Genomic DNA, 72089 nt, shown 5'->3' on the forward strand with positions numbered 1-72089 from the left:
GTCTTTGTGCCACTGTCGACACATCTCACAGGGATTGGGTTCCACAGCTCGCTCACTCCTCTAAATGATCTGTTTGTTTGTCAGAGAGCCTCGCTACAGCAGGGAATTCACACATTGTTGATGGAGGACAGACACAAGCTCACCTGGACTCCCACAAAGTCTGACTTCATCAGCTGTTGCACCTCAAGTCCTCACTGAATCATCTTTTTGGAGAAAAACAAATGCGAGAATTACGTTATAATCTTGTTGAATTGTTTCCTCACATAACTTATCATTCAGCCAATTGGCCCTTGCTCTTTACGAGCTGGCTATGTGGTTCCATCTAAGCATCGAGCATTTCATACACGTACAAACGTTTTCATTTCCAGTGCCAGCCAAGGGGAAAGTGCTTCCCATCGAGCTTGCACCGACCTTGAGGGACAGATCTGCTTTCAAACTCACTAACACCTTTTGACACAGTTCACTCGCCTGCATGCTGTTACAGAAATGTCTTTTGAGGTAGGGGAGAGGGGGCCCGAAGCTAAATACACTGGAGCAAACACCAGGGGAGGAGAGGTAACTATACTCCATGTGTAGATTTATCTCTGGGTGAAACTGTATCAGATGAATCTCTGTTTGAGTCTGTGTGCTCCACGGGACAACTCTCATCCCCTTCTTTCACAACACTACGGAGGTGAGATAGAGAGAATCGTCACGTTAGCTGGGATTTAAACCCAAACCAGCTGGGTTACGAGAGGCCCCGGTGAGTGAGGAGACAGAGGGCCGGCTTTGTCGGAAAGAAAACTAAGGAGCGCACTCAACATCAGGATTTACTCAAGTTGAATCATCAACCAGTCGTGGCTCTTACCTGACGATGGCTCAACTGTTCTTTGCACTTGAAGGCTTTCAAGACGCCGACCATTAGTTCTCTCAATAAAACGTGTTGTCTATCAAACAATCTTGTTTTATATTTATTTGAGAAACAGCAGCTGATTTTCGTAGTTAAAGTTGTATGAGGGGAACCTTTTTTCTTTTGATGTATGTATGTTTTTGACATATCACAAACACTTTTCAAGTCAAAGTTTAGATGAGGGTGTAGTTGATGGCATTAACAAACATGGGAACACTGGTATTCTTGTCTGTGTGAGGCAACAAAGTTAACACTGACTTATTTTAACTTGCATATAAGTAACACCATTTAAATAGAAAATATATTTGACTAATCGTACCCAATTCGTTTTGTTGCTGTTTGTTTTGTTTTAATTTACAATCTTAACCACATGTTTAAAACTGTGACTGCCATCTGGGAGAAAACACGTTTCCCTCGAACTGTTATTGGGAATGCAGTTTAATTGTACAACAATGTCATTTTAGATGAGAGAGTTGGGAAAGGTAACTGATTGTGGTTTCTACACAGGAAAATCTAATAAAATAACAATTCATTGTTTCATCCAACTAAGCAATTAACCATTACAAGGACTATACTAATGAATTAAAGTTCTCGGATTAACCACTGGCGCAGATCAATCCATCATCTCATTTAGCCTCTATAATCGTATATTTGATAGTGTTGATGAGAGTGGAGCTCTCGTGAGGTCTCATGTTGGGACTGATGATGTCCAGGAGGCCGCAGTGTGCTGCTGACACATTTAATGTGATATCAGCTTGAACCTTTGTTGAAAGGGGATTAATAGATGATGGACATCACAAAGTACACGGAGCTTTATGTCCCAAGTTGCAAAACAAGGATCATATTGAGGAGACATAATCATTATGGCACAAGAAAGAACTAACAAGAAAACTAAATACATCCACTTTACGATACCTTACAAGCTGACTTTAGTCCATTTGAATCTGAATTGATCCCCCTATCAAATTGAATCCATCCATCTGAACATTTTATAGCTCCACATTAACTAACTATAGCAGTGTAAATACTGGAAATATGTCAATAAGTTGTATTCGTCACATTAATTAATTCAAGGTACAACTCCTTGTTCATGCAATTTTCAATAATTGTATGGGACTATTCAGCAAAATGACTTTTGTTTCTTTATATATTTTAAGTTCATTTTGCTGATTAACTTATACTTTCAAGTGAATTTTTGAATGACTTATATACTTACGTATTTGTACCTAAACGTGAGCAAAAGAAAATGAGTACTGACATAACTGACTTATTATCACCAGTACTTATCAGGAAAGTGACCTGTAGTTACTCAAGCAGATATTATCCTGCAAATACTTTTTGCTGAGCACAACAATGGCAAATTAAATAGTTTTCTTAACAATTCACTCGGTTAAATATCTTTCAAGACAGTAGGCCTACAAAATGTATTTGTAACCTGTTCTGAAGTCCAAGGAGGTGAAGTGAGATGATTTTGCATCACTGCTGTGAACATTTCGCTAAACTTGTCAAACTGAATTAAATCCCACCTTCGACAGTTTCGGACTAGACGTGAAACAGTTAACTGTCAGCGCCTGCTTCCTCCCAGCAGCTCCATGCAGTGGACTATGAAATATTTGGAGGACAATTGGTTAAGTGGAGTTAACCGTTGCCTTTTCTCCCCGAGGTATCTTCCTTTTTGATCCTGCCGAGCCTGGCGCCTTGCAAAACACAACTTGTCTGGCTTATTAAATAGTATGACCTGCAGAAAGAAAACGCCTGTTGCTTCTCAACTGAGGCCATTGTGCAGCGAGAAGAGCTCATGACAGGCCTTAAATTGCTGTAATGCTGTGTGACCAACAGTCACCTAATCAATTTCGATCGTGGGTTTGCACCTTTTCTTTCTTGATTTGATTATCTGATAAATTGTTTACTCGTTTTTTTTTCCAGTCTTTTTAATGTTTTACGTAGGCTAGCTTGTTTGAATAGTAATGTTGTGTGATTTTATTTTATCTCTTAATGTTTTTATTTGTTCCTTCTCCTTTGATACAACTATCACTTTGATATTGACATGTGACTCTTTGGTTCCTGCTCAGCTTTACAGTATTGGAATAATTCAAAGAATAGCAGCGATGGTGTGCGGGGCTAATGGATGTAAATGGTCAAGAGAGTCCTCCCCACTGGTTAATTGCGCTAAAATTGGTCTAAGCTACTTTGTGAGGGCCATCAATAGCCGCGCGCCGCATGGGGTCTGTATGATTAACTTCTCCTTCCTTTCAAAGGCCTCTTGATGTTCCCTTGGAAGGCAGCTAGCCAATCAAAGCCGCACTCCAATACGTCACAAGGCCAAATGGACTAGCTGATTGGTGCGAGTGGAAAGGGGGACAGCCCCTGTCGTTTTATAGACGACTCCGTACAGCGCGTAAAAGCTACTGGGCACCGCTGTCAGCGCGGAGACGCATATTGGACACTGTACACTCGTCGACTCAATTTCTCTGAACGGGCCACACGGAGGTGCATGGCCCCATCCCCTTCTGTCACGATGAATCCTGTGCAGGGGTCGCTGTCCCAGGACGCCAAACAGCTTCATCAGAAAGAGGAGACGGATACGGAGGGCGAGGACAACCAGCCTAAAGACATGACCACTGAGAAAGGATACAAACCTCAGCGGACCAGCCTCCCGTTTAGCGTAGAGTCGCTGATTTCCAAGAAGACCACCTGTCGCACTTCTTATCCTCCCTCAGACTTAGCTCAGGCCCTGCCGAAGCCCTTGGTTGGCCAAGGCGTGCAGTTCTCTCCAAGGACTCTCTACGCGGAAAGCAAGGTTTCCGCGAAGGGCTCACCGGGTGTTTCCAGCAATTCCAGTGAGGACAGCCCGCAGTTTTGTGAGAAAGAGCAGAGCACTTGGTACCAGACGTCCTCCTTTTCTACTCCGCCTCGTAAGTCCGTCCCTCTGCTGCTTTGAGAAATGCAAGGATACTTTTCCTACAAACATCCATGTTATACAGTCGATAATAAAGGCTGCCAAGAAAAGGCTTTATTAGACAACAGATACACAAAATGATTTGTTGCACCAGTCCTATTAGCTTTGCCCCATAGCTCTAAAGACCCTGCGTATATGTCTTTGTTCTTTCTTGCATTATGTGTTTTACAAAATGCAGATACATTATGGTAGTGTTGCCACTGAGCATGTGAAGCAATTTGGTTTGTTGGGTTATTTTTGCAAGCATCTTTATATGTGATATATACCCACACATGCAGGTGGTATATGCACATAATAATAACTTCAAGATGCTTCAGCTTTATAAAGAATGCCAGCATAACTGAACATCATCAACAATATATTTAATAGTAGCCTACTTATGGAAGTTTGTGTATTGTATCGTGTGTTTGCATTTGATATTGATTATTTGCCTGTTCACTTGCTGTCTTTATCAACATACGCTTCAATGTAATCTCACCGCAGCGATTTCTTTGTCATTTTCCAACAGGGAGCACAAGTCCACCTCAGTGTCCTTTAAGGAAACACAAAAACAACAGGAAACCTCGCACTCCCTTCACTACCTCCCAGCTGCTGGCGCTGGAGCGCAAGTTTCGCCAGAAGCAGTACCTCTCCATCGCCGAGAGAGCCGAGTTCTCCAACTCTCTCAACCTGACGGAGACTCAGGTCAAAATTTGGTTTCAGAACAGGAGGGCCAAAGCCAAGAGACTGCAGGAGGCCGAGCTGGAAAAGTATAAACTGGCCTCCAAGCCCATGCTGCCCGCCTTCGCGCTGCCTCTCCCCCTCGGAGCGCACATGGGCTCTCCAACGTGGTGTCCGTCAAACGCCTTCGCGAGGCCCAGCATGCCGATCCCAGGACTGTTCGGCGGACCCGTCACTTATGGGATGTACTATTTATCTTAGTAGTAGGCTACTGTCTGTTTATGTTTTAAAAAGTGAAAGTTTCTTCTTTCAATACACTTATGAACAAGGATGATTCGTTTTCTACACCTCGGACTATTTTTATAGGGGTTCAGAGAAATGTTCTAACCTCCAGAATTTTTAAAATATGATTTGGGTCACATTTAGCTATTTAATTGTGTGCGTAATTGGACTGAGTAAGTTTAGTTGTGCGCATTTTAAGGCCAGTTCTGTGGATTGTGGAGGCCTACATTACTGAGGCAGGACTCCAAAAGTAAATGTCAGGTTTTTAAACGACATGCCTTAAATATATCTTTCCAGTCCACAGTAGTTTGTAAAAGTGTGTCCAGAAGCAAGTCTGCTGAGGCGGAGGTTTAAAAGCAAAAGAAAAGTACTTAAACAGAGTCAGTGCCTTAAGTGTATCACTTGAAGTATTACTTATCAATCAGGATTGACATTTCTGGTACAACTGCAGGTTCCCATAGTTGCTGTTTGAATGTTTGTATATCCTTACAGCAGTCACCATTTCTACGTCTTTTTCAAAACATGGAGCAAAATTATATTTTAGGAAAACAATGTGTATTAGATATTTTTTTATTATCACAACGTGGCCTTTATGGGAGTGATGATAGATTTTCTTCGAGGTGTTTTGCTGTAAATGTAAATACAATGTGTAGAGTTCATAAAGCCTTGCTGCCTCGCTTGAAGAGCAGCAGGAAATGTGGTATTTATTGATAATCTTTGTATCTGTACTGTGTACATACATCCTTCTATCTAAGTGTTCAGTAACTTGTAAAGGCTGATTTTTAGTAAATAAACATTATACAAGATCTGAAATGCTGACTCATTTAAAAAAAGAAAAAACCGCGTTCGCTATTTTGTTGAATTAGTGGAGCAGGAGTTGCGCTTATTCAACACATTTCAACAGACTTCATTAATATAATGTTTATTTATGTATTTCTAGTGAAAGCACTGCCAAACCGCAATAAATGAAGCATTGCCTGCCCACTTGCCTAATTCTTTTATAATGGAACCTTAAAATGGCCCAATAATTACAACTGTGATTTTTCCAATATCGTGCCATTTACCTTACACAACTTTATACGTCAAACGAGCGAAGACACTATTCATAAAACACTTTGCAAACACTTTGGTGGATATGCTAACATCAGCCTTTATTTGAGTAAAACCTTTTTTAACACAACTCTGTCTTCTTTTCCACTTTTTATCAACACATTTGTAATGGCAAATACTTTTTAATTTAACATAGGGCCTATATTGTCAATTATTGTGATTTCCAAAAAAAGGGAGTTGGAAGGCTGTTCACACAAACCAATAAAACCCAATAAAACAACGTGGAGTTGGTAAAATGTGGTGGGACTTGTGCGGTTGCTGCGCACCTAAAGAGACCGATATTCACCTGCAAATAATGCTTCCAGCTAAAATAAATCCAGAAATATGGCCAAATGAGCACAAATTATCAGTTTGATGACATTTGGACAAAATATAGGCCTATCGTATATTTGTAAACGTGGTGCGATAATTTATTTCATTGTGCCCGTTGTTTTGATCCCTGCAACACACAGAGGTAATCATTTATATTTTTAATCTGTAGCCTACCCTGTTAATTAGTACTTATACCTTTAATTAAGAAGAAAAACGACTTCCCTTATTCTTAGTTTTATGTTAGGTTCTAGTCGCCCTACACAAAATGATCGTAGGTCTGGTTTATGGCTCAACAGTAACAAGAGTAATACAACTTGCAGTTTAATATAGGTATATTTATTTTCACTCCAAAGCACCATAGTTGTAAATATACAGCTTATCCTTAATGTCAGGGATGTAAAGTCACTGAGTACGCAGGTACTCTAAGTAGAATTTGTTCAGGTAATTGAACTCGAGTAGCCTATTTCACTTTTTTGTACAACACATTTCAGAAGTAAATATGATATTTTCCCTCCACTACATTTATTCAAAAATGTTGTTACTTTGCAGATTTGGATAAATGATGTGAAATAGAATCAACACTTGGCCTAAATCAGACGTTAGTTACATCTGGAGTAAATTCACAATTTACACTGCAATTAATATACAAAGTCATTCAAACTAGCTGCACCTTTACCAGCTTCATAGCATAGTTTTTGTTTTTATCAAAACATATTATGTATTATTGTGAAATGGGCCATTCTGCAAAACGAGTAGATTTACTTTGGTAGCCTACTTTAATATATTCAGATGCTATACTTTTCTACTTTGCCTTGAGTAACATTTTGATTGCAGGACTTTAACTTGTAACATAGTATTTTTACAATGTGTTACTTGTACTTTTATTTAAGTACAATATGTTAGTATATTTTCCACCTTTGCCAAATGTACTGTATATGAGCTTTTCCGACGGACAAATTAAGGCAGTGTAACTCTCGGTAGCTGCCCTGCCCGTCCAGCAGAGGGCGGTGGCGGCCATGTTGCTGACCCTCCACTCATAAATAAAACCACTTCCGCTGCTCCACTACGTCACTACTCTTTCAGCAGCGAGGTGAGTACATCCGAGCAGCGATCTCCTAAATGAAATCTCAAGAAAGTCTGTTTAAATAGTTGTTTGTGCAACTTATACACGTGTCTTTGTGCATGATTTTCAACAGTACACGTATATTTTCCTGGGTGTTTTGTGAAAAACCCTGTGTAATAGAGAGACTTGACTGACCTTCACTAGCAAGCTAACAGAGCTAGCAGGAGTCTTAAATATAATGTCAAGGGCCTGGTGTCATTGAATGCCTATGGTCAAACATGTGTTTTCACCATGTCAACTTCTCCATTAGTTATTAAAAAACATTCCTTACAATGTAGCATAGTCTTTTTTCGAAACGTCACTTTCGAAAATGCATTTATACCTGACGCTAACGCTACTTGTCTTTAACACAAACTGCTATGTGTTTATAACATCACAATGCGCCTTAAATTGCAAATACAGGTATGTTTCTCTGTCCAGGCTGCAACAATAATGCACTCATTAATTAATTATTTTCATCTATATATAGGCTACATATAACCTTTGTGTCAGCAGCAGGTAAATGTCTTCCCATGTATGTCAACCGTAGTATAGCTAACATAGACGATCATTACATAGTGGAAATTCAGAAGCACTCTGTCATTATTAAACCTGCTACACATTCATTACACACAGCCCTGCAATACATCCCACTGTCATTAAGGGTAACATGTTCAGAAACCACTTGAAATCCATATTTCGTTTTTTACCCTCACTGATATAAACGGGGTAAAATATTCGCCAGCGATTACAATTTGCAAAATGATCATACACTTTATCAACACCTACCTAAAACACAAGTATTACGTTTTACTTCTGACCTTGTTAGCAGACAAAAGTTCATTCAAAACTAAGTAAGGGACCTTGAGTTAAGTTTTTTTTCTCCTGTCAAACTCCCAAATAGCTTCAAGACACATTGAATATCAACATGTATGCAGCTGGGATTTATTGCAGAACTGTACTATAGTATTAGTATTAGCTAGATGTACTTCATTAACTGGCAACTCAGTGTGTGTATATAACCAGAAAATAGTTGTTTCCGTTGTAGCCTGGTTTATTTTCATGTTTTTGATGGGTTTGATTTGACGAACAAGATTTCCTTCTTCCTTTCAGACATACATAATGGCAGGCCGCCGTGTAGCCGTGAAGGCCATTGACTGGTTGGCGTTTGCAGAGAGGGTCCCACCCAACCAGAAGAGCATGTTCAATGCTCTGAAGACTCGCAGTGATGCCATCGCTGCCAAGTTAGTTTAACACAAACAACAGGCTTAGAATGCTATGCCAAGTCAGCTTGAATCAATTTAGGTCTTATAGTGTTGAACTGTAGAGAAGTAAACTGTGAAAAATGTGGTTTGACGGAGCATGGACAAAATAAATTAAATTGTGCGCTTGGGAAACAAGAAAGTTACCTGTGTGAACAGGTGGAGGTGGCGCTTCCTGAGACCACCAATGCTTTGCAAACTATTATGTTTACTTGTGGAAATTAAGTGAGTTATAATTCAAAATCTGACTTGTTTTTACGGACATTTTGGCCAGGAGTGTAGTGCTATTTGTTTAAGCACCGGAGCGCAAGTAGGACATGAGCGTGTGTACATCAATCAATCAATGAATGAATCAATCAATCATATTGTATTAATAAAGCCCAATGACACTTGTCTAAGGGGGCTTTACAGTGTGTACAAGGAATAGACTCTCCAGCTGAACTCGGCAACGCAGGAGACTATTTAAACCAGTTCATTCATCTATACATTCTCACTGCATCAGCTGCCCACAGTGTTACTTGGAAAACCTCCTTTACTTCATGAAATGGCTGCAGCATCAGCAGGCAGCGGGATAATAAGTTAAACAAATAGCACTACACCCCTGGCCAAAATGTCCTTAAAATTAAGTCCGCTTGAATAAGACTCCATTAATTGATGTACTGTCATTTCCTCACATAAACATAACAGTCTGCAATGAACTGCTGGTGTAATATTTCTTATTTTACTGTAATATATCCCAAGAGGAGCTCCGCAGGTTTACAATTTGGTGATATTTGAGGAAATGTGTATTGAGTTACAATTCTGTTATCAGGCAGGCCTTTACCCATTATGAGATAACGTTTTTTTTGGGGGCGGGATCCAAGATGCGGACAAAAACAGTTTATTATGTGTATTTGTCATTTTATTATTTTGCTTCTTATATGCGTTTTATTGGGTTTCTTATTAGCAATTGATGCAATGGGTTATTAAGTTGTCTCTGCACAGTTATTGTCTTACTCACCTTTTTGAACAACTAGGGAAGACATTTGCTTATTCTTAACTGTTAAAAACTCATTTGGATCTTTGATGTCCTCTTGAGTTTGCCTACTGTACCTATATTGTCTGTTAAACTCCCATTGTCTCTTTGAACCAGACTGAGCTCCCTGCCAGAGACTGCTGCAGCCATTGACTGGAGTTTCTACCGGACCACGGTGGCCAAAGCTGGGATGGTTGATGATTTTGAGAAAAAGGTGGGCTTTACTTGACTGCAGTATTTAACTGATCATGAGCATAATGCAGTCGTTCAATGAAATGTGGGTGTAAGTAAAATCCCACATCTGACACTGGTAGTTGGCTTTACTGAGACCTTTCCACATAATGTAAAACACAATACAGGACCCAAATAAATGGTGAATTCAAAGGATTCTCTAAAGGCAGTAGAATCTGACAAATCTTGGTTTGTCACTGAAGCTTTGTCTTAAAATAACTTATTTTTCCCCTGCAGATTTAATAACTTGCAGTGCTATTTGAATAATTGCAGTTTTATGCGTTACAGTGCTAAATGCAAAATGCTCTTTTTACACACAGTTCCAAGCCCTGCAGATTCCTCAGCCTGTGGACACACAGACCTCCGTCATCAACGCACAGGAGACTGCAACTGTAAGTGATTACACCTACAACAACGGTATAAAGTTGTATAATTGGTTGACTTTTTATAAAAAGAAAGATCGTTAAACCAAAATTGGTAACTGTCATTTTTTTTATACAAGCACTTAAATTATGTTATTACATGGCTTAGTTGAATACTCGATTCTGATTGGTCAATTCAGAACACGTGACACGTTGTTAATCCAGAACAGACAGACCGCTGTCAAGCACTTATTGACCGTTGTTAAGGACGCTCACATCTGCACAAACAAGTCCGTTCGATTTAACTGTATACAGTTTGGCCGAAAAGCAAACTGCATGCAGTTTGCTTTTCTAACTGACAAGACAAGAGCGACAAGACAAGAGCGACAAGACAAGAGCGACAAGACAAGAGCGACAAGACAAGAGCGACAAGACAACAGCGACAAGAAAACAGCAGAAACCCTCCTTTTTACGCAGCGGTCCAGACATAGACATCAGACAGCGACACATATTCAGTGTGCAGTTACTTTGGCATTAGGGCAGGGATATCTAGATACTTTCCAAGGTTTGACATAATGAATTGTGCTACTTTTAAAGCAAGCAACGATGTTTTCAAATCTGTAATCAAAAAGCTCCTCAAAAACGCTATCGAAGCAGTTCCTGCCGTTGCTACGTTAGTTCAAACAGTAACAACGGACTATTTCTCTTAGCGGATGCTTGTCAATTTAAATAAATACATACAACTATTTTTTAAATCAATAAAATCATTTTCTAAATCCATAAAAGCATTTCAATTAATATTGGGAGTCATGACGTTACTTTGTTGAGAATGTGGCCATGTAATAAGCGGGATGATGTGCAGTGACTTGGTCATACTTAATATACACAATAGTTAACACTAACAAAATCCATCTGACACTGAAAACAAATGAGTTAATTAAAGCAAGGAAAGACAGAAACCAGAACTGGTATTCATTGAAATTTATTATTTGATAGTACCAGCATTATCTGTAGAAGTGTAAGGTCTAATTATTTCATATTTCTCCTACAGGATAAAGATGCTCTAGCCTACATTGAAGCTTCTAAGGCCCGCGTTGCTGAATATGAGAAAGAGGTGAGACATTTGTTGCTAAAACCACTCTTGCACTTCATCAGTAAACCTGCATTTATAACCTTACCGTTTGTTTTCTGCTTCTCTTTTTCTATTCTTCCGTGTTTGGTCTCAGCTGGGTAAATTTAAGGACATGATTCCAGTCGATCAGATGACCATCGAGGACCTCAACAATTACTTCCCCGAGACCAAATTGGACAAGGAAAAATATCCCTACTGGCCCCACCAGCCCATTGCGAGCCTGTAATCATATTTCTGGCCACTCGCCCATCAATAAAGTTTATGTATTTGGAAGAGAACCATTTGTTTATTTCATTATTTGATGCACATGTTATTTTCAGTTTCTTGGCTGTTATTTTGACATTAAGACCAGTAACAGCAACCTGTGATACTATAGTTTGAGCCCACAGGGGGAGCGATATAAAGGCTTCTTGCTAACATGTTGACTTGCAGAATAATGCTATCCTCTTGGGTTTATATCTGTAGCCAGTACCACTGTACGATAATATATGTATCCAAGGCTTGAGCTATTGAGCTTATCTAGTAATAAATAAATAAATACATTACATAAGAGTTGTTGTCTAATTTAATAAGTAGACGTGTTGATGAAGATCTGAGTACAGAGGTTGGGTATATAAAGTAATTTACATTTATTATCTGTGATCAGTAATATAAAGCTTCAATTAAATTCACATACAGTGTTTTGTATGTTCAAACTTGCCAGTGTGTCTCATGTCGAAGTCCGAATAAAACGCTCAAAAGTTTACCTTCCGTTATAAACAAATGCAATATGTCCTGATGTTACCCAATCTGGGATGTACTGGCTGTCGTCCTCAAAAATGATTGGAAACTCACTATGTATTCCCCAAAAATAGGCGTTTTGATTGGCCCATCTTTACAGCTTCTCAGTTGATGATTGGCTACAATTCTGGTGGAAGGAAAACGGGAGGGGCTTCATCAGTGATTTCCCTTGTATGTTATTTGAGTCAGTGCCGATTGACGGGAGTCTATCAGATCAGGTAAATGCATTCTTGAAACGGCTATGTATTATTTGATGACATATTGTTAGTGTGACAAATGTAAGCTCACGGTCGTGTCATTTATTGACCGGTTTATTTTCGCGTTTGTGTTTACCGCGCAGTGAAAACGGGCCACCCCTTCAAGTGTGTGTTAATAACGGTATGATTGTTGCTGCGGAGGTCAAAAAGACAACCCAAATGTTATTCAACATAAATTATGGCTTTGAGGTACTTTACTTCCACATCCGCGATGATGACCACATGAAACAGACATCAGTAGCATCGAAAGCTAGCTAACGTTACGGTTACCCAGTGACAGCGCTAGCCGCAGGGATTACGATATGGATGGGACATTCAGGCAGGTGCCCTCTGCCCTGGACGCTGGAGAGATATTGTGATTGCTATTTTCAACCCACGAATCTTACGAAATACTAACAATACTACCACATTTGCTTAACTTTTCCCAAGGCTGAAATCACACATTTAACACTTGTCCGAATATAAACAATAAGGCCTAACTATATCTATGTATCCACAATCCCTTGTGTGCTTCCTTTGCCTGTTAGCTAGTTTAGCTAACTGTACACCACTGCGTCAAACACTCAACATCAATACACCCATGCGAGTAGCCTATACGAACTACTGCTGCGAATTAGAAATATTACGTATTTCGTGTCGTAGCTTGAGGTTTATTGGTTATTTATTTTTTTAGTTTTCTGTTAAGTGGTTCCCCGCGTTTCATATGTGTTTACAACTGAACAACCCTGCCATGGGATTTACGAGACCTCTGTGAGGTGTACAACTATTTGGGCAGGGGGAATTATGAGATCATGTCAACCTCTGAGTTGACCTTGGTCAGAAGTTTGCTGATGCCTGTATGTTGTTGTGTTATGTTGTCTTTTCTTATAGTTTTATTAAAATCTGTCTCCATAAAGTGTGAAGTGTACAGTTGGCTAAGCCTTCAGGGTCAAAGGTGATAGTCCAGCACAGTGTTAAAAAAGTAGCACATTCAACCAAATAAATGTTAGTCTGTGGTTGTCTTCTTGCACTGGCACTGCAAAATCCTTCAAATGTGAATATAGTGCAGAGTCACAGTAATGGCTTTACCTTGTGGCAGACATTTTCCAGCCATACATATTCCTAAAAGGGGGTTTAAAATGCATCATCATACAGGCACTTTTTTGTGAATATCATGGCCTGGAGGGTGTATTGTGTTAGGTGAAAACAGACATGGCTGTGTTACTAGTTGGCCCAGGTCTGCCCCTGGACTGAAGAGTCAACACTAGCTTCATTGTACATAGAGGACAATGAGAATAGGCCTGCATGGAGAGAGGCACTGCTAGGAGGCTAATGCGTTGCTTATAGTCTAATTTCCGGGGATAACAGGCCTGTGCTTTTCTTACAGTTGTATCACCGCACTTGATGCTATATACAGAGAAAAGAGAGACAATCTGAGGCAAAGTGTAATGTGAAGCAACATGTTTTGAGTAATAGCAAGTACGTTTTGTTACATCGCTTGCTGTGATAGCCGACTCTGCTACAAGAGGCAGAGTAAGACATGTTTTACAAGAGCACTACATATAACAGTTATATCCCAAAATCTACAAGCTTGTTTTTGGAAAGGCAATTTTAAAAATAGTAAAAGATTTGATAAATATGACTGACTGCCTGCCCACTGCTGACATTTGGCTGGTGTTGATTTTGCACTCAAAGATTGAAAGCATGGTGACAGCTTTCAGTGTCAAACACACTTTACTTTACTTTGTTTATTAATTTGCACTCAGCATTAAAAGACCACAAGTCTTGTATACGAGAATGTCATTAACAATTTCTGAAAAAGAATGAAGACCATATTATAACCTTTTTATGATTATCAATATTGGAAGATTAAGTCACATGTTGTAATTTTCAAATGCACTTTAATATAATATATTTTGGTTATAAATAAGTGTGCTTGAAGCGGTGATTCCCTCGCAGCAGCCTCCTCTTCTGTTTGTGTGTGACTCACAGGGGTACTTCATGTAACATGGCACTGCATCACACATGCAAGCTGAACGCAGGTGGCGAAAAACAAATCTCCAGGTTCACTTTGACATTTATAAAGAGAGACTTGGCCTTTATAATTTGGAATTGAAAAACGCACGACAATCGTTCTTCTCTGACATCATTACCAAAAACAAAAACAACGCACGTGCCTTGTTTGCTACCGTCGACAGACTAACTAACCCCCCAGTGTTAGTAGCCTCTGAATTTGCAATCATTGCATCAGTGCAATGATTTTGCCTCCTTCTTCACTGACAAAATTCATAAAATCAGACAAGCAGTCAGTGCCTCTGCATCAGGTACAGCAAATGTGTTGTCTCTGTGTCCACTTAACATCAATTCAAACATCATGACACAATTCCATCAGATTAATGATAAAAACTTAGAGGACATTATTCAACTTCTGAAATCCTCCTCTTGCTGCCTTGATATTATTCCAACAGGATTTTTCAAAGATGTTTTGCCTTGCATGGCCTCAGATCTACTTCATATAGTAAACAAATCTCTTCACTCAGGTATTTTTCCACAGGCCCTGAAAACTGCAGTCATTAAACCGCTCTTAAAAAAGAATAATCTAGATGCTTCAGTGATGAACAATTACAGGCCCATATCAAACCTCCCATTTCTAGGTAAAATCATTGAAAAAGTTGTTTTTCAACAGTTGAGTAATTTCTTGCATTTAAATAACTGTTTCGATGTGTTCCAGTCAGGCTTTCGTCCAAACCACAGCATTGAGACTGCTCTTGTAAAGGTCTTTAATGACATCCACTTAAACACAGACAGTGGCAGAACTTCAGTGTTAGTATTATTAGATCTCAGTGCTGCGTTTGACACTGTTGACCACAGCATATTACTAGACCGACTGGAAAACTGGGTGGGACTTTCGGAAACAGTTCTAAATTGGTTTGAATCCTACTTAAAGGACAGAAACAACTTTGTTTCTATAGGTAAATACACATCTGAGTTGACAAATATGACATGTGGGGTTCCTCAAGGCTCCATCTTGGGGCCTCTTCTCTTTAACATCTACATGCTACCACTGGCTCAGATAATGAAAAACAACAAAATAAGTTACCATAGCTATGCAGATGACACACAAATTTACGTAACAATTTCACCAGGAGACTATGCTCCAATTCAAACACTGAGTAATGCATTGAACAAATCAATGACTGGATGTGTCAGAACTTTCTCCAATTAAACAAAGATAAAACTGAGGTAATGGTTTTTGGAGCCAAGGCAGAACGTATAAAAGTTAGCGCTGAGCTTCAGTGTGCAATGTTCAAAACAACAGATAAAGACAGAAATCTAGGTGTAGTCATGGACTCTGACCTGAGTTTTAACAGTCACATTAAAACAGTTACTAAATCAGCCTACTATCACCTAAAGAATATATCTAGGATTAAAAGACTAATGTCACAGCAGGATTTGGAAAAACTTGTCCATGCTTTTATCTTCAGTAGACTCGACTACTGCAATGGTGTCTTCACAGGTCTCACTAAAAAATCTATTAGGAAGCTGCAGCTAATTCAGAACGCCGCTGCTCGAGTCCTCACTAACACTAAGAAAGTGGATCACATCACTCCTGTTCTGAAGTCTTTACACTGGCTTCCTGTGTGTCAAAGAATATATTTCAAAATACTGCTGCTGGTTTATAAAGCACTGAATGGTTTAGGCCCAAAATACATTACTGACCTCCTGCTAAATTATGAACCATCCAGATCTCTCAGGTCTTCAGGGACTGGTCAGCTTTCTGTCCCCAGAGTCAGAACTAAACATGGAAAAGCAGCGTTTAGTTACTATGCTCCAAATATCTGGAACAAACTCCCAGAAACCTGCAGGTCCGCTGCAACTCTTACTACTTTTAAATCCAGGCTGAAGACTTTTCTTTTTGTCGCTGCTTTTAATTGAACTATTCATATCTTAAACTGCACTGTAACTTTTATCCATGTATTTTTTCTTTTAATGTTTCTTTTATTAGCTTTTCTTTTTAATGACTGATTTTAAATGCCCTTTTCTTAATGTCTTTTATTTTTTGTAAAGCACTTTGAATTGCCTTGTGTTGAAAAGTGCTATATAAATAAACTTGCCTTGCCTTGCATCCTCACCCTTTCACTGATTTAGTTTCATCCATGCAGCAGTTCAGCCACCCTCTCTCAGCCACAGATGTTATAGATTTCAGCAGTAAATACATCAGACAAGGGATGCAGCCAGTCTGTGTTGTTACCTCATATTCAGTCTGGACAATGTTGGGACATTGCTGGTATTATTGGCAAATATGTTCTTTAATAAACCTTTTAACAGTCAATATGAGCACAAAACATCATTATTTTACATTGAATGTCAGATAAGAGCTGAAGCCTTCAATAAATTGATGGCTTTTAATTGTAAAAACTGAAGTGACGGTAATTGGAAATTCAGTCAGTTTTAGGCACACATACTAAAAGAAAAACATTGAACCGTCTTCCTAAATGAAATGATAAGCATCTTTTCTTTGTTTCATTTCATTGTGAAGTGACATTTATGAAGCTGATGGACATTTGTTTTACTATTCCTAATTACTTTTTTTGAAGGATTTATTTAATTACCAGTTAAATTGATGTTTATCAAAGGGCTGTAGATAATCATTCTTGATCATTTTGCCGTAAAATTACTGGAAAAAGACATTGATTGTCAAAAATAATAATCAAATAAACAACTTAACATTAGTTGCAGCAGGCCAACTGTTAGTTCTGAAGTTAGTCATTTTATTAGCAGTATACACCAAGAGCAACTGAAGTACAGTGTTTATAAGTCAAGCATTATAATGTAATGCCAGAGGAGATGCAATCGCTATACAATATCCTTATTTACCAATATGCACATGCACTAAAACATCTTTAAATACTTAAGACACAGAACAAGAGGCTTGTTGTAACTTCTACGGCTATAGTAATGTCTTTTCTCTAATGGTCTTGAAGTGTTGGCTATTAGCCGTGAGACGCTTTCTTGTTTAGAGGCTTCTTCGCTCTGCTGCTGTATCCTACTTTGTATGCCCTCAGCACACATGGAGTGTCTTGTTAGCCCAATAGTTTACCCTCCAGCCTCACTTCTGCTGGTGTAGGAGTGGGAAATCGGTGGACCTCAACGAGCTAAGCTAGCATAGCTGTTTATTTGTTCATAGACAGTGAATGAAGCTTGTGTCCCAGCTCCAGCACATAAGCCTGTGTCAGCTGAATCCATCTGTAGATGTGGGCAGAGAGGTGGTATGTAGCCATCCTCGATGAACTTTGGGAATTATTGCCTCAGCACAATGTCACAGTTATCAGAGGCAGAGACATCAAGCTGCCGGCTATAGGGAAACCTCTCCATTAACTGCAATTTCTTACACTTCTTACATATATTAATATACATTGTATTGCACTCTTGGTGGAGCCTGTGACCTAAGATTTTCATCGTCATAACTACACTGTAGCTATGTACGTATGACTAATAAAAGCCTTGAACCTTGAACATGCTCACAGCAGGTTTAAAAAAGAGAAATTGTACAGAAAAACTATGCCTACAAACACTTTTTTATTATGCTGCCCTATATTATGCTTTCTCTGAATCCCCAATAGAAGCGCCACAGATGAATTGGGACAGTAAGGAGATCATTCTGGGATAAAAAGAGGGGAAAGGGTTACCATCTGGAACGTTTTTCTATCTGTTATCTCGATAGCTTGCTGTGTGTGAGACAGAGACTTAGCCTTGGCCAGTGTCCTCCCTCGTGTGCTGCTGTAGGATGCAATCATTTGATCCCTCTCTGATTCTAATACTCGGTTAAAGGGATTTTAAGTAGAGATTAAGTCTGTTTCAACCAGACAATTGAGAATATAAACAGTTGTTTTTTAATCCCCTGCTTCATATTCTCTTTCTGGTTAAACACGTGTTTTTCTTTACAGCAGCTTAAAGCAATTACGTGTTTGTTTGTGTGCATGTAGGTCCCTTGTTACAATGTTACATTTTCCTAATAGGAGTACAAACTGTGCTGAGGTAATTGTGTAGTTCACAATGAGAAAGCTCTAAATAGCCAGTGACTGGATGTTTGTTAATGTTAAGTACTACTACTACTGTGACATGCCAAAAGGTCAGTTTTGTAATCATGTTTGTCTTTGTTTCCAGTGGCCGTTGATGGACCATCCCTATGAAGAAACAGGGTGACAATGGGACAGAGTACCTCAGAACAAGAGGTCCAAGGAGACACGCAAGAGGTTGGTTTTTCACTAGATGTATATGCATATTTATTTAATAATAAAACAAAACAAAGTGAGCAATCAAGTTTAGCTACAAAAAAGTAAATATACCATGTGCCAATAGAAGTCAGTAAGTGGGCTAACATAAATTGTATAGCTGTCATCCTTTGTAAGGGTGAAGTGAAATGCCTGTTTCAGACACACAGACGATCAGTCACAAGTTGTACATATACAACGTGAATAGACACAAATCTTACACAAAAGTCCACAAGCACAAAAGACTGCACAGGCATCCTATATATTAGTTAATGAAAACGTGCATTGAGGTTACATGTTATGACCCAATCACAGCACAGCACACAATAGCAGCTTATAACAGCAAACTGCTGTACCGGCAAACTCAACATTGACCTGATGAATTTGGCTGCTAAACTCAAATTCAAACCCCAGATCATAATATTCCCATAAGGAAGAAGCCCTCCTTTTATTTCTAGTTTATTTTCATAAATCAAGTTTTAGCATACATTTGATTTATGGCTGACTGTTAGCTTCAAATCAAATCAAGTTTTATTTATATAGCACATTTTTAAAAACGATTTTTGGTCGATAATAAAAATACTTTGCAATGAGGACACTTTACAGCAAATTCAACAGCACAGTTTGTGCAGAATATCAGTATGAGAAAACGACTCCCTCTGTCCTTAGACCCTCAAATCGTACAAGGAAAGACTTCCAGAGAAAACCCACAGTTTAAAGGGGAACATGGGAGAAACCTCAGGGAGAGCAACAGAGCTTGCAAGTCTAATACATTGCAAATGCTCCTGCTTTGAAAATAACTTTCCCAGACATTAGCCCTACATGATAAAGCGTCTCTAAATCGACCCAAAACTAAGAAGAATGGCCAGATCTGTAAGGCTCGGTCTGAACTTAACATGACAAATATTTTCTCTTAATGAGAATTCTAAGCAAACATTATGAAAATAAATATAATAACCTAAAGCTAGAAATCGATCCTATTAAATTTGTTCTGATAATCAACCCATCACTTTCTGTTATGTGACGTATTGTGATGTCTTCACACGCATAGCTCTTCATGTTAAGATTTCCACTAGTGTTTTAGTAACAGACTTTCAATTGATAGGAGACACCACCTTTAAACTGTGAATTGCCCACGTGAACACTTTCCACACTTACACTTTGATTCACAAACTACATTGCATTTCTGTGTGCACATCCTGCATGTGCACTCATTGAATATTCCCCAGTGCCTTTTACTGCCTTAGCCCCTCACACTAATCAATATCCACTGATAACAGACATGTTGTTTCTTTGGCTGTCAGCCAGAACACTAAAAACATATTACTCTTGCACACTCATACTGGAGTGAAACAAACAAGCTTATCTTGGCTACAGGATCTCCACTCCCTGAACTGACAGTCTTGTTTAGAGAATTACTTAGTTCAATGTTTGCTGAACTTTACTGATAAAAAGTCATTCATCAAGCTAAAAGGAAAATCTACTCAGCTTTTCAAGAGTATTCTTCCTCTGTGTAGTTGCTGGGAGGCAATGCACATGAATAGGAACAAACCATTTTGATCCTTTTCTTTCTTTCATGCTTTGTTGCGTTCTGTCTCTCCCTGCCTCGCATAAATCCAGCTCCATCAGTTTTCATTATGTCTTGTCGTCATCTCATGGGGCCTTGTTTGTAGGTAGTGAGGCTACACCCTCTATAGCAGCACAAGACCATATTACCCCCTACATTCACATGTGACTGAATAAAACAAATCCATCAGCTATTTCAAGGTCAAACTACATTAAAAAGAAAAAGTGTATTCAAAGCAACACTGGATTGACCCACATTAGGGGGGCCGTGGGTCATGTGCAAACGTTATCTTGTAGAGTGATCAGCAGACTGACCTTTCTGTAGGAATTCAGACGAGTCAGACGTTGATGTGATTTTTATTATCAGGTCCAGTCCGTCCCCACTGACATAGACAATGGACCAAGCGAAGCTGATACAACACCTGCTTTATTTGAGGAAGCAAACGTGAGTTTTTAAACCTCTATTTTTTGAAAATACAGGTTTTTTTTCGAGCATTAATGTTGTTCTGGATCAAAAATAGTTTAATCTGGGTGTTTCATATGTAGTAGGACCTCGCCCCTAGGGCCGGGCAATATAAGTTATGATACATTAATGTTGTGATGGGAGACTAGAAATAGATATCTGGATATTGCAAACGTTTATTTTCAACCCTGAATTACAATAAATGGATGTACTTTAACTTTGTATTTTGTACTGAATGTACTGGACTGTTCGAACTGTTCTATTATTTGACTTATATCAACATAACTGATATTTATTAATTATTACATCGTCTTAATATTTTCTTAAAGCAGTTGTCAACCATTACAATATTGTTGCAGCTGTAGCCATTGGGTATGCTATTAAAGCGGCTGCTTGTAATCCTCTGTGTTTTTCTGTTACACTAGGATGGGTTTAATAACATCAAGACATTTGTTGAGGAGGAACTACAGTCGAGCATGGTAAGTGCAGCACATTTTATTAATGCCATACATGTTTTACCATAGATAGCCAGAAAAAATAATGTAGCTCTCTAGTATTTAGAAAGCACAAAGATATAGATGATTTAATAAAGTCATTCTTCGACCTTAAAAACATCAAAGTAAATATAATATAAGTGAATCAGTCATTAGATTTTGTCAGCTTTTGACCTTGTAAACACATCCACTCTCCTCTTCTCTTCTTCTTTTCTGTGCAGATGGTGGGGATGGTGATTGGTGCGGGCATCGCCATAGTGCTCATCGCCATCCTCATCTTCTTCATCTTGCGAAGGATCCAGCTTCGAAGTCAGTATCTGCTAAGAATCCAATCTCACCATGCATTCAGAACATGTAAAAATAGTCAGGAAAAATAAGTATGTATTTTGAAGGTTTTATGTTATTTCTTATTTTTCAGACATAGAAGCTCAGCAGGCGCCCAAATACCGCTTTCGCAAGAGGGACAAAGTAATGTTCTACGGCCGAAAGATCATGCGTAAAGTGAGTGTTTGGATGGCAGAAAATGATAATACTCTAAGCAAGCCTGCAAGTCTGTGTTGTAGTTATCACAGGCTGCTTTTGGCAATATATAAGGGCTATTTTTATAACCAACATGTCTCTCAACAGGTCTCACAGTCTACCTCTTCCCTGGTGGGTACATCCTCTTCCTCTCGGCCACGCCTAAAGAAGAAGCAGAAGATGCTCAACATTGCCAAAAAGTAAATAAGAAAGCTTTCTCTTAACAACAGAAACACTTCTACTGAAAGTTCACTGTCAGAAGTTCACACACTTTCCCATCCCCTCCTCATATCACACTCCTTCTGCTGTGCAGGATCCTGCGCTTCAAGAAGGAGGTGCCAATCCTGCAGGCCAAGGAGCCCCCTCCCTCAGTGCTGGAGGCGGACCTCACTGAGTTTGATGTGGCCAACTCACACCTCCCCTCCGAGGTGCTGTACATGCTCAAAAATGTCCGGTAGGTTTATCTCCTTTTTTCATGTCTATGATTGTTTTATTTTTAGGGGAGTTCATCTTCAACTTATTTTTTATACTTAAAAAAGTGATATTATATGATTCACATGCCAAATGATCACATTTATTCATTCAAAACAAAAACACATTTGTTTATGATAGTATCGTTCGTTCCGGTGCACTCCGGCAGGACTATAGCACATCGAGATTAAGATTAAACACATTTCTTTCACTTGGGAATACACTTAACTATGGGGAACCAGATTTGTTTAAAGTACTGTTCGTGGTAATTTGAAAACAAATGCCGGTGGTGTCGGACACACGAACACGCACACAGAGCGGAGCTGAGCACACACACACACATCATGCGCCCCGGTGACAGGACATCTCCTTCATAAAGCGAGGGGGAATACTCTGGTAGTTCGATGTGTGTATAGGTGTGTGTGGTTAAACGTAGCAGCCTCGATCTCTATTCAGCAGTTCTAATGAAGGGAAACGCAGTGAAGTAAACAGTAAAAGGCACAGCTCTTTGCAGCTGGTGCTGCTCTTCTCAGATTCTGCTGAGTTACACGTTACTGCCTCCAGTGCCCTGTACGACGAAGCCAGTTCAACAGACCCTGGACCTGGACATGTTCGATTTACCCGGCTTAACTAACCCTAACAAACGCGATGTCGATAAGCGGTCCTACGAAGCTAGTTATCAACTCAGTAAATCAACCAGGGTTTCTCTGTCCGGCTGAGAGCGCGTTCACGTGAAAGGGACGGGGTTAGCAACATTTGACCAATCACAAACATGGAGACGCGTGCTGACAGCGCAGCGTCATACTTCATGAATGAATAGTGTAAATAGCCAATCCTGCTTCGTAGTACAGGCCACTGGTGCCGCAGAGATTTCATAAAGTGAAGGAGGTTTTCCTTCTATAAAACAGCTGTGGGCAGATACTGTGAGTCACGGACAGGAATCCCTCAATTTAAATAAAACGAGGCCACGCTTTATTAACTCGTGCGCACGCTTTAGTAACTCGTGCGAACGAGAAAGTAAAACGTGGCCACGTTTTATTTATTTTTCTCTCAATGAACCCTCCAGGGCTCCGTACATAATGAAGAAAAATCATTTGAAACATACAATCATTACTGATTAGTTCACACATGACCTCCCTGTCTTCATTGCAGTGTGCTGGGTCACTTTGAGAAGCCCCTCTTCCTGGAGCTGTGTAAACACATGGTGTTTGTGCAGTACCAACAAGGGGAGTACGCCTTCAGGCCGGGACAGCCTGACAGCAGCATCTACGTGGTTCAGGATGGAAAACTAGAATTGTGCCTTACTGGAGCGGTATGCCTTGCTGATTGTTATTGACTCAGTCCGAGCTTTTATGTCTATATCTGTTTAACTGTCTGTACCTCCTCGATTTGTTAGAAAAGCTTATGAACACAAGTTGCTTGTTTTTTGTCCTTTTAGGATGGCAAAGAAAGTGTGGTGAAGGAGGTCTATCCGGGAGACAGTGTCCACAGCCTCCTTAGCATCCTGGATGTCATCACAGTATGTCACACCGAGTTGCTACACACTCAAATGACACATACATGTGGCTTTTATTGTTGGACCCCACGCACCAACTTCCTTCTCATTGAGTCACAATCACCTGCTGACTCACTCATGTCCTTCACTAACATACACCTGGCTTGTACATTTATCACATACATTGTAGTTGTTATATAGTGTACATTTAAAATGAAATAGTTATCTTTAATCTCTAGGATTATCATTAAAATGTTTGAAATAGATTGTTTTTGATGTGTTTGTATACTGACGTGTGATATTTTATGATTGATATCTTAATAAAACATTGTCACAAAGGAACAACGACATTATTACTTCAAGAATGGTCTAGAATAAGCAATCTCTCACGTAAGAACTTATTAAAATATGAAAATGTTCTGAAGTACTATGTGGGATCTTTGTGTCCAGGGCCACCAGAAGCCTTACAGAACTGTTTCAGCACGGGCTGCAGAGGTTTCCACTGTTCTCCGTTTACCCGTAGAGGCCTTCCTTGCTATATTCGAGAAGTACCCTGAGAGCCTGGTGCGGGTAGTACAGGTGGGTTGTTGTGTGTTTAATTCTGTTGGTTCCTCTTTCTCCCTCTATCTTTCTCGCTCTAGTGTTCCTGTATCGTTCAGTAGAAATGTACGCAGTCATAAAACTGAAGTGGTTTTATAATGTTGTGTCAGTTCGCATTAATGTGAAAAAACGACTCACTTCCTGTTTTATTTGTTTAGATTATCATGGTTCGTCTCCAAAGAGTAACAGTCCTAGCCCTGCACAACTATCTGGGGCTCACCAATGAGCTCTTCAGCCATGTGAGTTCACACACACACACACACACACACACACACACACACACACACACACACACACACACACACACACACACACACACACACACACACACACACACACACACACACACACACACACACACACACACACACACACACACACACACACACACACACACACACACACACACAATACATTCCCATTGAAACATCTGCTGGTGATGTGGTTTGGCATTTTTCAGGAATTCAGCGCTATAAACTCAGCACACATGCTGTTTTTATTACAAATTGAGTTGCAATAAGCTAATGCTTTGTCTCTGTTTCACCTCTCCCCCATCTCACATCATACACATATCATTTGCAATGGTCCTGTAGGAAATGCAGCCCTCACGTCTTCCACCTCCATCTCCCCATCCAACTCGCACCAGTCCCATCCGGCATGGTAAGCGCTTCGGCAGCCTGACTGTGACAGAGGAGCATCGAGAAGCTGCCGTTAAGGGTGAAGCTACAGGTAGGGAGAAAAAGACAGAGAGGAAATGATTATCTGTGTGAAATAAAAATCTTAACTCTCTATTTCTGCCACCGTTTTGGGTTTAGTTTATCTTTAAATTCCTTACCAGTGATTTTCTATATGTACCTACAGGAGGGGAACAAGGGAAGGACGGAGCAACAGTGCCAACTCTCAGCAGGACCATCTCCATGCCTGTGGACATTGCCGGTGAGGGACTTCTGCCCCTGTTCACAGAGAGATCATTTTTTCTTAATGTTCTTCAGTTTCAGCTGTACGATGTGCTATTTTGAGAAGGCACTTGCGTAGAAACATTGCTGAGATGCCTGAGGGGAAGGGATCAGAGTGGAAAGAAGATTTGTTGACAACGGCAACACAAAAGGGTCAGCTCCCGTGTCTAATACCAACCCCTCAGCTCTTCTCATGTCATACCAATCTACAATAAACAACACGTACAATACTTAGTTTCTGGGCATGTTCACGCCTGTCATATTGAAATCATTTTTAGTCAAGCTTTTACCCCCATTTAGTTTGCTTGTTTTTTTATCCCGCTTTTTCAAATGAAGCACAGTGCAATAAGAAGGACTTATCTTTACCCTCTGCAGGTAACGGCATGTTAACTCAGAGAAATGTATGGCATGACAACACAGATGTTGAAACATGAGAACCAGCAGTGAAGTGAAACTGAGGGCAAATCTCACAGTCTCGCCTTTTTTCACAAATGTGTTCACTCATTGATGAAGACAAAGGCAGACAGGTCCATTATCAAATAAAAACAATTTATAAAAATTAGATTTAAAAAATGCAAAAGAAAGAAAAAAAGTGTTTATGAGTCTTCTTACTTTACATACTGTTGGTGCCTGCATGAGTAATGAACTTGAAGTTTTAACAAACAATTCTCAGCCATTGTGCTTTAGCAAAACAAATTTGAAATAATCTGAATACGATCTTCAGAAAATTGCTCCATAATTTGATCTGTTTAAACCATAGGGTTTAAACATTATAACCTGCCGAAGTGAAGTAGTATTTTTCCCCCTAACAACAAAAGCTGATTGTTGAATTAATACTGAATATCTCAATGTCTTTGTCTGTGCAGTTCTACAGACAGGCCTGAGATCGGACTTTGACATGGCGTACGAAAGGGGACGGATCTCTGTCTCTGCAGAGGATGGCAACACTCCTCCTACGTTTACTCGGGTCAGTACACTGCAGACTCTTGAGAAACAAAGAAGATAAGGTTAATTTATCTTGTGACATAACATTTGGTAACTACAGCTAGGGTTGCAAAATTCCGGGAATTTTCAAAGATGGAAACTTTCCATGGGAATTAACTGGGAATTTTATAAATTGAAGGTTGGCTCTTCATAGGGAACTTAAACATAGTTGGGGAAAGTATATTTTTGTATTATCTTGACTAAAACAAACAGATGCCATTCAAGTACACTTGAATATCCATGCCATAGCACACTGCTTACTGCATGGCTATTGAGACCACACAAAGGTTCACAACAGGCTCACAAATGTGAGAGTGGAAGAACTGGTTGGCATTCGGGCAAACCTAAGGCTCTTTGAGCCTGACACAGAGCCATCCTCAACAAGGCTGGACAGTGACGCTGAAGAGGAAGACTCAGAGTTGGATGTTGATGAGGCCCAGGAAGAGCCCGTTGACTGAAAGGCTTTAGCAAAAATGCAGAGGATTGCTTGAAGGAAGATGTTCATGTTTAAAGGAATGGTATGCTCATGACACTCATTTTTAAATAATTATCATCCGATAAAACAGACCAGTCTCTGCCAGTCTTTTTTTTTTTTTTTTTTAATCCGATGACATTATCAGTGATTTTAAACTGATTAATTACCGAAATAACATCAACACTGTGGGCGGCGCCATTTTACCGGACGTGACGTAAACCATGCGTTTGGTTTCGAGGACACGTTGATGTTCATGTTATTTACTGTAGTTACTCTCTTCAAATATGCCTCATTGTATCGCGAAACATTGACACAATTCTGATAGGAACAATCCACGGAATGCTCGGTTCCATCTGTTGCCAAAAGGTAAGCGTAGGAAGTACGTTCGGAGGCAGTGGCTAGCGAAATGTGGCCGGCCCGAACCGAAAGATCCACAGGCGCATGTATGCAGCGAACATTTCAAGTTTCCGGACGACTACTCTGAGAGTATGATAAAACATAACATGGGATTTATTGAACAACCATTACTTAATGGAGATGCAGTACCATCGGTCTTTCTGGTGTCATCACCGACCAGGACACCAGTTCGGCCAGTTGAGAAATCGCCCTCTGCAAGTGTGAAGCGACGGAGGACCAGAAGTAGTGCTCGGAGTAAGAATAAGGTATGTTATGGCGCATTTCCATTGCAGCGGGTAGCCCCGTTTAAACGTCCTTTATCGTCCAGGCCAGGCCAGTTTTTGGTGGCCTTTCCATATAGCGTAGTACCGGCTAGTGGGTATTTTCCCCCAGTTTTTCCGGCCCCATCAAATCGTGGTTCTAGGGCCAGGGACAACGAGACTGAGTATGCTAAACTAGAGAGGGAATCACAGCTTTTTCTAAAGGCCCTGACACACCAAGCCGATATCGGCTGTTCTCGTAAGTCGGGAGACGAAGCGTGTCCTGTCGCCCAAACTCAATTTGGTGTGTCCCGAACCGTCGACCGTGACACGCCTTATTTGGACTGCCTGACCCGATCCATGGCCGATTGAATCGGCCATGGATCGGGTCTGGCAGTCGGACCAAACAATCACTCTGATTGGCTGTTCAGCTAGCGAATCAGTGCATGAGAAGCGATACGGAAGTGAGAGACGTAAACAAACGATTTAAGAAGAAGGCACACACAGACTGCTATTCATATTTAAATATAGCAACATCTTTAGCTTGCATACCTGTTGCCAAAAATCGCAGCGTAACCATCAGACGTGTCCCCACGGAGATGCAATCCGGGTAGTTGGTGTTTTCCCTCTGGGTGATTGGAGTGATGAGTTCCTCCAACGTGTGGAACTGCACAGGAAAAAGCAGAGCGACATTTCTGAAATCTGGCACTTCATTGAATTCCAGCTCTCGACACAGGTTCGGGAAAGCACCGTGAGCTTCTCGCTGTAGTATCCATGACTTCACCCAATTAGTGCGGTTTCTCCTAATTCTTCGCTTCCGCTTCTTGAGAGACTGTTGCTTGAGAATGTCTTCCACAAGTAACACTGCAATGGCTGATAGCTCCAGTGCCGCACGAAACATGTTTTAGATGGACGAGAGGGAAAATGGAACACACAAGCTATTTGTTGTTGTTTATATCACGGTCTGTTCTTCTTCTCTGTCTTCCGGTTGTTGCCTCTTTTGAATGACGAATACACACTACCGCCGCCTGCTGGTAAGGTGAGTTATTGCCACTCACGCACTGAAGTCTTTGCGGTGTGTTCCCGTGCGACACATGGCCAAGACGCAAGAGAACACGGCCAGGCAACAGCCGACGTCAGCGTCGGCGAGTCCTCTGGTGACTGCTTGGTGTGTCAGGGCCTTAACACCACAGTGTCGAATTCCCCGTGTAAACATATGCAATCCAAGTCGTCTGTGAACAGTTTATTTTCAAGCTCTTCAAGCTCATGACAACATATGTTCATAAGAGGATTGTCCATGGCTACACACCGATCGCAAGTACACCATTCATGTACAGGTCTTCCTACTCGCCTCCCGAAATCAATTGCACGAGTAAAAGGATCGTCTCCAGCAAGATCACCGTGCTGTTCATCCTCATCGTCACTGTCCCTGGATTCCTGACAGTTCTGACTACTTGGCTCGAACCTGTATGGCTGAATTCCCCCATCCAATCTCTTCATATTGCTCAAAACTTCTTCCTCGGCTGACGAGTCCGAACCATAGACTGTATATATAAAGGTCCGAACTCAAATACTCCGCCATGTTTTCGTGTGTTTACAAAGTGAACGCATGGATGACGTCACGACCATCACGTGACTACTCAAAATGGCAGCGGCCTGACGGAATATACAGGTTTTGATAAAAAAGAGCTATAAAATCATTATTTACCGGGGAATATCGCTGATTTCTTCAGGGTATGGTTTAAACATAATGTTTCACTAAATACTGAAGTTTTGATTAATTATCTAATGAGTGGAGCATTCCTTTAATGGGACTTTTTGGAGGGAGAAGGGCTCTTTTCATTTAACATTTTGAATGGGACTTTGTGGGGATCTTTGGATGGGGGGTGCATTTTTGTTCATTTTTTAATGAGTGGGGTTGGGGGGGATGAGTAATATTTAACTCAACATTCCTGTTTTCGTTCTTCAATGAAACAAATAATTGTTCAATAAAATAATTAAAACATGTTCTGTTCTACTTAATAAAAAAAAAAAATGTAACAAAAAAGATCTGTTGAAATGTCATGTTTTTTGTTTAATTTGGCATCGAATATTTCCAAAATTCCCCAGCTTAACTTCCCATGGAAACTTTCCGGAAACTTCCCGGAAATGTTTCGCCCCTTTGCAACCCTAACTACAGCAGAAGCTACAGTGGTGTTGCAGAACAAAGACTTCCGCAGGGCATGAATAACAACAATCTTATCCAGTTTATTTAAATATTAACAAGTTTTTACTAGAAACGTTCTCATAGTGCAATCATACCTTTTTTGTATTGTTCAAAACATACAAGTTTTAAAAATATAAACGTGGATTAAACATTAAAGTATGTTAAAAACACAGCGACATAGTATGTGATATTATCCAACACTTAATACGTTGTAATTCTTAGTTAATCATCTCATCATTATTACTCATAGATAATTCATACTTTTTTGCAGGGGAAGCTCTCCCAATCTAAAAAGAAGTCATAGTTTATATTGAAAAATGTTCATGTTTGTGAACCATTGCAGTCTATATCCCAGGACCAGCGGGAGAGGAAGGTGACCGTAGACGAGGTTCCCTCAGGGATCTATCTGTATCCAGAGGAAGAGTCGGGAGTGGACAATATTTTTACACCTGTATCCAGTCGATCCAATGCTGCTTTGTTTGAGGATGCTCAGAAAGAGATCCTCAAACTCATGAACATTGAGGTTTGTTTTATTATTTTGCTTATTTATATAGTGTCTTTATTATATATTGGTATTAAATGGCACTTAAATAAAATGCCAAATCCACTACAGAAAATGTAAAAACAGTAAGGCAACATTTGTTGTCAAATGCCAGTTTTAAGCTTTTTTAAACAACTTGTATATATACATTTATTTCATCATATACAGTATACTGTAGGACCCACTTTCCTGGATTAAGAAATAACAGTAGGCTGATTACATTGTTATTTTTTGCATGAATGAACACATTGTCACTAATCACTCAGCACCATCTGCGGAAAAGTGGTCAGACAGTAGGCCCACTATACAGGAGCTAGGCCTGGAGTATAGATGGGTGGGGGGGAAGGCTGCAGTGTCATGCCACAGAGACATGTGTTTGGTAATATATGTAAGGGGAAAAAATGAGGTAACAAACTATGCATGCTAAATTAGCTTCTTAAAACTTAAAATCCAGCAGGGTTTAGATGGTGTCTGGTAGGAAGTTGTTATTACACATTTAATGAAATAAGCGGTAAACCCTCTCTGTGTGCCTCTTGGCGGTTATTTCTACACCTAATATTTCAAAACATTAGTGTATGTGTAATGAGACCAAAGCATGATGCCTTAAAGGTAGGGTTTGTAAGTTTGAGAAACCAGCTCGAGTGCGCTAGAATTTGAAAATACACGACCGGAGAAAATCTGCCACTTCCTTACAGAGCCCCTCCTCCAACACACACGAACGCACACATGACCAATGAGGGCACGAGATAAGTTTGTGCCCAGATGGAAGGCTGACAGGCAGGTAGGCCATCCAGTTATTTTAGCCGGGCCGGCTCAAATGATTGGTCGTGCTTTTTACAGTACTACAGCTTCCACAGATGACATTTTTTATGGATTTCTTTTCAAAGTACTTAAGATATTCATTGCTATCGGGATGTTAAGAGCATTCCATGGAATATAACAAAAAGTGTATCTCGAGCCGGTTTCTCAAACTTACATACCCTACCTTTAAGTACATGTTGCAGATTTGTCTGCAGCTTAAGCTCCATGCAAGTAGAATGAAGACATGTAATCAAAAATGCTGCTTGATTGACTGTTGTTTTTTCTTTCTTCTAAAATCTAGGACCCATCTTTGTTAAATGGGAAAGTGACTCTGCACCAAGCAAAAGCTGGAGCCGTCTTGGCCAGACAGGGAGACCAGGTAGCCTACTTAACACAAGAATTACTGGACTCTTTTTGTAGACTCATAATAAACTTCAACTACAGAAGCAATGACATAAAGGAATACAAGGGGTCTTAAGTTAGGCAGCTTTGGAAACTGTAAAAAAAATGTTAAGCTGATTATTTAACCCCTAAAAATCCTTGTCATAGAACCTGCATAATTTTTTCATTTTTCTTTGTCTATATTTAACTAGTTTAAGAAGTTACACTTTATTTAAAAATGTTTAACTTACATGTAATAGGCTATACAAATTAAATGTATTACTCTTTTTGCTACCTGTGTGTCTATATTTTATTTATTTTTTCTATATTACTAACATCAGATTCTGGATTTAATATGTATTTGCTGCACTTTGCCTTGTAAAGTATAGTAGAAGTGGAAATAAACGCTAATCAAATACAATTTCAGATGTATGTAGTCAAGGCAAATCATTTTCCTCCCTTTTTTCTTTTTTCTTCTTCTCTCTTTTAGGATGCAAGTCTCCACTTTGTCCTGTCAGGTTGTCTGCATGTCTACCAGCGAATGATTGACAAGAAGGAGGCCGTCTGCCTGTTTGTGACCCACCCGGGGGAGATGGTGGGCCAGCTCGCTGTGCTCACTGGAGAGCCCCTCATCTTCACCATCAAAGCCATCAGAGAGTGTACTTATGTCAAGATCTCAAAGTCAGATTTCTACGAGTGAGTCAATCTCTTTCAAAATTCACGAACAAGGAAAAAACCCTCAATTTTTAATTGAAGCTTTCTGTACAAAATGTTTTTGGGAATCCAATATCTGGATTGCGTCCTGGGACATATTATGTTTCATGTAAATACAACAACATAACAACAAACTCACCAACAAAAAATTATACTGACCATCATTACTAAAATTGTATGCAGGGCAAACAATGTAATTGCTCCCTTTTACAGTCTGTGACCCAGGTACATTGAGGTCTACTTAGAAACCTTCAGTAGTTTAATTTAATTTCCTTCATAATTAATTGAAACCATTATAATTTGAACTATAAATCATCTGCTTCCAATCAGTATTGATACTGTACAGCCAGTATGGCTCATGTCTGTGCCTGTGTGCTGCCCCCTGCAGGATCATGAGGGAGCAGCCCAGTGTGGTGCTGAGTGCCGCTCACACCATGGCTATCCGCATGTCCCCGTTCGTCAGGCAGATGGACTTTGCTATTGACTGGATGGCTGTGGAGGCTGGCAGAGCTCTCTACAGGTTTAGCAAATATTGACCTTTCCTGTGCAAATTGATCTCGGTCAGTGTATTCATTTCCATGTATTGTCTTCTGTAATATCTGTGTTTCTTCTCTTCACATATACAGACAGGATGACCAGTCAGACTGCACCTACATTGTTCTGAATGGTCGTCTGCGTTCAGTTATCCGCAAGTCCAACGGCAAGAAGGAACTTGTTGGGGAATACGGCAGAGGAGACCTCATCGGAGTGGTGAGTCTTTCTCTCCTCAGTCAGAGAATTCTGCCTGCATGTCAAATAAATCTCAGCAAAATCAAATATTGAGCTAAAAGCAGATTGAAAAGGTAAAAATAGCTATCCGTTTAATGTGTTGATAAGCTGATATTGGGTATTTTTGTTTCATGTTGATTGCTATGTTGTCTGATTAGATGTAACCACATCCGGACAGTTTAAATACAAATAATTTCTTTACTAGATTGGTAGTTAAAACAGATACTGTATATTTCATATTTTGAAATATATTTATATAAAAATATAACAATTCCAATCATTGATGTAGGTTGATTGGTTATTTGTCTTTATATTCAACTTCTTACTACTGGGTTCCCACGGACCATTACACATTTTTAAAGGGCTTTCAATTAAGCAATCTGAAAATATGGCCTTAATAGGTATTCAACTGTCATATCTTAAAAAGATAAGCAGTTTGAAGTAGGATTTTCGTCCCCAGTGGCATTAAAAAGACAAAACATTCTTAAATCCAACTAGCCTTAAGCTCAAAGACCTCTGTAGTATAATTCTGTTTTATTGGTTCTGAAACATCTCACGTGTAATGCTTTAGGTGGAGGCCTTGACCAGACAGCCGAGAGCGACCACCGTCCACGCTGTGAGAGACACAGAGCTGGTCAAACTTCCAGAGGGAACGCTCAACAACATCAAAAGACGATATCCACAGGTCAGTGACTTCTCCTAGATCTGGTTGTGGTTGTGTGTGCGGCTGAACTGGTTCTGATGCTTGTCGTGTGTTTAGGTGGTCACGAGGCTGATCCACTTGTTAGGACAGAAGATTCTGGGGAACCTGCAGCATGGTCGCGGGCCATTCTCAGGTGAGATGATGACTAGTAGCATTTTATGTGCACACAAACAGACGTTCTTTAGCATACATTATACCCCATTAACATACTTTCTGTCTTTCTTTCTTCCAGGCTCAGCCCTGAGTCTGCCCACCATGACAGCCAGTGCTGATGTCACCAACCCTGCAAGCAACCTCTCCACGGTGGCTGTCCTGCCTGTGTGTGATGATGTGCCCATTAATGCATTCAACCTGGAGCTCAGCCATGCCCTCAGTGCCATCGGTAGGCCCACACAGTTTTCATTTGTCCACTACACCCTTTTTATCTTGAGTCTGGTATTGTTTGGTTATAACAAAAGTATTCATCATTTACTAATATTAGTTTTATGTTCTTCACTGTTTCTCTAGTAATATATTTTTGCACCACCTCTGTTGTTTGTCTCTCTCACTTTGACACTTGCAGGCCCAACTCTTCTATTAACCAGCGAAATTATAAGAGAGCGACTGGGTGCCTCTGCTTTGGACAGGTCAGTCTAACTATTATAAAAGCCTCTCAGTTCTAAGGGATAAATCGCATGGCAGCGATTAATTATAAAACCCTGCCAGCAGAGACACTTTTCCATCACTTTATTCCTGCTTTTCTCCTTTATCCGTCAGTGTCCATGAGTACCGTCTCTCCGGCTGGCTGGCCCAGCAGGAGGACATCAATCGGATTGTCCTGTACCAGACCGACAGCAGCATGACTCCATGGACTCAGCGCTGCATCCGCCAGGCTGACTGCATCCTCATCGTCGGCCTGGGGGACCAGGAACCTGCTCTGGGACAGGTATGCTTGGTCCTAGGAAATAAGAAAGAGAAAGGGGGGGACATTATATTAACCAATAAGACTTACAAATACAAATAATAATACATGTACTCTCTTTGTCTATTTTCATATGTTGTCTCCGTCCTCTTGTCTCCCCCCTCCAGTTGGAGCAGATGCTGGAGAACACAGCGGTTCGTGCTCTGAAGCAGCTGGTCCTTCTGCACAGAGAGGACGGGCCAGGCCCCTCCAGGACGGTTGAGTGGCTCAACATGCGCAGCTGGTGCTCTGGACATCTGCACCTCAAGTGTCCCCGCAGGGTCTTCTCCAGACGCAGCCCCAGCAAAATAGTACGCAGAAAAGTTAACTCTCTTTCCTAGCTTTAAAAAAAAAAAGTTATTCTTTAATTTGCCACGTACATATATTGTATAATTGTACGCTTTCAGAATCAGGTCCTTTCAAAATTGTAGAGTGCATTTATAAAAAATATCTGGTAAATCTATTGAGCTTCAACCTGAGAAATGGGCAAGAACATTATTTTCTTAACATTTTAGTTTAGAGTTACAGCTTTGATGTGATTTTCATGTGTATATTCTATGTTTGTGCAGAGGGATGTATATGAAAAGGTGTTTGAGAAAACGGCAGACAGGCACAGTGATTTCTCTAGGCTGGCCCGAGTTCTGACCGGAAACAGCATCGCCTTGGTGCTGGGAGGAGGTGGAGCCCGGTGAGTCACGTCTACAGACTTTAAAAAGCCTTTGTGTTTTGTGATATGAAAAATGTAGGTTAATGCAGATAAGGATTTTGTAATGTAAAAATGTTATACTATACTTTTTTATATCAAGGGAACATCTCATGTCATTTTACCAACTAACAACATAAACAGTTATCTAGTGTACCTGACAGTTTGTGTTTACTCATGCAGAGGCTGCTCTCATGTGGGTGTGATCAAAGCTATGGAGGAAGCAGGGATTCCTATTGACATAGTGGGTGGCACCTCAATCGGCTCATTCATTGGTGCACTGTACGCTGAGGAGAGGAGTGCCGTCAGAACCAAGCAGAGAGCCAGAGAGTGGTCCAAGGTACAGCTGGAATTTATATAAATGTTTCAATCATTTCTGTCTTAGACTAGGACATTTTACTTGTAAATGAAAAAGGTTAGTTAATGAGCAGCCTTTAATTCGGTGGATTACAAAATATTGAAAGGGAAATGCTTAAAACAGTGTTGTAGTCAAGTCACCAATTCACCAGTCCAAGTCACTCTCGAGTCCCCACTTTTCGAGTCCAAGTCCGAGTCACCTAGGGAGAGTCGGAGTCGAGTCCAAGTCACCCAAGGAGTGTCCAAGTCAAGTCCGAGTCACCTAGGGAGAGTCGGAGTCAAGTCCGAGTCCGAGTCCTAGTCCGAGTCCAAGTCTGAGTCACCCAAGGAGTGCCCAAGTCAAGTCCGAGTCACAAGTCTTCATGTATTAATCTTAGTGGATACAGTATATGTGTTGAAATGTAGCTGCTCCTCTACATTCCTTTTAGAGTCTATCTCATTCTCCTCCTTTGAACTGAGCCTGTTTGAGCTGGGACGGATTAATCCTGTACTGTGTGCGGTGGTCTACCGACCGCCCAAGTACAACAAATACTTTATAAAGGAGTTCTCTGAACTATTGGCCGGTATCGTGACAAACTATGACAGCGTTTTTAATTGTCGGGGATTTTAATGTGCATGTCTGTTGTATCTCTAAACCACTAGCTAAAGACTTTCTTGATGTTCTAGATGCTTTTAACTTCATACAACATGTCTCTGGCCCTACGCAAGAGCATGGGCACACATTAGACCTAGTCTTATCCCATGGTCTGCTCATTTCAAATGTCAATTTGTGTGAGGCAGCTTTATCGGATCACCTGCCTGTGCTATTTGATTTTATTCTGCCCTGTCATAGTCTTACATCATGCGCTCCTGTCCGTCACGGTCGTATGATGAAACTCTCCACTGCTGCTAGTTTCTCCCCTGCATTTGTAAACTTAGCCCAGTCTGATACAATGTCCTCTGACTCCATGGACACTGAGCAATTAACCTCAGCCTTTCTCTCTTCCTGCACTGGAGCTCTTGACATTGTTGCTCCCCTGAAACTCATGCACCCCAGAGCTAAATCTGAACCCTGGCTCAATGACGTCACTCGTGCTGCCAGGCGTGAGTGCCGGCAGGCTGAGCGCAGGTGGAAGAAGGACAAGCTTCATGTAACTCATGACATTTTAAAAGAGAGTTGGAGAAAGTATCAGAGCATTGTAAAAGCTGAAAAGACGAGTTACTTTTCAGATATTATTTCTAGTCATTTATACAAACCTTGTGTTCTTTTTAAAACCATTGATGCTATGTTAAACTCTCCTTTATCCACTTGTATTGAAGCTTCAACTGAGGTGTGTGAAAAATTCCTCTGCTATTTTATAGACAAGATCTCCACTATTAGAGCCAGTATCTCACCACCCTCTTTTGACCCCTCCATTGACATCACATGCACTGCTGTCTTCCAGCAGTTTGGATCTGTGTCGTTGTCATCTCTTAGTGACATTGTTGCTAAATTAAAACCCTCATCTTGTCCCACAGACCCAGTCCCTCCTCGACTTTTTAAAGAGATATGGGACACTATTAGATCTTATGTCCATACAATTATAAATAGCAGCCTAGAGTCCGGTTCTGTGCCAGTTTATTTCAAACAAGCGGTTGTGGCACCCCTGTTAAAAAAAAATTAAAATATGGACACTTCTCAAATTACAGACCCATCTCGAAGCTTCCTTTTATTTCAAAAATATTGGAGAAAACCGTACTCTTACAGCTGCAGTCTTTTATACATGCATACAATATTTTTGATATTTTTCAATCCGGTTTTAAAGCACTTCACACTACTGAGTCTGCCCTTCGAGTGTTCAATGACCTCCTGGTCACTACAGACTCTGGTGACTCCTTATGTTCTTAGACCTCACAGTTGCATTTGATACGATTGACCACTCCATCCTTATCTCTCATCTAGAGCACTGTGTGGGTATCAGGGGTACTGCCTTAGAGTGGTTCAGGTCCTATCTGTCCCAGAGATCTTTCTCTGTTAGACTTGATGAATTTGCATCGTCTTCTGCCCCCCTATCCTGTGGAGTTCCCCAAGGTTCTATTTTGGGGCCCATTTTATTTTCCTTATACCTTCTCCCCCTTGGACTAATTTTTACAAAACATGGTGTTTCCTAACACCTTTTATGCGGACGGCTCCCAAATATACCTTCCCCTAAAAAAGCAAAACACCAGCTCTCTGATGCCCCTGGTTGACTGTCTTAATGACATAAAGGCCTGGATGGCGCTTAACTTTTTAAATAGAAATGGCAGCAAAACGGAGGTCATTGTATTTGGACCAAATGGTGATGGTGATTCCATTGACCTGGGTTCCCTGCAACCATATGCAAAACCCATGGTCACAAATCTGGGCGTTAAAATTGACAGTGCTTTTAAATTGGATAAACAAATCAACTCAGTGGTTAAGTCCAGTTTTTATCACTTGAGGCTCCTGTCCAAAATTAAACCAGTTTTATCCTTTTTAGACTTTGAGCGTGTAATTCATGCTTTTGTTTCTACGCGTCTAGATTACTGTAATGCACTTTATGCCGGCCTAAACAAGACCTCGCTGGCACGCCTGCAGCTGTTACAAAACGCTGCGGCTCGGCTGCTTACAGGAACACGCAAGCATAAACACATCACACCAATTCTGGCTTCCCTCCACTGGCTTCCTGTCCATTTTAGAGTACATTTTAAGATTTTATTATTTGTTTTTAAATCGCTTAATGGGCTGACCCCAGAGTACATCTCAGACCTTCTACAGGTGTACACCCCCTCAAGGGCTTTGAGGTCGGCTGATCAGCTGCTGCTGGTAGTCCCAAAAACTAGGAAAAAGACCAGGGGAGACCGAGCCTTCTCAGCGGTAGCCCCCAGGCTCTGGAACGACCTGCCCCCCCATGTCAAATTGTCGCCCACCCTTCAAATGTTTAAGTCCCGCCTGAAGACCCACCTCTTTTCCCTCGCTTTCGAGTCAGTTTAAGCTATGTTTTATCGATTGTTATGCCTTTTATCTTTTCTTATGTATGCCTTTTTATCTATTCTTATGTGCCTTTTATCTATTATTGTAATATTATATTTTATTATAATGTTATGTCTGCTGTGAAGCACTTCGGTGAAACCCTCTGTTTTTAATATGTGCTATATAAATAAAGTGGATTGGATTGGATTAGAAGTGATTATATTTGTATGGTCAATTTTTCGTTTTGCATTTTTGTTTTGTTTTTGATAGTAATAAGATCGTAACTTTTATTTTGAAGGAACTTTAACCGGAAGTTAATGAACAACGGAGCAGTGTAAACACCAGTCTATGGTAAACACATGTATAATGACGGATAGATGACGAATAAATTAACATATAGTTACATTGGGTTTTTAGCACCTGGCTGATAAGGGCACAAACTCTTACGTTGGTAATGATTGTATACAAGCAAGGGTGTGCAATAAACAGACCATCATTCAGCCGGGGACGCTACAATTATTATAGTGAATGTTTAAATTATATCAATAAAGATTAAGCCCCAGAAAGCACATGGCTACTTAGCATGCAACATGACACATTCTGCATATTATGTAGCCATGTGTTTTCGTGTTATCGGCTGAACCTTTATTTATTGATTAGATGACATTACTCTGATGCTAGTGTTCAAGACAGCCTATATGTCAGAACTCGATCCTTAGAGTAATGTGTTACGGAGCCTTCTTTTCAATCATTTTCCATTTAACGAGCATTTTGCGCTGCTCTTTCCCAATGTCGTATCAAAATGTGTGAAAGCATACAGCACGATGCGGGGTGGGTCTCTAGACATCTTTAGACTGGAATAGCGGGGGGCGCCCTGTACGTGAACTCGCCTCGCAGGTGCACACGCCAGGACAGAGTACATCTGACTCAAAACAAATCTTGCTCGAATCCGAGTCCAAGTTGGAGCGTCAATGTACAAGTTGGGTCCGAATCATCGTGGGCGAAAAATTCACGAGTCCGAGTCGAGTGCGAGTCCAGGACTCGAGTAGGCCTACTCCAGCTCTGGCTTAAAAACTGATGAAAAGCAACAACCTGACATGTTCCACTAAAATATATGATTAACAGTAAACTTGTGTCCAATTTGACTGTACAGGCCATGAACTCGGTATTTAAAACGGTGCTGGACCTGACCTATCCCATCACCTCCATGTTCTCTGGGGCTGCTTTCAACACCAGCATCTATAAAGTGTTCCTGGACAAACAAGCTGAGGTGAGGAATCTCCTAAAAAGTCATTCTCAAGTTTGGAGTTCAAATATTTTAAAATGTTTTGCTGCAGTAAGGTCTGCCAGACCCTGAGAGGTTTATGTTTTTGAAGCAGTCACTAGAAAAAGGTACCTTTAGGACACTGTAATACTTTCTGTGCCCCCAGGACCTGTGGCTGCCATACTTCAACGTCACCACTGACATCACGGCCTCAGCCATGCGTGTCCACCAGGATGGTAAGTGACAGCTGAGCTGACTGCAGTGGCCGCTTTATCAGATCACTATCGCCATTGGCTGAGTGTTTTTTTTAAGATTTAGATAAGCTCAGGACATTACATCTGTGTGTTAGTTCGTACACTATTTGATAGCTTTAGACCAGCATGCATAAATGCCAGCACATACACACAAGAAACACAAGAAAGGATTTTATTAATTTCATTTAACAAAACTCAATCAATAATACTGCTCTCTATGACCGAAAACTAATTTCTGAAATTGGCATTGTCATCAATTCCTGTATCAAAAAGAATTAAGCATTGAATAATGCTGGCAGCAGACAGTCGAGAGTGAAATGGCAACCTAGCTAAAGTTATTTTCTAAGTGAATGTAATGCTATGCTATTGCACTCAAATGTTAGTGACACTAGCCCTTTTGCATTTCATATATTTATACAATAAGTCTCTAAATATTATAGGCGAAAATGTGTGTAATAGTTTATGCTTCATCTCGAGTGACTGCATGCTCTCTGATTTATGGTTTAAGACGGGTGTACTTCGAACTAAATTGAAGTTGTTGCATTATAAAACTGCTGCTAAATAGTTACTAGGATTCCTTATGCGTTTGTGACGCTCCCACAAAGCAGTTCGGCAAAGCGTGACGTCACCCCATTCAAAGTGAATGGGCAGAAGCGTTGAAGCTTCAACGCACGCCGCCATGTGGACGGGCCGCAATAGTTTCCTCACCGGCTGGAGGACTTTGCGTCTTGTTGGATATAGACAATATTAAGTTCCACTCAACAGTGTAAAAATGTTCTCAAATTCAATGACTACAATCCAAAAACACAAGGCTCAGAGATCATTTCAAAAAGCAGCAGCCATTTAAATCATATTATAGATGATTTACAAGCAATAATGTGTTATTGACTGGGGAAATAAACATACTAGGTTTCTTTAGCCAACATGCATACACTGCAGCCATCAAAGCCAAATTAATTCTTCATTTTTAGTAACAAAGCCCCTTTTTTAGTCTCCATAAACCTGCCGGTTTCAATCTTGTTTGGAGTACACCACGGCCAAGGGCTGAGACAGGTTTGACTTAATAAGTGCAAAAGAAAACACTTTCTAGATGTTTCTATGCCGGTGACTGTATTTAATGATATAATTGCAAATGTGTTCTGTTTGACTTGAGTAAATGCACCATCCCTAACATTAGCTGAAGCCTGAAAGACCTCCCTAACAACCCTGCAAATCCAGTTTGCCATTTTTCTATGCCATTTAACTTTTCAGTCAAATCATTTAATGCTACCGCTGTCATGTACAGTAAGTTGCACCAACTTAAGACATAGCGAGTCTTAAGGCAACGTTCTGAATTATTATAATTTAGGCTGGTGACTGGATTTGAGGGGTTTTCTTATGTTAGCACCTTGTCATGTGTTTGAAATAACTGCTGGAGCAAAGCTTCCTCTCTCTAAATCCTTTTTCCTATCATTACTTTTCCAATCTTTTACAGCAATAGTTTCCTCCCCTTTATCTCTTTGGTTTCTCCTTTTATTTGAGTTCACTCTTTCTTTCGTTGTCTATTTGTTCTTTTAATTTTCCAATTTTTAACTATCTTTCAAACTGTTTTTATATCTAGAATTTGTATTTTCTGTCTCTATTAAACTTCTCTTCTTTCTTAGTAACTTCCTGCCTTTTCATACACTAAATTCATATAACTGTAGATTTTTTATAGTTTATTTATCTCCCACATTTGAGTCTAAAACTCCCTGATTATGCCCTTTGATTATAATCCTGACATCCGGTCTTTGTGCACATAGAGATATCACAGATCTGTCCATCCGTAGGTAACTTCATAGACAAATAACTTGTGTAGTTGCTGACCCCAAAAATGCTGACTCCTCTCCCATGTCCATATCAACATGTAGGATCCAGAACACTCCCCCCTGCTTCCCCCTCATGACTCCCTATGACCTCCCATTTTGCTTCGATCATTCATCATAATTCTGGGCTTTCTGTAGTTTTTCTGGTGTGCTTTTGTCAAACATAGCTAGCTTGATGCTAACCTGAATGTGTCACTTTCGCTCCTGTTTGAATTACATATTTTATCCAGAGAGAAAAACAAATAAGACTAATATCTGAGAAAACTTAAGATTAAAAACCTTTTCCAGTTTCACCTGCAGTTTTCACTTCAGTCTACAGTCTGGAGTATTTAGTTAAACAGTAAACAGCTCTTCCTGATATCACGGACTCTATCTCAGTCTTTCTCCCTCTTTTGCCTCTCTCGTTGCCTGTCTCTCACTCTCTGCCTGTCTTCCTCCCACCTTGCTTGAAGAACTCGTCATCTAACACTAATACTACTTTTTATATGCCTAATGAACACATCAAAACTAAAACTTGCATTACTGTTTTTGGGTTTTAAATCTGATTTACTTAGATCTCGTTTCATTTATCCGACGTATTTGATAACATTCATATCACAGACTGTTTATTTATACTTAGTTTAAGTTGTGTTGTTATTGTGTTTATTATTTCGGTATCTTGTCATCATTCTGAACAAAGTCCATTATACTTCCTTATCAGCCTTTGAAAGGTTATAATTAATTGGCCTAGAGTATGCTTTTATTTAAAATTGGCCTCTTAACAGAACGTTTTGTTAGATAGCACAGGCAGAAGTAAATTATTTTTGTTGACATTGTATTCCCCCTCCTCTCTGTTTTGCTCCTTGCAACCTTTCACTTTACTTCTCTTTGTTGCGGGCGTTTCTTACTCTAAATCTTTCTCTCTCTACCTTTACTCTCTTTCTCAGCATTCTTCTCTCTCTCTCTCTCTCTCTCTCTCTCTCTCTCTATATACTCTATACTCTATACTTTATGTCTTTCCTGCTCTCTTTATCCATCTGTGACGTTGAGTCGGGTCCATATTTGATGTGTTCCTCCTTCTACATCTCCATTTCCCGACAGGTTGCGTCTGGCGATATGTTAGAGCCAGCGCCTCCTACACCCCCTATTTACCTCCCCTGTGCGACCCCAAGGATGGCCACTTGCTTGTGGATGGTTGCTATGTTAACAATGTCCCAGGTCAGATTTTAAAAACCCGCTCACCAAAACATCCTCCTCTCATCCTTAAGTCGACAATCGACCACTCGGCGTCCCTCCTCCTCTTTCTTGTCCTCTCCCTCCCAAGTTCTCACTCGTAACTAACCCCACCCTGACCAGGTGGACACTGGGAGCCCATGGTTTGGAAGGAAAGACTAAATCCACTATACGTCTTTTGATTGAGCCAAGCAGTGCCTCATCTTATACTGGCCAATATTACATTAACTCCAATTGGCTTTTTCGATTCACCCACACAGCACATGTTCTACTGTTGGCTTTGCACAACCTCTAAATATAACTGCTGAGATTTAGACTTTCTTAGTAAGTTTGAGGTTTTGCCCATGCATGTCTGGACATCTATGGGACATAGAGAGATGCATGATGGTCCGGATTCTTCTGGCCCCCTAAGTAGATTTGCTAAACTTTTGAACCTTCCCTTTAATTACCATCAAGTTCTGGATGAGGCTTGTATTCACTATTTGTAATGACCTTACGTGACATTATAATGATCAAACTGATCGTTTGAATATCAATTAATCATGCGTGTTACCTTCTATTCTTTGCCTCGACTTTGAAATTAATTAAATGGGGGGTTATGGACAGTTTTAGCCCAAAAATCTGTTTGCATGCCCCCATTTGCTTTAATTCACCTTACTTTTCTCGGTTTACTGTTAAGGCATGTCAAATAAAGGTTTTCTTCATGAATTAAACGTCACGGGGGGCTAAGTCATTGATGAACAAATGGTCATTTAGCGGGTGACATACCTTTTTAAGTGGTATGGATTGAGCTGGATTTTCCTTGTGAGATTAGGGACTGGGCAGTATTGTGTACTTCCATTAAAGGAAATCTAGTAGCGTTGCAGGAGACACTTAGTGGAGATAGTGATCGGCTGCACCATGTCAACATCGCATCTGTCTGTCGGTCAGGATCATTGTGCGTTTCATTGGGCCTAAATGCGTCTGTCCTTTGGACTGTAATGCAGCTTGTTTTCCTTGTATTCTATAAGACGGTTGAATTGCTACCGTTTCATTTCAATCACTTCTACCTACAAAAACATGCCAAGCCTCCCCTACATGTACAGCACCTGTCCTCTCCCCTAGCTTTGCTTGCTTCTATGTGCATGCCAGTGTTGCGCACTGTGAGCCATATGTTTCTTTATATATTGATGGCATGGATTGCTTATTAATTTTTTTCTATAGATTTGTTATCATTATTTAGGATGATGTGTTCTGGATCCTGCTGTTGCCCTTTGTACATCATGTACAAAATACATAAAGCTGTAGGTTTTAGTGAATCCCCTCAAGTCATATTTCAGTAAATTTATTATTCTTCAGCATTTACATATACTTCAAGCATAGATGCACCCCAACGCTTCTCTCTGTGGTGCTCCCTATCCTTCCAACCCATGCAGCACCCTTCCTGCTCCTGCCCCCTGCTGGCACTGAGCTGGACTGCAGGACTGGGCAGGCTGGGTGCTTCCCTGCCATGTTCACGGTGAAGAATCTCCAAATATTGTCACAGCATCTGCCGCTGCTCATTCTCTCACATCTAGACAATTAATACATTATTCTTTAATTCTTCTCAATCAATATCATGATTGGTTTCATCTTACATTTTTTCTACGATTTTGCTTTAGAAAGAAGCTTATAATATAACCCCATGCCCTAAAGCACTGTTGTTGTTGGGACACTGTTTGGAGATTCAACCAGCCTTGGTGCTCTGTGATGGTTGCCATTTACTTTTTTACCTTTACGCACAAGTCACACAGGGTCTCTGTGCAAGGTAATGAGGTTTGAGGTGGTTTACTACAGAGTGTAAAGGTGGGCAGAACTACAGTCCTAGCCTTTGCAGGGATCGGCTACCTTCTTTGTCCGACCTCCCTCTTATGTTGGGATTGTGGTCTGTGTCGACACTAACCTGAAACGTATAGCAAACATTATTGAGATGTTATCGACCTCCCCTTCCTCCTCCCCTTCCTGGTGTGTCAGGCTCTCTGTGGCGCTATGTGCGGGCGAGCATGACCCTCTCGGGGTACCTGCCGCCTCTCTGCGACCCCAAAGATGGCAACTTGCTAATGGACGGTGGCTACATCAACAACCTGCCAGGCAAGTAGAGGTGGTACCCCCTCTCACCCTAGAAAACAATCCTCAATGTCCACCAAACTGCTGTCCCCCAGAGGAGAGGAGAGGAGAGGGGAGATGGAGTGAGGGATGGGGATGATTATTATGAGTCATTTTAATCAGGTTTTTTGTAGGCTAAGGTAAGTATGTAAATTTGAGGTTTTCTTAATGCGAATGAATGGAAGTCAAGTTGTAGTGGAGGAGTGTGCTGAGTTTTCCCTGTCGGAATATGGAGCCAGTTCAAACCATCAAATGAGACAAATTATATCCACATTTTTGTGTTTAGTAATGAAACGATTTCTATCAGACCCTGACATTTTCTTTGTATTACAAGATGGGGAGAATTCAGCATTTAAACTTGTGATGAGGCTGGATTCGAATGTAAATGAGGACAAGGTCACACTTAAACACTTTGTTATTCAAGCAATACCACATTGAAAAGGGGAATGTGTTATTAGCCTGTCAAACAGCCCGGTGTCAGAAAGGCGTCAAATAAAAAATGCTTAGAGGGGTTACCAACTGTATCAAATTGGAAGGGAAAAGAAGATTAGCAGTTCTTTACATTAAGACCATAGTGTGATTTTGCTATAATTATGCCATACGACACCAGTCTGCTTTGATATTAAAGTCAGGTTCCCCTCATGTCAAAATGAGCACTTGTCTGTAGAGCTGGGCAATATTTCACCTTGAGCTGAATCATACTGTGGTGATATGATCATATCATGTTATCATTAGGATGTGCAAATGAATGATTTCAAGCAAATTGTCATTTAAAAACAACAAAAGGAGTTATTGAAGTTCTAGTTCATCACGTATGAGGAGTTTGGATTCATGTAATTCATGAGTTTTGCTTGAACCTCAGTAAGATGTGTTCTATGGTTAAGATTGATAACAGAAAAATATCCTTCCTAATATTCTGTTAATAAAACAATATTGCCCAGCCATACAATTTGTGTTCATTAATACAAAAATTACTTTGGTGTGCAAATGATAACTCCCCTTGAGTCGGTCTCTGTGTCTCTATGGTAAAGAACATATTCTGTCTAGAAACAGCAGGGCCATGTTTCACAGTGCTCTGGACTGAGCTGCTGTAATTCTCTCTCTGCTCGTTCTTGAGGTCTGTGAAAAGTGAGGCTTTGCTTTTTGGGTCCAAAGATTGATTTAACTCAAGGCTCTTTAAAAATCAACATTGTTTATTTCTGACTCTTGTTTCTCTGCCTGCTCTCTCAGGAGTTTGCTCAATCAGCTGCATTTTCTAGTTGTTCTTGGCACTATGGATCAGTGCGTTGGGCTTGTGGGACGTCTTCCTGTTTTTCTGTCTTAGAATAGGCTCAACACCACAAAAATGCTCGCTGTCCCAACGCTCGTTTTAACACTAGAAAGTCAGTGAGAAAGGTAATGACCTCCGGCATTGTGCCCATTGGCCAGGGAAGTCTAGATTTTCCACTTTCAAAGTTGCAGTGTTTCCTGTCACTAATTGGCTATAAATCCTCTGCAGTGTATCTGACCACTGAAACATTTTTGTGGTGTAAGTCTGTTCAAACATTGTGCTGCTAAAATGAATGTTTAATGAAATAAATATATATATATATATATATATATATATAATAACACAGGATCCGTTGTTTTACCATCTCTGCTGCTGGATTTTGCCGTGCTGTGTTTGTGCATCTGTGTGTGAATGCTGGTGGTTGCTACACGTTCAACAGCGGACATTGCGAGGAACATGGGTGCCAGAACAGTTATTGCCATCGACGTAGGTAGCCAAGATGAGACCGACCTCTGTAACTATGGAGACAGCCTGTCTGGCTGGTGGTTGCTTTGGAAACGGATCAATCCCTGGGCAGAGAAAGTGAAGGTACAGTTGGCAGCCCAAGGTTCTGGCTACTATTGGTGACTCAGCATCTTATAAATACTGAGTAGTGCATTTTAGCTTTTTTTAAATAAATATGTAGAAGAGGGGATCTGCTCTGTCTGCAGATTGCGAAATACATGTGTTAATTTCTGGTTCTTACACTGTTCCTTCCCCAGGTCCCCGACATGGCAGAGATCCAGTCTCGGCTGGCTTACGTCTCTTGTGTGCGGCAGTTAGAGGTTGTAAAGAAGAGCGCCTACTGCGAGTACATCAGACCGCCCATCGACCGCTTCAAGACCATGGACTTCGGCAAGTTTGACGAGATTTATGTAAGTAACCTTATAAATAATGCCTGTTTTTACCATCCACTTGGACACAAGGATGGTTCAATTACATTTTGGTGGTCAAAGGTCATGGTCACTTTAATCATTAGGCATTTCATGTGGTTCCCACTGCCACATCCTAAACACAATACCCAGCCAATTACCCACATTGAAGACAAGTTAGCCAAAGAGCCAAGGAAGTAGCAGGAAATGTTCTTTAACTCCGTAACTCTCTCTATTTTAGCTGTGAACACTAGCTGTGCCTCTGTTACACCTCTGATTGCACCTCACACAATGATTCACTGCAGCACGTACAAAATACAGTTTTGAAGATGTATGTTCTTCTGAAGTATAGATCATTGCCGCAACTAGCAGCACATTTTAACATGAATGAAATGTTGCCAAATAAACAAAAAATAATTAAGAAACAAAGTTGCTATATTGAAAGTACCTTTTTATTTCTGTTTTAAAATACTTCAGGATGTGGGCTTCCAGCATGGCAAGTTGCTGTTTACTGGTTGGGCCCGAGGCGACATTATCGAGAACATGCTGAAGGACCACCGCTCAGCCGACTACAACGACAGCAAGAGAACTGACGTGAGAGCACACACACACACACACACAATTTCCATTTTTTAAAAAAAAGTTTACTAATATTGAATTATAAATATGGTTGATGTATTACTACATACACATATAATGATGTTTTTTTTTGGTCCTTAGTCCTGCACGTGTCCAGCAGCTGACTTCACTGACCTTGCAGAGATTGTATCCAGGATAGAGCCGGTTCAAAGCTACGTGGCTACAGAAGGTACGACAACTTGCCAGTTTCTTCATTAACATTATCTAATAATATTTCCTGTTAAGAATGGTTTAAAATATTTAAACACAGCTTGCACACAAAAAAGGTTTATGCTGCAGTCTCCTATAAAGGAACGATTAACCTTCAAGATCAGGTTCAATATAATCCTTGTAATGAATCAGGGCTCATCGCTTTTTCCGGTCAGTTTGATTGAAATACAGCAGGAGATGGCCCTGATATTTTATGCGTACAATCTAAACCAGCGGGTCAGTCACACAATAAATTCTCTCTGCAATATCTCCTCTAAATCTTTCCATTCAGCGGAGGAGTCAGACTGTCTGACAGAGTACGAGGAAGACGGCATGGACACAGTACGAGAGGAAGAGGGGGAGGAGGAGGAGGAGGAGGAAGAGGAAGAGGCAGAGGACCCAGACGATATCTCCCCTGGAGAGTGGGGCCAGAATGGAGTCTTTCAGACTGTAAGCACACACATAAACACAAACATGATGTGACCGATCCAAATAACTAGTCTTTTCTTTCATGGCATTTGAAAATTCTGGACCCATACCAATATTTAAAAGAACAATTTGGCCAAAACTGACTACTGTTTATTTTCTTGTTGTTGATTTGATTGGGAGTGAAAATTAAAATAATGTCACCTGAAAAAATAAAAATTCGTGCCCGGAATATTTTTTACTGAAAAATAGAAGTAATTTGAAAAATTCTGCTTTTTATTTTTATTTTGTCAGTTCATGTCATCCATTAGACAGTAGTTCATACTTTTTCTTAAAAATAAATTCTAGATTAATCGATAGTTTGGTCAATAAAATGTCAAAAATAATGTGTAAAGTGTGTGTACGTTTAAAAGAAGAAAAAAAAAACTCTCTTCTGCTCTCTAGGATGAGGAAAAAACTGTGAGACAACGCAGGAAACTGGCCAGTGATTCCAACACCTCTGAAGTCTCTGACTGCTGACAAAGGAGTATGGAGGAGAGGAGGGAGTTTATACAAGAACAAGGGACAAATTACTGGTCCATAAACTGTAAAAGATAGAGACTTGGACCCCACGCTCAGCTCCTACAACTTCTGCAGGAAAACGCTGTTCATGCTCGAAATCCTTGAACATTCTTTGCATCGAGTGGCTTTCTGTTCACATTTTAACCCCACCGTCAAAATCTAATACGAACAGTCTTTTTATGCTCTTCCCTGCCCAGCAATTTCTCTCATCACTTTGCATCAAACTTACCGGTGCCAGAATCCCTGCCTGCCAAACCGGGACACAAACAAAACACAACAGGGACACCTAAAACTCCTAAATCACACTCATGTTTTTTTGTTTCAAATGGCCAGAAGGACCCTGTCTGTGTCCCTGAGTCTTTACGTGTGTCTCTACTGTTGGTACATTTTCAATTGCACTCAATTATTGAGGATTTAACGCATTACATAGTCCTACGATTTCTTGTGTGCACTGGATGAGTGCCTGAATGTTAGAATGACTGTTTTTGTGATTTCTTGAAGGAGTAGCAGGACACTGAAAAAATAAGTAGGGAATACATGCAATAGAGCTGTAGTTAGTAAGAGTTATGCAGGTTTATTGTTACATGTAGAGAGCCAGGAAGGGCAGGCTGGAGGAGGAACAGATCATTATGTAAACACCAAAGCCGACTTTATATTGAATGAACAGAACAGAACCAGTGATAAATCTACTCACAGTGACTGGAGAAAGAGCGATATTTTCCCCGACACTACACAACAAACCAGTAGCGTGACCGCCTGTTTCCACAAGGTCACACACAAAGCACTCAAGGTTCCTGTGTATAGCGACAATAAGGAGTGTATGACAGCGAATCTGAGATTGCACAGTAATGAAAATCTTTCAACAATCTAGTCAACAAATTATTGTCGGATTGTACACAGAAACCCTTAGTACGTCTTAACTTCAAATGTGCAAAAATGCAACTAATTTAGCTATTAACACAATTAACATGGACCTTTTATAGATTGTAACAAGATTATATTATAATATACACAATGTTGATATTCATATATGTATATGAGGTGGACATTTGTAAATTAGAGCTTTGCTGCAAGACAAGAGAACCTACACATAAACAAGTGTTTCTTCTCTTAAAATGCATTATGTTTTTATTTATACTTGTTAACTACTGGCTTTTTAAAATCTTTTTTTTTTCTGGTGGGGCTGGAGGGGGGTGTATTGTTTTAAATAACTTGGCTTTCGCTGTTTTGCACTGAAAATTTAAAGTATTCCTTGCTCAGAAGATGTTTGGTTTAATAATTGCCAACCTTAATATGCCAAGAAAATCTAAAGAATAAAAACAGATAATAATTTAATATGCATATTGGAAAATAAAAATAATATGCAGTATGTGGCGTTTGTGGTTTTTTTCCTTCTCTTTCTTATACCTTTTTTATGCATGTTTTGTCACAAAGCTGACACAGCTAGACACTTGCTTACATCCTTTTAAATATGTTGGATAATGAGCCGATCAGATTATCTTAAACTGATTTTCAAACACAAAGTTCCCACCAACGGTTTGTACTCAACACCAAAATCAACATTCGAAGCATGCCAATCTTTTCCACTTACAGAAACTCTATGTGAAAAACTGAAGGTATGGTAGACATCTTACTGTGAAACCACAAATTCAAAGTTCACATGCTGTTAATGTTTTAAAAACGATTAGATTGACATCAGCGTCAAGGACAAAAAGAAACCAAGTTTGTAATAAGGAGATCTTCTGTTGTCTTGGTGTATGGTGATATTGGTTCCTAGTAAGGCAAGTTTATTTATATAGCACTTTTCAACACAAGGCAATTCAAAGTGCTTTACAAAAAATGAAAGACATTAAGAAAAGGGCATTTAAAATCAGTCATTAAAAAGAAAAGCTAATAAAAGAAACATTAAAAGAAAAAATACATGGATAAAAGTTACAGTGCAGTCTAAGATATGAATAGTTCAATTAAAAGCAGCGACAAAAAGAAAAGTCTTCAGCCTGGATTTAAAAGTAGTCAGAGTTGCAGCGGACCTGCAGGTTTCTGGGAGTTTGTTCCAGATATTTGGAGCATAATAACTGAACGCTGCTTTTCCATGTTTAGTTCTGACTCTGGGGACAGAAAGATGACCAGTCCCTGAAGACCTGAGAGATCTGGATGGTTCATAATTTAGCAGGAGGTCAGAAATGTATTTTGGGCCTAAACCATTCAGTGCTTTATAAACCAGCAGCAGTATTTTGAAATCTATTCTTTGACACACAGGAAGCCAGTGTAAAGACTTCAGAACAGGAGTGATGTGATCCACTTTCTTAGTGTTAGTGAGGACTCGAGCAGCGGCGTTCTGAATTAGCTGCAGCTTCCTAATAGATTTTTTAGTGAGACCTGTGAAGACACCATTGCAGTAGTCCAGTCTACTGAAGATAAAAGCATGGACAAGTTTTTCCAAATCCTGCTGTGACATTAGTCTTTTAATCCTAGATATATTCTTTAGGTGATAGTAGGCTGATTTAGTAACTGTTTTAATGTGACTGTTGAAACTCAGGTCAGAGTCCATGACTACACCTAGATTTCTGGCTTTATCTGTTGTTTTGAACATTGCAGACTGAAGCTCAGCGCTAACTTTTATACGTTCTGCCTTGGCTCCAAAAACCATTACCTCAGTTTTATCTTTGTTTAATTGGAGAAAGTTCTGACACATCCAGTCATTGATTTGTTCAATGCACTTACTCAGTGTTTGAATTGGAGCATAGTCTCCTGGTGAAATTGTTACGTAAATTTGTGTGTCATCTGCATAGCTTGGGTAACTTATTTTGTTGTTTTTCATTATCTGAGCCAGTGGTAGCATGTAGATGTTAAAGAGAAGAGGCCCCAAGATGGAGCCTTGAGGTACCCCACATGTCATATTTGTCAACTCAGATGTGTATTTACCTATAGAAACAAAGTTGTTTCTGTCCTTTAAGTAGGATTCAAACCAATTTAGAACTGTTTCCGAAAGTCCCACCCAGTTTTCCAGTCGGTCTAGTAATATGCTGTGGTCAACAGTGTCAAACGCAGCACTGAGATCTAATAATACTAACACTGAAGTTCTGCCACTGTCTGTGTTTAAGTGGATGTCATTGAAGACCTTTACAAGAGCAGTCTCAGTGCTGTGGTTTGGACGAAAGCCTGACTGGAACACATCGAAACAGTTATTTAAATGCAAGAAATTACTCAACTGTTGAAAAACAACTTTTTCAATGATTTTACCAAGAAATGGCAGGTTTGATATGGGCCTGTAATTGTTCATTACTGAAGCATCTAGATTATTCTTTTTTAAGAGCGGTTTAATGACTGCAGTTTTCAGGGCCTGTGGAAAAATACCTGAGTGAAGAGATTTGTTTACTATATGAAGTAGATCTGAGGCCATGCAAGGCAAAACATCTTTAAAAAACCCTGTTGGAATAATATCAAGGTAGCAGGAGGAGGATTTCAGAAGTTGAATAATGTCCTCTAGGTTTTTATAGTGGGTTTTTAAACAATGAGCTAACTAATTATTACTTTCATAATGGTTTAATGTGCTGACTATTTTCTACATTAATAGATGAAGGTCTGGTTTGTTCAAAGTCTCAAAATAGTAGGACATGCTGGCATAATTACCCAGAGTCCGAAGTGACACCTTTACAATGTTAAAGCTGTTAGATAAATGTAGTGACGTAAAAACTAAAGTATTCAAGATAGTGTAGTGGAAAAGAGATAATGTTTTTTTTTTAATAAATGTTACTAAAACAAAATCTCTTATTTTGGACTGACAGTAATGATTCAAGAAATAGTAAATAAATACATACATCAATCTGTGTGCATTTGTTGTGGATGGAACACAACAAATGGTGCTCTGACCTGTGATGCCTCCTCCAAACATTATAACCAGACTGTATCATTCAAACTATAAGTAACAGTTCTAGCTACTTGACTTTAGACAAAGAATTCAAAAGACAAAATCAACACAATTTATTGAAAGACCAATCTTTATTTTACGGTGCCTCTCCTTTTGTTTGTATTATTAAACCCTTTCAACTAAAAAACTGAGCAACTCAACAGTTAACTTTATATTTCTTATTGTCCAAAGCATCTATTACACTATTTTTTCCCCTCTCATATTCACAGGATGGATGATTAGAGACTTTGGGGGAAACCTCAGCTTTATGAACGTCTTGTCTGTTGGTTTGGCTGGAGAGGGCTGAGGGAGGAGGACCAGGCCTGAGGGAGGAGGACCAGACCTGAGGGAGGAGGACCAGACCTGAGGGAGGAGGACCTGCACCAGCTGCACCTACAGAACTTAGCCCATGCTGGGCATAGCTGTTACCACCTGCACAGGCCTAGCCTGTCACTTTATTTGACAAAATGTGTTTACTTAATCAATTAACAGATTAACATTAGTGTAATTTATGTATATTATTTCGTTTTTATTAAAAAAAAAAAAAATGTTGATGGTTCATGCTTGATAACTTTTAGTTCACATTTCAATAAATTATATTTGCACTCCTTTTGTCCGTTATTCTTACTGAAAATGTTAGATTACACATTCACATCTGACTGAAGATTGGCACCATTTATTTATGACGTTGCAAACTCGGCGGTACAAGGCACAAGTATTGTGAAGCTCATAAAGTGAGGCAAATGCATTTGATCAGCTGACTTTCTTTTTTTGCCAAACTTTATTGGCCTGACAATAATCACACTGTCTCTGAGGTGCAACGTAAAACACAAAACAACACACAAATGAAGTTCCTGTTAGACTGCAAAACTATTCAGTGTGCAGGTCTTTGTGTTACAATATAAGTGTCTCTTAGTGAATGTCCTGTACTGCTCTTATATCTCATAACATCAGCTTCTCCTTTCCCTCTTGGATGTTCTTCTGGACCCTCAGAGAAAGAGAAAATGGTGAAGCAGTCCTGTCTCTCAGGCGTGTCCTTTCCTAACAGAAATATCAAAAAACATATTATTGCATGGTCATGCCATATTATTGCAGAGCAAGTGTGTTATTTAAGTGTGTTTGTTTGTTCAGGGGCTATACTGATTTGTTTTATTTGAATGTGTTTTTTTAAATCCAACAGTGGATTTATAAAGATAATCAGATTATGAATAAACCGTTCTAAATTAATCAACATTGAAATAAATGTATTTTTAAAATAATATTTAACTGTTATCAAAACTTAGTGCAACTGTAGAAGCTTGCTATGTTCGGTTGTCTCACTGAAAGAATACATTTTAACATGTTTTTTTACAGTCAATATGCAGAGACAAAGGGTCGCAGTTCTCACTATGTTCAATCATATTTGCCTTAAATACATTGAAATGTGAAAGTTGAACAAAAAAGTGATGTTGTTTGGTAAAATGTAAATGTAACCTTTTTCTAAGAAAGTACACTCAACATCACTGATGTGTAGGTGATCTAGTATTTAGTCATGTTTAATGGCATGTATATCAGTGTATTAGAGTCATTACTTTATGCATTCTTTGTAAAGTATGAAAAAGGTGTACCTTGGAATCCGTGCTGAAGTTCTCTGCTGTTAGGAGTCCAGATCTGTCTGGATCACCTTGAGGACACTTTGAACAAACAGATGTAAAGTTACATGCGAGGCTTACAGACTTCTTTACATGCAAACAACTTTTTATCTTCTTTTAAAAACAGGTCATAATCTTATTGTTATACTTAAGAAATTGCTGGATATCACAGTCCTTATACTGTATCAGTTTGATTGAGTATTATTGTGTAGGTCCTTTTTATGTTACTGTTACTTTGGATGAGGTTTTCATGAGTCAGTCAAATTAATTTGTTTTCATATGCCATATTCATATGTATCACACACGTAAGGGTAAGACACAAACCTATTTAACAAATGCAATGCAATGGATAAGCTTCATTTTGACTAAAGTCACAGATAACGTCATACTGTATCTAATATTTAAACAAATCATTTCCTTGTTGCAATAAATAACTCCAGTTCAACAAACCATATTACAATATCTAAGGGAGCGTTATTATCTTGAAATGTGACGTTCATATTTTAAAGATACACACATTTCATTGTGAGGTTGATTTAATATAAACGTTAGCTAGTCTATTTTATGCTATAGTAGAGCATAGCGAATTTAAATGAACCTTAACAATGCATACAGTAACCTAACTAGCAAACTAACTATCTAACGTACAAGGATGACCTTATTTTAGCAACCTCGCACAGAAGCCTTTTGGTATACAGTAGCATCCCACTTAATGTTTTACACTCTTGGATGCTACGCATAGCATCGTTAGCACAGATGGAGCTACGATTGCTCAAATGCTAACCCAACTCTAAACATTCATTAACGTTAGCTTAATAAAGACACCAGTAACATAACATAAAGTACGCAGGGTTGACTTACCGAAGAAACTGCATTCATGGACGGTCTGTTTCAACCGCAGATAAATCCTATATTTGCAGGACGAATAGTCCACCAGGAACAACACAACAAACACGACCGAGTTCAAGTAGTGTTCTCCTCATGAGCTGAGCCGCTGTAGCATCACGGAGCCAATGGATCTAACGGAGCTAGCAGAGAGGAGCTAGGAGCAGCAGTCCCGTTGTCATGAAGGGGGAATCTAACTATATACAGAATATGTTTTTGTGGATCCAGGCTAGAAACATGTTCATTTTCTGATGTTAACATTTTAACTTAGGGTCTACGGGAATTGCTCCCATCTGCATCCATCGCCTACAGTTTGCAGCATTGGGCTTCACCGCACTGTCCCGGGGTTTGCCGCTTGGCTCTGATAGGCCAGAAGTCGGTTTGATTGCATTCGGACCATGATTCGGACTCGATTCCTTATCCTGTCTGAGTGCAGTGATGATGCTGCATCGCAATTTTTGACGTCGAATTGTATACACCGAATTTTTTGACATCGAATTTTAAACACCGAAATATTTGACGTCGAATTTTCACTTGAATTTTTGGGATCTGAATTTGAACATTCAAAAATGTTTAACTTACATTTTTACATTTTTATTTCACATAGGTAAATTCGGAGCAAAAAAATTCAGATACATGATTTTCAAAGTAATTATTTTCGGTGTCTGATAAAATTCAAATACTTCTGTCTCTTGTTTGCTTCCATAAGAGACGCAGACAGACGTGAATTCTCTCCGACGGCGAGCACGAAGCGGTGGATGCGGCGGACGTGGCTCGAATCACGCGATTGAGGCGATTGAACCGTGCCGCGTCAAACGCGAGAGTTCAATTTTTTTCAACTCGAGCGTCAAATTCATATGACGTGTTCTCGCGGAAGCCTATCAGCGGTGAGGATCTCAGCCTGCCGTCACTGACGTTCAACCAGAAAACATCAGCCGTTAGCTGTTAGCAGTTAGCACTCAGAGCTCACAGCTCCTCATATCTGTTCAGAAACTGGAAACAAAAGTTAAACAAGTACAAACCACAGCGCATTATTTTGACCCACAGTGTCCCACACCCACACCTTCAGTCTCATGCTTTGACAGTTATGAAAACAGATGAGCGGCATTTCGCCGACAACTGCACCGAGCACTTTATGCAGGTGCCAAACAGTGGGACCAGAGACGTGCACACATAGACTCTAGGTCAGGGGTGCCCAACCAGTCGATCGCGATCGCGGGGAGATTCCCAGTCGATCGCGAGATGTGTCTAAAAATAGAACAACAACATTCTGTTGTATGTTAATGTCCTGAAACATAATCTACCTGTCCAGAATAATGTACTTGAACGCATCAAAGCTTTGTGATTGGCCGGCGTGACCCCATGTGTCGGGGCGTGGCTGGTGGGCATTGGGCAGTATTTCGCTGACGTTGTCCGTGTCAACAGGAGTGACAGTCCGCACACACACAAGACCGCAATTATGGCAGAAGCAAAAAAGCCCAACATAGGCCTATATAATTTTCACTCCGAGTGGGAGGATGATTATTTTTGTATCTATTCCAATTCAAAGTCCATCTGTCTTATCTGCAATGCGAGCGTGGCTTTACCGAAGAAGGGTAATTTAGGAGCGGCATTTCAAAACAGTGCACAAACGCTACGAGACGGAATTTCCTCCTAATTCTGCCCTACGCTCCAAAAGGGGAGGGGCCTGAAAGGACAGCTAAATGCACAGCAGTCCATTTTCACCAGGCCCAACAACAAGAGCAAGGCTGCTACCATAGCATCTTATCGTGTCAGTCACGTTCTTGCGAAACACATGAAGTCTTTCAAAGACGGCGAAGTTGTGAAAGAAGCTTTCCTGGAGGCTGCTGACGCGCTTTTGGGGGACAGTAAAAATAACAGTAGCATTTCAACAGGTTTTTGATATAATAGAAACTCAAGTTAGATACCGTTATTAATCAGCTGTAAGTTTTAGTTTGTTTGAACTTATTCATTATAATTATTGTACACAATGGTATAAGAATGCAAACATTAAGATCTGTTCTGTTTAAATTGATTATAGTCTATTATCAATTCAGGTTAAGAAACTAGTGTTGCTAGGCATTTATTTTTATACTCTACTAAAATGCAACAAAAAAAGGGTTTGATTCTATTAATTGTGTCTTTTTTAATTGCACTTTGGCAGCAGATTCCTGTGCAGCTTCAGATCTGAGTTGTCTTATTAGTAAGCCTAATTTATACTTTTGTAGCAACACTATTTTTATATAATGGCACAGAAAGGGTTCAGTCTTTTCTTTTTTCCCTGTGTCATATGTGGCAGCACTGTTCAATGTTTCTTGAAAACATTACCCACTGTAGTGTGACGTGTTAATAAACTCCAACTCTGTATCAACAACAATTGTGTAACTTCAGTTAAATACTTATATGTGTGTAGATTAGAAAGAGGTAAGATAAAGGATCTGCAGTATTTTATGAAGTATTAATCGTACAAAGGTCAGTTTTATACAAGTAGAAGTGTGTATTTACCTGGTAGTAGGCTGTCAGTAATGGCTACGTCTCTCTATTTGGACTGGTAGATCTCGGCAGACTGGCAACTTTAAAAGTAGCTCTCGGTTCAAAAAAGGTTGGGCACCCCTGCTCTAGGTAATGCTTGAGCACCTGCCCGTTTTGCCCTCTTGACAGCAATGTGCCCTTTTGAAAGTTCTTTTTTTAGTTTTTTTTTTTTGTATGTGGCTCATGGTAACATCGATCAATTCTGGATTAAAAGCTTCTAATATATACAACAATGCCCCAAATGCGCGTTGTAATTTTGTCAGACATCCCCACACGTGCCCCGCGGCACTCCCATACATGCTCTGGCTGCAGCCCCTCCCTTCCCTGCTCTCAACGTGAACGTGCAGTGCGCAGAGCTGACAGTCAGACAGGCCACGGCGGGTGTGTGGTGCAGCAGCACGCAGCAACACGATTAAAAGTGCCCTAGTGACGACCAAGTAAGTAACCACCAGGTAACAAATACAACGAGTGTATTGTTTAATCCCCTAAATCAGATGCCAAACTAAACTATACAGGGTTCGTAATCGTACGGTCATTGAAAACCTGGAAAAGTCATGGAAATTCAAAATGCAAGTTCCAGGCCCTGGAAAAGTTATGGAAAACAATATTGTTCCCAACGTTTTGGAAAAGTCATGGAAATGTAACAAGTTGCGTCAAATATAATTTACATTTTATCTAATCGCCGAAATAATCTGCGGTCGCGAGCTGCCATCATGACGCGCATGGTGTTCTTTTTTAATATATGAAGCGCGAGCTGTGTGCTCGAGTCTTCCTGCCTGTCGGCTGAACTCTGCTGCTCCGGGATGAGGGTCAGCTACATTATCTACGGTGTGTTCGTTAACTGTGCGGAGTCACTGTGGCACAGACTGAGCCGCTGGTGAACAGCTGTTAGAACGGGCCGTTCAGGTGTTCAGAGCAGAGCGGCAGAGCGTGATGTGAACTGGAACGTTTTTCTGTCGCAATATCATTGTCACTATCTGCTAACGTTAGCTTTAGCCTTCGTTTTCTAATAGTTTTTTTCATAGGCTATAAACAGAGGTGGTATAAGTATAGAGATTGTAGGCTACTAGAGTAAAAGTAGAAGTATACTCAGATATTATACTTTAGTAGAAGTACTCAGATCTTGTACTTAATAAAAGTAGAAGTACTCAGATATTGTACTTGAGTAAAAGTAGACGTACCAGAGTGTAGGAATACTCTGTTACAGTAAAAATCCTGCATTCAAAATGTTCCTCAAGTGAAAGTAGAAAAGTATTATAAAAATACTAAGAGGCATGAAAATACATTTTCAAAATGCTCAACAGTGCTGCCAAAATTATAAACTGACTGCTACACAATTAAAATAAATGCTTTTATATATTTCTATTAGATGTAACTCTTTGGCGTTTCTGTTATTATTACCTGCTGCTTTAGTTGTTCTGACTGCTAAAATCCTCTGTTATTCCTAATTTTAAAGCCGATATTCCGTGGGGTCGGGGGGTCGGATTGTCACCTTTTTCATACCTGATGAGTTTGCATCCCTGACTACAGTTGCTTTAGCGTGTAGAAGCTAGTAAGCCTACTATTTGATTTGTTTTAGATAGGCATCTGCATCAGACAGCATATGGTTATTGAAATAAATATATATGCAATTACGACATACAAGATGTGCCTTTAATAAATCTCACACTGCTAAGGCAGCCGGCGGTTCCACCAGGGGCGTCAATCCCGGGGGGGGGGATTTCGTCCCCCCCTTAGCTTCAGATTGGACCCCCCTAAGTCATTTAGAATAATACAAATAAATGTTAAAATAATTAATTTTTTGATAATAAATCCGTAAAATCAGGCAAAAATAAGAATTAAATAACATAACCCTAACCTAACCCTAACACCGAAATAAAGTAACCAAAAACCGAAAAGAAACTAACAAAATCCGCCATTATCCGGCAAATTTTTGCGCACAATTTCGGCGCGACCGCCACGACGACTCAGAAGGTGCCCTTTTTTTTCTCTTGAGCACCTGCCCCTATAAATGTCTGTGCACGCCACTGAGTGGGACATTGTACAAAAAGTCAGCACACTCACCACAGATAGTGTGCGCAACATGATTGCAGCGTCCAGGCAGCTCCCGTTCGATGATATGCCTTGAGCTGCACATAGCTCCAACGATCCATCACAGTGTCTCTCCACACACACACACACACACACACACACACACACACACACACACACACACACACACACACACACACACACACACACACACACACACACACACACACACTTTGTATTATTGTATTGTATGAGAGAGGTTCCAGGTTGAATTGAGGCGAATATTTGTAATGTTCAGAGGTTGTTGTGTTTAATATTCATGAGAATATTTGTCATTGTTCAAATGATAATAAACAAACATTTGCATAAAGAATATTTGTCCACTCATATGTTGATAAGAGTATTAAAAACTTGAAAAATATCCCTCTAAGGTACATTTAGAACAGATTAAAAAAATTACGATTAATCGCGATTAAATATTTTAATCGACTGACAGCCCTAATTTTTATTTCACATTTGATTGATAAAATGTTCAAGAAATGCATGGCTATTGCTTATTATTCACCTAACATTAGCAAAAATGTAAGAATATTTACAAATGAGAAATTATTCTACATATCATGTTAAAATTACATATTCCAATTCACACCACTGGATTGTGATACATTCTGTACATCTCAATAGATTTATGTGTTAAGTATAATGTGCAATATTGACTATAATTATTATACTCTCCATAAATGAATGCATTGAGGTAAATTATATATGGGTGACTTTCTAAACCTGCAGATAAGGATGGTGCACCTGACTATGACTTTATTTTACTACACCTGAACAACTTTCACTATTCTGCGCACACCCTGTACACATTGATGACTTTTATCCGCAGGCAAAGCATTTGAAATAGAGGCTATGAGTAGGGTTGGGAACCGAAACTCGGTTCCAGATAAGAACCAATAAGTAAATGCCGGGTACCGGGTACTCATACAAAATACACAATTTAGGTTCTGCTTAACGGTTCCTAAACGTGGTAGACCCTGTATTCCAGCGGGTCCGTCTGCACCGCGGTGACCCGGTGGAATACAGGGCGGACCTGGAGAATCACAGAACGACCGGTCGTCAGCGGGCCGTTGACGGCACTGTGCCTTGTCTTTTTCTTTATGGCCATAAAGAATAAGAAAGTGGAGTACAGATCCAAGGCATCTCAGCAAGATAATCAAAACTGCTCTTGTCAGGGCAGCAGAGTTAATTAGAATGATTATTATTTGTGTTATTATTATTCAATAATCATCATGCTTTACAATGGTTACTTACCCTGCTAAGCCACCAGACAACAGGAGTAATAGGAATGTGCGTGAAATCATTAAATGCACTCTTTGCACGTGATTTAACTCTGTTTTTATAGTAGTATTGAGGTGAAACCCACCGGATTACTTGGCATTGAAGTCAGATGGAAAGCGTAAGCTAGTATACGCGATAAATCAAGGATGTTAAGTCACTTGAGCTGCATTCCTGCCATGTTTTCTATAGCTGTCATCATCTTCAATACAATATTTTGATGCATCCAACAATGCAGTACTTATTGGAGTTTGGTCCTTGAATGAATGTGTGAATGAAACAGTAAAAATAACGGGAAGACGTTTAGAACAATACTAATAAAAGTTAACAGAGAAATGTAAATGTGTTTAATCCATAGCAACATGTGTTTCATAAGGAGACATGAAGCATCCCTTTGGCTCAAAAGAAAACTACAGTTTTTTGGAGTCCACATGTTAGAATTTATTGTCTTTATTTTATAAAAAAATAGTTAGTAATGCCAACATATTTTTGGTAATATTTCCCAGCCTGACTAACGCGTTTCACTGAAACTAGTCATTAAGGTCACATAAAGTAAAGACCTGTCATAACTTCTCTGACACTGACACACAGGAGGAATGCTGCGGTTATATATGCCCTCTTTGGTGTCTTAAGGAATATTTTGTGGTCAAACCTCAAGTTGTTAGGAGGTGTGCACTTCTCATCTGGCTCCTAAAGCTTCTCCACATGAACTTTCTTACTCTGCTGTTCTGCTTGAGCCTGATGCTGACTAATGCTGCTAATGGCTAGGATTGAAAACCCTGCGATGAGTTTTGACATTATGGGAAATATGTTTGTGTTCTCTCTCTGGCTGAGTGTTAGGTGATAAAAGGAATACTAGTCTCAATATCTGAGTGTTTCATTTGGTAAGTTTAGTTAATTACAAGAATAGAATCGAGAACCGGCTATCCTGCCGGCACTTCTAACGCTGAATAATTAACATGTAAAACGTACTTGTAAAACAATACCCCATTTTGCAGAGCGGTTATGTGCTGAACTTTCTTTTGGCTCAGACCAGTTACTCCCTGGAGTCTCCGCTGGTTGCCTGGGAACGGCTCAGGGCCAAGAAATAGTCCATCTCGTAACCCCTCTTAAAACAGTGATTTGCCATTTGTACAGATTAAATACAAAAATGATGATTGTTATATGCAGATGCAGTAATATGCAGATGCAGTAACCGTTGGACAGTTCTAGGTTGTTTTACCCTGTTTCCAGTTTTAGTCTAATCTAACTTGCTGCTGGTTGTCTCTTTTAGGAGGCTGAATGTCCAAGTAAACATTTAAATGTGATGCTCTTTCTCAGAGGATGCACTCTTAGAAAGATCGACAGTAAGACCTTTGTTGTAGAGCAAATTATCTATTTTAAACTTTAAAAAACCCAGGTCAGATTTGTTTTCATCAAATATTTATTTCAGCATTCCTACATATTGCAGTTGCCAGAGGAGTGGGTTTGTTGCTTGAATAAAACACAGACTACCCAAAGAAGTCAGCAGTGATTTACAAAAAGTTTATATTTGCTTCATCTTCACAACTTGTATCTGGAAATCACAGACTTTATTTCTCCTCCCATCTGCACAATAGCTCAACTGGGTGGGGTTTCTGACAAAGAAGAACATATGGCTAACTTTACAGAACAGTCACATACTCTCTTTAGGGCAGAAGATCTTTATTTTGACCAAACCAATCATGGATTTTTGTGCCTTTTTTAATACAAAAATAATTTCCAAGGTTGTGTTAACCTGTAATAAAAGCTTCAGGCATTACAATTATTCAAAGGATTGTATTTAATATGATTTAAACCCCATGTGCTATGACCTAATGAAGAAACCCACTCAAGCAGGTTAATGAAACAAAATCAGATTATGATGGTTAGAGGTACGCAGTGGGAACAACAAATTAATATAGCTGGATCCCTGATTTGTATTCCATCTCTGGACATCTTATTTAACATGTTCATCAGAGTTCCTCCAGTTAAGTTTAGATGGTCCTCTTTCTTTCATTTTGAATCCCTTTTTAGAAAACTGCTGTACTTCCTGTCCTACGGCAGATGGAGGCAGCATTGCTCTTATCTCAGAATTTCCTGCTTTTATTTATGAATTTGCCAAATGCTGAGTTTATTTGAGAAATCTATCTGAAAATAATTAACTGAATAGATATCAATCAGGTAATAAAATACACTTCTTCTTTTTTCTAACCCTACTTTTAAGCATTCCTAAACAAGTTTAAACACTAAATAGTCAAACAGTCAGGCAGGATGCTTCTGTTATGGCAATTATGGTATTAAAGCTTAATATAGTGTAATCCTGTTGTATTCTGAGAATGGCATGTAAATGGATGTGTGATACAGATGGATTTGAAAGGGGGTTTGAGTGGTTTGGGCACCTAGTTAGGATGCCACCTGGGCGCCTCAGGGAGGTGTTCCAGGCACGTCCAGCTGGGAAGAGACCAAGGGGTAGACCTAGGACCAGGTGGAGGGATTATATCTCTTCGCTGGCCTGGGAGCGCCTTGGGATCCCCCAGTCAGAGCTGGTTGATGTGGCCAGGGAAAGGAAAGTTTGAGGCTCTCTGCTGGAACTGCTACCTCCGCGACCCAACCACGGATAAGCGGGAGAAGATGGATGGATGGTTTCCATAAGAGTGGCTGTAACACACAGAACAGGACGCTCTCTTTGGTGGAGGCGTCATGCTTTCAAGCATTAAAACGAAGATCTCAAAATACTTTATATCGATATTGTGATTCTTTGCACATTTGCCTAACTCATCATTTACTCTAGACAGCAGCTGATTTTAAGTTGCTACAACACTTCACAGGCATTTTCACTGCTTTTCATTTGCATTGAGACATTAGCACTCATCACTATCAAATATATACTAATTACGAATACTTCAATTCAATTCAATTCAAATTCAATTCAAAACCTTTATTTATACAGATAAAACCCATTGAGATCATAGACCTCTTTTACAATGGTGACCTGCTTCAATTAGTTCCAAACATTAATACAAACATGACAGAAAACAAAGGACATTATATGATACTACAGTTTGTATACTAGTAGCATTCACAGACACCAATATTTTCTGATTGTATAGCGTCTATCCTAGCTTTAAAAACATGAAATGGAATCAAACTGCTTAGCTTCCATTCCTTTTGTAGACTGTTCCATGCTAGCGGCGCTGCGCATCTAAAAGCTGTATTTCCTAATACAGTCCTAGCAGTTGGCACATGTAATACAACCACAGCTTTAGATCTCAGGCAGTAGCCATTTAAAATACGCTGTGAGATCAGGGAACAGATGTAAGACGGAAGTTTCCCTAACATTGCTTTATAAATAAAAAGATACCAGTGATTTAGCCGCCGTACAGTAAGTGAAAGCAACCCTGCCCTTGTATACAGGGTACAATGATGAGTCAAAGTCTTACAGTCTGTCACAAACCTTAGTGCACTATGATAGGCGGCATCTATCTTGGTGAGGTAATTGGCCGGCGCATTCATATAAAATAGATCACCATAGTCCAGCACAGGTAAAAAGGTCACAGTGACTAGCCTTTTCCTGGCCTCAAGAGAGAAACAGGACTTGTTTCTATAAAAAAAACCTAGCCTAACCCTCAGTTTTTTAAGCAGGTTATTTACATGCAGTTTAAAAGAAAGACAGTCATCAAGCCAGATACCAAGGTATTTGTAAGAGGTTACCACTTCAAGTTTTTTTCCTTGCATGGTTACAATATCTAAAACAGGCTAAAACAAGTCTCCAACTTAATTGGGGACTTGATATATAATATAATAGAAGGCAACATGTGGCTTGTACTCAAGGTGAAGTGATTAAACTGATCCCAACATGAGAACAGGATGCTGAGCCAAGTGAAACATACAGTTTGCCTATGTCGCTGTCATACAAAAAGACACTTTAAAATAGTTACAGCAATAGCCATCCTTTTAGGAGATATTATTTCTTCCATCTTGTCATCTATTTTGAATACTTCCTGAGTGTCTGAATCACTACGCTTTGTCTTCCTACAATAATTACTTTTACCATTAGAAATGTTTCCCACTGTTATTACTTCAGGCATGTGTGACTGATATGCTAATTGTAGGGGAAACTTCTGAAGCCACTGGAGTCAGGACTCCTCTGAGTCACGAGGAGAGCTGGAGCTTTGATGGCAAACACTGGTTTATTTGGAGCTTCGGCCGGAGAATTCACAAGACATGTCACAGGCCACGGTTTGACCACACGGTTGAGATGCCACAATCAAATCTGAAGAACCCTCCTGTAGTTCCAGGTTTTAACTAGTTCAGAGTGTAATAATCAAGATTCATCAATAGATAGACTAAACAGCTGAGGACACTGAATCACATTTGTTGTCGCTTATGGCTCTGGGTCATCTACACCCCGAGAAGGATGGGTTCCAGGTGTCCCACAACAATAACTATCTCTCACCAAGAATTGCCCGGTCATAAACTGGTAACAACAACAAAAATGCTTGGGCAGCCCCTCCTTAAGGGAGATAGCGGCTGCCCAAGGTTGGGCATCTGCGTCAGAGGGCAAAAGGCAAACATGTTTACAGAATTATTCCCTGACACTAATAATAAATGTCAAGGCAAGGGCAAGGCAATTTTATTTATGTAGCACTTTTCAGCACGTGGCGATTCAAAGTGCTTTACAGATTAAACGCAAAAGACATTTAAGAACAAATACAGCATAAATACATTCTTAAAAACAGGCATAATAAGCAAAGGTACTGTAATGAAATACATTAAATAAATAAACACAGCAGGTACAGAATACATGACTAAAAAGGCATACTGTAGTGTGAGTATGGGCAGCTCAATTAAAAGCAGCGGCAAATAGGTGCGTTTTTAGTCGGGATTTAAAAATAGGAAGTGTTTCGGCGGACGTGCATGATTTAGGCAGTTTGTTCCAAATTGTTGGGGCATAATAACTAAAAGCTGCTTTTCCATGTTTAGTGGTTATTCTCGGAACAGAGAGCAGACCCGACCCAGAAGACCTGAGACTCCTGGATGCTTCATAGTGATGGAGTAGGTCGTCAAGGTGTTTGGATTTGAACTAACCTGTCCTGTGTGATTAACAATTTGAGATTTATTTGGAGGTATAAGCAGCTTTAATAGCCTTGCTAGTCTCTCCAATTATCGGTCTAATAATTATCTAAGCATGCTGGGAATTTGGCCTAAGGAAGAAGGGAGGGACAAGGCTAAGTGTTGAGTACCTTTACCTTTTATGAAGTAAATTACATTGTCAAATTCAGTTCAACCTTCCAATTTTTCTGTATTAAACTGAACCTAATTGTGAAATTGAGAAAAAGCTGTATATAGTTTTGTTAATTTTGTGCATGACTTTAAGTCAATGACAGAGTCTTTGGAAAAACGAAGTAATTTCAAACCCTGTCATCTTAAATTCTCAGGTGTTTCACATGGTCTGGCTTAAAATAACGCTCAATCAACAACGGAAAAAGCCGAGAACCTAAACACAAAGGTAAACAGGGCATATTGAACATAATTGTTAACTGTACGGACGTGATTTTATTTGAGTGTTACACGTTAACCCGACAGATTATTCGCATTTAGCTAAATAAATTCTACAGTATAACAGTTCTTACAAAAATACTCACTCACTCCAACTCCCAAAGTGTACATAAAAAAGAATATGTAATTATTTGGATAAGTTATCCAGAAGGAAAAGGACCAGAAATGTTGCATTGCGATGGTTGTTTTGACTATCTCTTGAGCTAGGGTTGGCATTTGTTTAGAAACATTTGTTGTGATCCAGATTGTCAAAACTTCATCAAATGCTCACTGAGCCTTCCAAAAGCTGCGTGACGACTGTGAAAACAGTTTTACAGTTTGTTGCTCGTGTTCAGTATACAAGTTTTACATTTATAATGATCATTTTGGGCTATTGGCTTTGAGGGAGGCTTGGATGGAATTGCTGACTTTCTTGCTAGATTCAGCAACGTTATGAGCTTGTGCTGGTAGCCACATTGGAAAAACACTAAGCTGGGTTTTTCAGTTGTATATTTTTGAAAATATTTTTTACTGGTTTATCCAATCAATGCTGCAATATTTAAATGTCAAACGTTTCTTAGAAGCAGCTGAATGCAGCACTTTATGTTTTAGAGTTTTATCCCCTAACACAGTATTACATTAGTAATAGTGTGTCCATGAACCAGTCAATGTATTTCCCTTGATTGTAGAGAAACCTTTTTATTTTATCGTTCTGACAGGTGACTTTTCTGCTTTGAGCAGCATGTACCATAAAAAATAAAATAAATCAGTAAATGCATGCATGAACCCACTCATTCACCCACTACACACACAACAAATGCCTCATACACATCTCTCATCACTACTCAGTGTACTTATTGAGTGCTCATCCAGCCTAATCAAAGAGACTCTGTTTGCAAGGTTACAGGTTGTAATGTGCGTGTATGAGAATGTGTGTGTGTGTGTATGTTAGGGCTGTGCATCTTCACTGGTCTCACGATTCGATTCGATTACGATTATCCTGTCAACGATTCGATTCAATTCGATATCCCGATGCATCCCGATGCATCATGATTCATACCAATGCGTTGCATCCTCAATTTTCTATATTACTGCACATGGCTTATTTTTCATCAATGCATACATGCAGTAAATATATGAACTCTCTTTTTATTATTTAGAAAGTGCTTCAGAAATCAATAACATAAATGTCTTGACATTCATTTATAAACCAAAATAAATGAATTGTATAGGTCTAGCCTCCCTATATCTGTGTGTGAAGTTGTTCCATCCTCAAAAACAAAAAAAATAATGCTGTTAAAAAAGGACACTGAATGTCCTGAATGTGGCATCACACACAGGACTTGAGTCTGAATTCAGCAGACAACAGGAGTATTTACAATAGCATATACAAACAAAAATACTGCATGTGGGTGCACACTTACATTCTCTGTCTTACTGTTACATAAATCCCATGAATGTATGAGATTAAGTTAGCTTCATTATATCTCAGTAATTAAGTGAATAATAAAGTTTCTATCGGGTCACTATCAGCCTGTCACTCATTATTTTCAGGAAGGGGGCGTGGTTTGGAGGAACAGAGGAGACGGTGATCGCGGAAGCTTTTTTCCTCCTGCCTTCACAAACTTTACACACGTATATATATATCGTCTGAAAATTGCTAGAGGACATTCATACTTTGCAATCCAAGACTTAACTAAATCCACCAAAAACCTGACATCATTGTAACGCGATTATTTTTGAAAAACATAAATCCCTGTGCCGCAGCGACACGGAGTGATTCAGAGCGGGTCCTTCTGCTGTTGGTTCTTGAAGAAACACACTCCTCAATGTCAGTCTTGGTACTTTATTGACAAAGATGACGACACCCTGAAATAGAGCAATGCCGCAGGATAAGCTGATAAAGTATAACATGAACAATACACATATATTCACATACATATATTAAAGACACACTAAACGGTAGTGGAAACAGTCTTACATGTGTGAGTGGACGAACGTCTCAACCCGAGGCGGAGTGAATGAATAACATGTGGGCTAACATGGCCGCGATGCAGTACCGGGTCAAAGCACGGCATATCCGGGCAGCGACAGCAGTGACGCTGCCCTCTAGTGGCCGGCGATACACTCTTCATCCCCCCCAGACCGGAAAACTATGGGCCGGAATAGGTTAACGGTCTAAATCCAGCTGCCGGACTCAGGCTCGTACCGTGCAGGCGGCCTTCTCACGCGGCCTGGCCGAGTAGGCTGGGGTAGCATCGGCGGCGACTGCGGCACCGGAGCGCCCAGGATGGCACCCGTAGGAACGGTGAGGTCAGAGGATGCTTCGCCAGCAGGTGCCGGTGGGGGAGCGCCCCTATCCGAGTCGCGGGGTCCAACAGCCGGGCGCTGAGCGATCCCTTGGGGCGTCGCCCAGACCGGGTGGACAGGTGGGGCCTGATGGCCCAGGGCAGCGGGCGGCGGCAAGGGCGCAGCCGGCTGTTCACGGGCGCAGGGTGGTGGCCGGCGTATAGACCCGGAGGAAGCGCCGGTTGCGCAGTGTCAGACGTCCCGAACCGTCAACCCTGATCCGATACTGGTCGTGGCCTGGCGACTCCACCACGATCCCTGACCTGTCCCATTTGTTGGGGCTCGGGCCTTGCTGGTTCTGGAGGAATACTCTTTCGCCGAGTGCCAATGGGCGGAGCGGTCTTGAGTGAGTCCCCAGGGACTCGGTGGTACGGGACATACGGGTCCGAAGGGCGTCCTCCTTCGCCGCCCATGCCTCGCGCCATAGCAGGCGGATGTGCGGGTTCGAGAACTTCTCGAGGCGGTTCACAAAGGAGAGCAAGCCACGAAGGGGGCGGCCGAAGATGATCTGCGCTGGCGAGAGGTTGCAGTCGGGGTCAGGTGTGTTTCGCAACTGCAGCATAGCACGCAGGAAGCGGTCCTGATCAAGGCCGCCCGACGGGCCGGTGTTGGACATCAGGAGGCGCTTAGCAGTCTTAACCGCAACTTCTGCCCTCCCATTCGACTGCGGGAAGCTGACGGACGACACCCGGTGTTTGACGTGCCATAAGCGGAGGAAGTCCTCAGTGTGGCTCGCCTTGAATTCTGGACCACCGTCGCTCGAGAGCTCCTCCGGTACGCCGAAGGTGGCGAAGAACGAACGGAGGTGTTGAACCAGGCCGGTTGAGCCCGCCAGGGCAGTACCTGCCGTAGAGCTCAGGACCTCTACCCAGCCCGAGAGGCGGTCCCCGACAACTAGGTAGTGGCGGCCCCCATAGTCGAAGAAGTCAGCGAACACCGCTTCGAATGGCGTGGACGGGGGTGAGGACGGCAGGGGGGGTGTAGCCGCCTGTGACGGAGCATTGCGGTTGCAGTCTGCACATCCGTCCCTGGTGGCCTGAATGTCCCCGGACATCCCGGGCCAGTAAACTATGGCTCGGGCATGCTGACCCATCGCTGAGGTTCCCTGGTGAGCGGCATGGAGATGCTGAAGGACTCTCCCACGGAGGGATGGGGGGACCACAACGCGGTCCCGATAGAGCAGGACGCCGTCCTGTGCGTAGATGGACTCACAGACCGATGACAGACTCGCCAGGGCAGGGTCATTCACATCAATCCCACCCTCCTGCTCGATGAGTTGGAGGAGGTGGCCGACGCATCCGTCAGCCGCTGTCTCCCGTGCGAGGAGGGGCCAAGAGACGGCTCCGAGCTCCCATGCGTCGTCGCGGATGGAGGCCATGAGTGCTGACTCCACGGCGTCAGGCCCGCTCGGCAGCCCCAACGAGAGGCCGTTTGCTGAGCCCGAGGGGGAAGGATGCCTCGACGTGGCATCAGCGGCATAGTTGCTCTTGCCGGGTAGATGCACAATGTCAAAGCGCCATGGGAGGGTGCGCTGCTTGAGTCTGAACAGGCGCGAGTTTGTGATCTCATCCAGCGTACGGTCGCCAAAGATCTTCACCAACGGCTTATGGTCGGTGACCACGACGAGGTTGTCGGACCCCTGCGTGAAGTACCGCGTCTGTTCCAGACCCCAGGCCACAGCTAGGGCCTCTCCCTCGACGGCCGCATAGCGCTGCTCCGCAGGGGACAGGAAACACGAGCCCGCGAAGGTGATCCTCCATCCACCTGGGCAGCAGTCCGGTATGCCCGAGGTACAGTGACAGTGTTGCTGGAGCAGGAAGTAGCCTACGCCACGCATAGACCAGTCGGGGCGGAGGCAGGTACGCTTCTGCATGTCGTAGATCTCCACGCCCTCACGGATGGCCTCCATTATGGCATGCTTAGACGCCTGGAAGGCCTCCTCCAGAACGGGGGGCCATAGGAACACACAGCGTGGGCTGAGGAACGGCTTAAATGGGGCCATCGTGTCACGCAACTGGGCATAGTTGGCCACCTGGTTGACAAGGCTGAACCAACTCCTGATGTCTGTCGTGGAGCCAGGGGTGGGGAAGTCACGGATGGCGTCCAAGTATTTCGGGAGCGGTTCGATGGTAGATTCCGACACCCTGAAGCCAGCGAAATCGACGCACCTCTCCGCGAACTGGAACTTGTCTGAGTTCAACACGATACCCGACCGGCCGACACGCGTCAGGAAGTCGATGGTCCTCCACCAGTGCTGCTCCAGGTCGGTGTCATAGTGGATGGTGTCATCCACGCAACGTTCCTTGCGTTCATAGTCCGAGAGGACGGCATCAAACCGACAGTTGTAGCCATCCCCTGATGACAGGAAGCCCTGTGGTGCCCTGGTGTAGCGCCAACGGCCGAAGGGTGTGATGAAGGTAGTGAGGTGGCGATCCGACTCACGCAGGGGGACACTGTGGTAGCCGTTCCAGGCGTCTGTGACGGTCTTCCAGGTGCCCTTCGGGACGCGGCGTGCAAGGTGGAACGGAGACTCAGTGGCGAAGGTCTCACGTTGGCAGAACTTGTTAAGGGGGGGGGAGGTCCACGGTCCTACGTGGGGAACCGTCGTGCTTCCGAGTGACTACCATACGATGGCACCACGTCACAGGCTCGCCGTATGGCACACGTTCAATGACCCCAAGGGCTTCGTCCCGCAGTAGGTCATCGTGGACCCTCCGTTGCCAGTGTAAAGGCACTGTAGCCGCGGTGTGACATGCCCTAGGCGTAGCTGCGGGGTCCATGTGCATCTCGATAGGTGGCCCCTCCATGCATGGTAGTGCTCGATGGGGGCA

At 40.8% G+C, this 72089-nt stretch overlaps 3 protein-coding genes and 1 long non-coding RNA gene across 8 annotated transcripts; 3 read left to right on the plus strand and 1 right to left on the minus strand.

The window, feature by feature from the left end:
* Positions 1 to 3286: 3286 nt before the first annotated feature.
* On the plus strand, positions 3287 to 5598 carry LOC117561716 (homeobox protein MSH-C-like). Its single transcript, XM_034239281.1, has 2 exons — positions 3287 to 3804; positions 4357 to 5598. The coding sequence occupies exons 1-2, from the start codon at positions 3384 to 3386 to the stop codon at positions 4767 to 4769; spliced, it is 834 nt and encodes a 277-aa protein (XP_034095172.1). The 5' UTR covers positions 3287 to 3383; the 3' UTR covers positions 4770 to 5598.
* A 1612-nt stretch (positions 5599 to 7210) lies between these two features.
* atp5pd (ATP synthase peripheral stalk subunit d) lies at positions 7211 to 11594 on the plus strand. The gene is made up of 6 exons (XM_034239379.1): positions 7211 to 7302; positions 8428 to 8558; positions 9709 to 9805; positions 10143 to 10214; positions 11236 to 11298; positions 11411 to 11594. Exons 2-6 carry the CDS (start codon positions 8437 to 8439, stop codon positions 11540 to 11542), a joined length of 486 nt encoding a protein of 161 aa, XP_034095270.1. The 5' UTR covers positions 7211 to 7302; positions 8428 to 8436; the 3' UTR covers positions 11543 to 11594.
* A 651-nt stretch (positions 11595 to 12245) lies between these two features.
* On the plus strand, positions 12246 to 50413 carry pnpla6 (patatin-like phospholipase domain containing 6). 5 transcript variants are annotated; one of them, XM_034239380.1, is made up of 38 exons: positions 12246 to 12314; positions 18501 to 18589; positions 20541 to 20618; positions 21062 to 21115; positions 21352 to 21439; positions 21549 to 21631; positions 21758 to 21849; positions 21963 to 22103; positions 23273 to 23432; positions 23559 to 23639; positions 24066 to 24194; positions 24374 to 24454; positions 24809 to 24944; positions 25077 to 25151; positions 26038 to 26138; positions 29836 to 30015; positions 31136 to 31213; positions 31706 to 31911; positions 32318 to 32449; positions 32556 to 32679; positions 33269 to 33382; positions 33458 to 33533; positions 33633 to 33782; positions 33963 to 34026; positions 34157 to 34325; positions 34469 to 34651; positions 34910 to 35028; positions 35227 to 35383; positions 39504 to 39620; positions 39781 to 39850; positions 42793 to 42909; positions 44917 to 45033; positions 46758 to 46906; positions 47080 to 47232; positions 47707 to 47823; positions 47950 to 48037; positions 48350 to 48507; positions 48928 to 50413. In XM_034239380.1, exons 2-38 carry the CDS (start codon positions 18542 to 18544, stop codon positions 49000 to 49002), a joined length of 4260 nt encoding a protein of 1419 aa, XP_034095271.1. In that variant the 5' UTR covers positions 12246 to 12314; positions 18501 to 18541; the 3' UTR covers positions 49003 to 50413. The 5 variants fall into 5 exon arrangements, with proteins under 5 accessions (XP_034095271.1, XP_034095272.1, XP_034095274.1 ...); XM_034239381.1 differs by having other exon boundaries at positions 29848 to 30015; XM_034239383.1 differs by lacking the exon at positions 44917 to 45033.
* LOC117561771 lies at positions 24347 to 28879 on the minus strand. Its single transcript, XR_004571429.1, has 3 exons — positions 27839 to 28879; positions 25051 to 25267; positions 24347 to 24938 (listed from the first exon to the last, which is right to left on the minus strand). It is a non-coding gene; the product is annotated as an uncharacterized LOC117561771 (long non-coding RNA).
* Positions 50414 to 72089: the final 21676 nt, after the last annotated feature.

The sequence above is a fragment of the Gymnodraco acuticeps genome, unplaced genomic scaffold (assembly GCF_902827175.1).
Source record: "Gymnodraco acuticeps unplaced genomic scaffold, fGymAcu1.1, whole genome shotgun sequence".
In the NCBI taxonomy this organism is placed as follows: Eukaryota; Metazoa; Chordata; class Actinopteri; order Perciformes; family Bathydraconidae; genus Gymnodraco; species Gymnodraco acuticeps.

What these genes read in the sequence shown, in the direction of transcription:
- LOC117561716 (XM_034239281.1), top strand. Translation starts at nt 3,384, where the DNA reads ATGGCCCCATCCCCTTCTGTCACGATGAATCCTGTGCAGGGGTCGCTG. An exon ending in CTCCTTTTCTACTCCGCCTC is followed by an intron (nt 3,805 to 4,356) that starts GTAAGTCCGTCC and finishes ATTTTCCAACAG; the next exon opens with GGAGCACAAGTCCACCTCAG.
- atp5pd (XM_034239379.1), top strand. Translation starts at nt 8,437, where the DNA reads ATGGCAGGCCGCCGTGTAGCCGTGAAGGCCATTGACTGGTTGGCGTTT. An exon ending in AGTGATGCCATCGCTGCCAA is followed by an intron (nt 8,559 to 9,708) that starts GTTAGTTTAACA and finishes TCTTTGAACCAG; the next exon opens with ACTGAGCTCCCTGCCAGAGA. An exon ending in TTGCTGAATATGAGAAAGAG is followed by an intron (nt 11,299 to 11,410) that starts GTGAGACATTTG and finishes GTTTGGTCTCAG; the next exon opens with CTGGGTAAATTTAAGGACAT.
- pnpla6 (XM_034239380.1), top strand. Translation starts at nt 18,542, where the DNA reads ATGGGACAGAGTACCTCAGAACAAGAGGTCCAAGGAGACACGCAAGAG. An exon ending in TCAAAGTCAGATTTCTACGA is followed by an intron (nt 31,912 to 32,317) that starts GTGAGTCAATCT and finishes TGCCCCCTGCAG; the next exon opens with GATCATGAGGGAGCAGCCCA. An exon ending in CCTGGGCAGAGAAAGTGAAG is followed by an intron (nt 46,907 to 47,079) that starts GTACAGTTGGCA and finishes TTCCTTCCCCAG; the next exon opens with GTCCCCGACATGGCAGAGAT.